This window comes from Vombatus ursinus, unplaced genomic scaffold (genome assembly GCF_900497805.2).
Source record: "Vombatus ursinus unplaced genomic scaffold, bare-nosed wombat genome assembly UNPS02014662.1, whole genome shotgun sequence".
Classification (NCBI taxonomy): Eukaryota; Metazoa; Chordata; class Mammalia; order Diprotodontia; family Vombatidae; genus Vombatus; species Vombatus ursinus.
The window spans coordinates 709,814-781,902 of NW_020954440.1; the positions used below are offsets into that span (position 1 = coordinate 709,814).

The 72,089-nt window shown below is 36.8% G+C and overlaps 3 protein-coding genes and 1 pseudogene across 3 annotated transcripts; all 4 read right to left on the reverse strand.

Annotated features, from left to right (window-relative positions):
• Nucleotides 1–11,938: 11,938 nt before the first annotated feature.
• LOC114042658 (olfactory receptor 5B12-like) lies at nucleotides 11,939–12,880 on the reverse strand. The gene has a single exon (XM_027861346.1). The coding sequence runs from the start codon at nucleotides 12,878–12,880 to the stop codon at nucleotides 11,939–11,941; it is 942 nt and encodes a 313-aa protein (XP_027717147.1).
• Nucleotides 12,881–24,045: 11,165 nt separating this feature from the next.
• Nucleotides 24,046–24,972, reverse strand: LOC114042629 (olfactory receptor 5B12-like). The gene has a single exon (XM_027861317.1). The coding sequence runs from the start codon at nucleotides 24,970–24,972 to the stop codon at nucleotides 24,046–24,048; it is 927 nt and encodes a 308-aa protein (XP_027717118.1).
• A 12,743-nt stretch (nucleotides 24,973–37,715) lies between these two features.
• LOC114042659 lies at nucleotides 37,716–38,647 on the reverse strand (annotated as a pseudogene).
• A 19,303-nt stretch (nucleotides 38,648–57,950) lies between these two features.
• On the reverse strand, nucleotides 57,951–58,892 carry LOC114042633 (olfactory receptor 5B2-like). The gene has a single exon (XM_027861322.1). It carries the CDS (start codon nucleotides 58,887–58,889, stop codon nucleotides 57,951–57,953), a length of 939 nt encoding a protein of 312 aa, XP_027717123.1. The 5' UTR covers nucleotides 58,890–58,892.
• Between the last annotated feature and the right edge of the window lie 13,197 nt (nucleotides 58,893–72,089).

Consider the following 72,089-nt stretch of genomic DNA (forward strand, 5'->3'; position numbering starts at 1 on the left):
TGTATTTACTGGTCAACTTCCACTCACCTCTCCTTATATGACATTTTATCCATTTCTCTTTCTCTATGTAGAAGGAATTATTGTTCTCAACCTGCACCTGGCTTGCCTCTACCATTATTGGTTGCCATTTCCCACTGTAAATTCTAGAATTCTAATTTCTCTTGCATCATGATAATCTCATGTCTTGAAGTGAGGGTTTTAAATTCATTTGTAACTAATTGGTAAATATTTCATGTTAAGTGATCTTGGTGTAGAAGCTTTGGATTGACAGGACGACTGGAGATGGAAAGAAAAGGCTTGGAAGGTTGGGCAATTGAGCATAAAAATAGAATGAATCCTCCTAGATGAGAAGGGCCCTGGACATAAAGTTAAAAAATCAGCACTGGGTTGCATTTATAAAGAGCATTCTCTCTATGACTGCTCATAGAGGACATTTTGTTCCTTTTAAAATAAATAACCAAGTATAATGAGTTTGCATAGGTATTGAAGTTTTTGTGAAAATCTACATGATTTCCACTGTCACCATGACATTTTTTTTTGTTAGACCAAATTCAGCATAAGTCCCCCTGAAAAGATGAAGTTCACTATTTAAGAGAATAAAAAGCACAAAATATCAAAAGAATCAATTTCAAGAATTAAAGTATTGACTGTCAACCACTGTCCTTGGTGCCTGGGATACTAATACACACAACTTCAGCAACATATGATTTTAAAATGAAAGATATAAATATATGTGAGGAAAAGGAGAGAGAAATTATGTATAAAATGTTGATATGTCATCAGCAAAGTGAGAAGAGGCTGGTGATTCGCCTTCATTTTGTCTGAATAAAAAAAATGCCCAATATGAAGAAGAATATTAAGGAATAAATTCCATATAAGATTTAATGACTGCTCAGTTTTGCGTGTCACAATATAAGAAGATTGATAAGCTAAAGAGCATTTGAAAGAGGCAACCAGGATAGCGAATGGCCTGAAGTCCATGTCATATTAAAATTAAAGGAAATGAACATGTTTAGTATGAAAATGAGATGCAGAGAGAGAATATATGGCTGTCTTCAAACATTTGAAGATGTGTTATGTGTAGAAATTATTCCAATTGTGCTGATTGAGTACTGAGGCCAGAACCAGGAGTAATGCATAGAAATTATGAGAACGTAAATTTGGACTTGATATGAGGAGGAACTTTATAATTATTAAAGCTTGACAAAAGTTAAATGGGTTGCATTGAGAAACAAAGACTTTCTCCTTCTTTGAGGTCTTTAAGCAAAGGCTAGATTATTATTACAGAGGGGATTCCTTTTGGTTACAGAATATACTTCATAACCACTGAGGTCACCTCCACCTTTACAATTCTTTGACTCTAAGATTCTAAGTTATAGTAAATCTATTTATTAAAGTGTTTTGAGAAGTGAAAATATAGACAAAAGTTTTTTGTGTGTTTTTATAAAGAGGTCTATTCATTTGAATTATAACTTTGATTTTCATTAAAGAAAAATTTAAGAGTCTATTCATAATGGTGAGAATGCTGGTTTGCATGCAAGGCAGTCAGTCAACAAATAAACATTTATTAACATCTTACTATTTTCTAGTATATGCTAGGTCCTGTCTGTGACTAGAAATGTGACCATTTATAATGAATTGAACCTCCCAGTCCCCAGAACAGAGATTTCTAAGAGTATAATTGCTAATGAACTTCCAATCTGCATCAGGAGAGGAAGTTGTCATGCTGAGAGCCCTTAGCACTAACCTGCTGTGAAGTAGACACCCCAACCCCAGATGCAAAACCTGGAGAAAAGGAATAACTGAACTTTATATTAAACTTTTTGGCAACTCTCCAAGACAGGTAATATGAGGATAATGACCCATCAATCATTTAACAATGAATTTTCCAGGGGTCAAACATAGAGTAAATGGTACTCAAGAAGGCAATTTCTATTACACTATATCATTGTTCATTCTAATATTAGAATTTGGTTAAATCTTCTTTGATAAAATGAACTGACCTATTTTTAAACTTCAAAAAGTGTTATTAAATGTGTTACAGAATTGTGGTTAAATGATCAGACTCCCCAAATTTCTAAAAAGTTTAGATCACAGCATCAAATTCTGGAAAGCAAAAAAGAGCCATATCCAAGATTCTGGATTAAGAGAGAGGTCAGCTCCCTTAATCAATAGGAGACAGGTAGTGTAGGGACCATGGAAAAGGTGTACTTTAAAGATAAAAATGGAGGGGGAAATCTCTGAAAGATTTTCTCCATAATTTAAATAAATTAAAATTAAATTTCTCATTTAATGAAGAGTTTGTACCCTCAGTAACTTTCCTAAAAAGTACTCTTGACCTTTTCTATTTTATAGGGTACAATGTGTGTGTGTGGGGGGGGATGACTATGGTGTAGAATACTGACACAATTGTGTCTGTGTCCATGGAATGACTAGATCTGGGTTGCAAGTACATGAAGATTATTGTCCCATAGAATATGATCTTCACACAGCTGTGAGGTGAGAAGCATAGGTGAAAGCTTTCAATTGATCTCATTCTCAGAATGGCAAAGAAGATGAATAAGTAGGATTTAAAATAGGAAAAGAGTAAAAAAGCATTACGTGATGCCACAAGGAAGAAAACCATTTCATTGATGCATGTGCCAGAGAAGGAGAGTCCCAAGACTAATGGAACATTACAGAAAACATTGTGGAACACGTTGGAAGGGCAGAAATGGAGGCTGGAGGTGTTTCCTGTGCAAATGGAAGAATTAAGAAAACCACAGATGTAACACTCAATGGTCAGATGAGCACATACGCAGGATGTCATGATGGTGATATAATAGTGATATAATAAATATAATTTACTAACAGTTACTTGGTGATCATAAGCCATTGGAGCCAGGAGAGAATATTCCACAGTGGCTAATCCTGAAAATAAGAATATCTGTGTAGCGCAACTGTAGTAGGAAATAATTTTGTCCCCTAAGAGGAACCCAGCCAGAAAATTAGGAATAGTAGCTGAGAAGTAACCAAAATCCACCAGAAGAATGTGAGGAAAGTATGTGGGTGTATGCAGGCAAGAGTCCCAGAAAACCAGTACTACCATTCCCAGGTTTCCCACCAGACTGATGAGGTTGATGATGAAGAACAATATGAAGAGAAGCTCTTGAAGCACTAGGACATCTGTTAATTCTACAAGGATGAACTCCTTCACCTCTGAGCCATTCTCCACAAACTACTTTAGGAATTTGAATAATTTACCTGGGACAAAAAAAAATCAACAAAACAAATCATGGCAGTTCATCAACTCTACTCTGGTCTGTCTCTTTTCTTTCAAAGTCCTTGGTTGGTTGGCTCAATCATACTTTAATAGCTGTACTAGAATCTTGCCCCTTGTCCTTGAACAAGTCATTAAACTCTTAGATTATGCCTGCCATCCACCTTTTCTGGTCCTATTTAAGAACTACTGATTAAGTTCCAGAACTATGTTGACTAGGTCTTTGAATATTTTATGTTATCTTGTCTTACCCTCACTGGCCTAAAGCAATCTGCTTACTTTTCTCTACTTACTGCTCAACATCCATCTTCCAAAACACACTATTTTATGTTGGATGGTTTTTTTTTTGTTTTTGTTGTTTTGTTTTTTTTTTTCCCGTGAGGCAATTGGGGTTAAGTGACTTGCCCAAAGTCACACAGCTAGTAAGTATTATGTGTCTGAAGCCAGATTTGAACTCAGGTCCTCCTGACTCTGGGGCCAGTGCTCTATCCACTGCACCACCTAGCTGCCTCCAAAGTACATTATTTTAAAAGTTTGTTTTTTTTTTCTGTCCTCCAAGATTGTCTTTGCCACTTCATTTATCCTCCTTCTAAGCAGAGAAATCTGTCATTCCTCTTGGTCTCTCTCCACCACTCCACACACTGAACCCTCTTCATTAACCCATGTTTAGTTTTCATTTGCCTGTATTTCAGAGGAAGTGGTGGGTGTCCTCCTTGCCAATGTTAACCATTCCACTTCTATTCATCATCAAATTCTCTCCTCTCTTCTCCAGTATTAACAACACCCAACATTTATATAGCACCAACATGTCTACAAGTGCTTTTAAAATATTATTAGTTCACTTTATCTTCACTACAACCCTGCAAAATAGAGGCTGTTTTTATTCCCATTTTACAGAGTAGGAAAATGAGACCAGCACAGTTTGACTTGCACAGCATCTCATACTTAATAAACATCTGAAGCTCAATTTGTATTCTGGTCTTCCTGAATACAAGTACACTCTAACCACTGTGTCATCTACCTGCCTCCAAAGTTTTATCATATCAGTCATTCCCTCCATTTATTTTATTTTCATCTTTTTCTTTTCCACTTCATCTTAGAATGTCATCAAAAATAATGGTTATACTCCCACATCTTTAAAAAATAAAGCATCTATCCACATCCAAAGAAAGAACTATACAGTTTGAATGCAGATTGAAGCCTACTGTTTGCTATTTTTTTCTTCTTTTGTTTGTTTGTTTTTTGGTGAGGCAATTGGGGTTAAGTCACTTGCCCATGGTCACACAGCTAGTAAGTATTACGTGTCTGAGGCTGAATTTGAACTCAGGTCCTTCAGACTCCAAGGCCAGTGCTCTATTCACTTCACCACTAAGCTGCCCCTATTTTTTTCTTCTGTTTTGTTTTATTTGCTCTTTCTAGCAGTTCTTCCTATTGGTTCTAATTCTTCCTTACAACATCACTAAGGGGAAAATATGTTTAATAGGAATGTACACGTATAGCCGATATCAGATTGCATGCCATCTTGGGGAGGGAGGCGGGAAGGGAGGGGGAGAAAAATTTTAAACTAAAAAGCTTATGGAAGTGATTGTTGATAAGTCAAAATAAATTAATAAAAAGCATCTTCCTGAAGAAAATATATCTTCTAAATAAGTGTTATACTCCTATTCCTAATGCAAAGAGCTTCCTTGTCACTCTAACGTTACACTAGATCCTTATTGCTTCTAAAATTAAAAACAAACAAACAAACTACTATTTGGAATTTAAAGCCCTTCACCATCACTCTTCAATCTATCTTTCCAGAAACATTTCACATTTTGTCTATTCACATATTTCACATTGCAGACAGTCTGATCTACAATCAAGGAGATCCAGGGTTCCCCATCTTCCACCTATGTGATTTTGTACAAGTTGTCCCCTACACCTCAAATACTTTATCACCTTAACATTTCCTTTCAGGAAAAAACCTAGTATCATAAAGGTCCTGCTCAGGTACCAAGTCCTATACTCAAAAGCATTTCTGATCCTCCCATGATTAGTGCCCCACACTTACACTGACTTAGTACACATTTTCTATTGATATATCTATGTATATATTATTTTCTCCAAAGTGGAGTGAAAACTGTTTGGTGGTAGAGGTTATTTGTGTTGTTTTGAACACTTTTGTATCCTCAAAGCCTGTCATAGTGCTTGGCACATGGTAGACATTTAATAAATACTTGGTGAATTGAATTACTTGAATGAATGAAATAGAATACATAAAATTCATGGAATGGGAAGAACTGGCAAACAATAATGAAGATTAAAAATTAACCCCAAATGTGCTTATCGAATCATAGATGTAGAGCTGGAAGAGACCTGAGATCATCTTGGCAAATGCCCTCATTTTATGAATAAAGGAACTGAGACATAGAGAGGAAAAGGGACTTGCCAAAGGCAACGTGTCCAAGCTGAGACATGACCCACCATATTCTAGTTCCAAATTCTTCACTTTCTAAGGAAGTCCAAAATGGTGGAAAGGCTAGTGAGCTCAGAGTTGGAAGAGCTGGCTTATTGCCCTGCTACTACCAGTCACTTACTCAGTCACTTTAGGCAAGCCTGTTAACCTTCTGAGAGCCTCAGTTACCTCGACAATAAAACTGGATATTTGATAAGATCTATTCTGATTCAGTCCTATGGTCTACTGTATTCTAGGTGATTTCTTTGTGTATGCTGAGAGATTAGCAGAATGTTATAAAGGATAGAGTGAAGGATGTAAGGTCAAGAACAGCTAAGTTCCAACCTTGTCCCAGACAGTTATTATGTGTACGAGCCTTGGGGAAGTACTTAATGTTTCTCAGCATCAGTTTCCTCATCTATAAAATTTGGATGATAATATCCCCTTACATAAGAAGAGTTGCTTTGAGCATCAGATAAGATTAAAAATCAGAATTTCTTTTCAAAGCATTGAGTGCTAAATAATTGCTATCTCTTATTATCATCTATTTGGCCAATCATGTGGAACATTATGGAAAATGCCTCCAAATCTATGAATTTGAATCCTATCCCTCCTCTACTGAAAACAAGAGTATTCTTTTATTTTTCTGTGGCACTTACATTGCAGATCTGAATGTGATTTGTTTGATATCTGCTCAAAGTTTGATATCTGAGACCTCCTTGGGTCCTTTAGGCTGGTAACAAGACTCCAAGTGGCAGGATTGACTTAATATATTCACTTAACTTCTTCAATTAGAAGTGTAATGCAGAGAAGAGCTAAGAGGATGTGTAGGAGAAAATTTTCCCCAGTATCTCCTACTAAATATTTGAGGTTCTTCAGGGCATTGTTTGTTATCCCTAGTCATGGTTCCTACATGTAACTTGGTGTCAGTATGATCATTATATGAACTGAGAATGAGAGAACTGTTTCTCATCTAATTAATAAACAAATTATGAATGATCACCCAATGTCAGGCTTGTTCTATGGACATTAGGTCAAATGTACTTAGGAAAATTATTTCTGTGGCTCATGGTCAGGGCCTGAGAGTTGGATTTTACAAGTATTGGTGACAGGTGCTCTTCGTGGACAAGGTTCCTATGAGAAAATCTAGAGCTCCTCATTCTGCTCTTCTGCAAAACACATGAAAGTACATCCAAATCTGTGAGGACTCATCTTTCATTGCTTAAGGAACTCATTGGTGTATTTAGCTGTTGTTTTCAAAGCTTCTCCATTGTACATAGAAAATACATCTGCTTTCAGTAGAGTCAAGTAATCAAGTCCCTGGACTCGCTAGGCATGGACCTGATGGAGCCACCCCATAGACAACAGGAAAGCTGACAGAGGGTGAAATGTTTCCCTTAGGCTCCAGTCAAAGTGACTTACACATAACACATTTTAAATTCACTTGGCTCTTTGAAAGAACTTATCTGATTATGGGGAGGATGATGTAACAGGGCTTGGGAGATTTGTAAGTAGTGAGAGTGAGGCAAAAAAAATAAAATAAAAAAGAACCAATAAATCATTAAAAATACACAGAAAAGAAAAGGAACCTCAGAAGGGTACACAGAAAAGCAGGACAGTTTTACTGTTTTTAAAGATAACAAATATTAAATAACAGCATAAAATAATTAAAAACTCTCATATGCAATCATCTTTTTCTGTTCTTTATTCATTGAAAGTTTTCTGTTCATGAATGCTTAAGTTAATCATAAAAATAAAACAAATTAAAAGAAGACAGAAATGTCTGTCCATTTATGTTCCATGTAGCCACTCCCCAAACATGGTACAGTCTCTACAATCTTTCATCTTGCCTTGCGATGATCCAATGACTTCTAATTATAGTTGTTCATGTTGGAGTTTGATCATATGAGCAATCATTACCGTTTTCTTCCTTGTAGACAGTGCCATTCAACCTTATTGAATTCTGAAGCTTTCTTAATATCTAAGTTTAAGCATTCAACTCCAAAATCACACATTCTCAAGGTAACTGAGTCTTGTAATTCTGAGGCTGAGCTCTGGATCTCCTTTGCCATGCCATAGCTCTTTGATCTGAAGCCTCCCTGCAGACCTGGAATTTGTACATTGGAAGTACTGTCCACTTCTATGGCCTCTTCCTCTTATTGGATAGCTCCTCCCAGAGCCTCCATTTGAGGAAGTCTTCTATATCAGTCATGTCTTTATTCCTTTCTGAGCTGCATGTCAGGTTTTCTCTATCATGCTCCAGAACTGGTTACATTTGCACCCTTTCCTCACATTTCTATGCCAGCTTAATTTGATTTGTTTTCTTCTCGCATTCCAAACTAAACTTTTTAAAGTTAGAAACCATCTTTTTCTACTTGTATTTGTATTTCACATGGTTAATATAGTACCTGGCATGTAATAGGTTCTTAATAAATGTTTGTTGACTGACTGACAGAGATCATTTAATTTTGTCCATGTTTGTCCAATAAATCATTTTGCAATATTGAGGAGATGATGAAGATAGAATCAGGTATAGAGTATTGTTCAAATCTTAGTATGGTGAAAAGAGGCTATCGCCACTCCTTCCGATTGACTGACTGAATAATAAACTGGGGAGCTTGAGATATCTCAATACATAAGTGGAGGATTTGAATCTCATTACTGAAAACAAAAGAAAAGAAGACCCACAGAAAAATCCAAAGTCCTTATTACATATAATATATAGCATTTACTTTTACTATTTATTATTATTTTATTATTTATTATTAGTAGTAATTATAACAATTACTTATAACATACAAACAGCCTGGTATAATGCTCAAAGAATGGTATTGAAGGGAAAACCTAGGTTGACATGCTGTGACTAACTGGTTGTGTGATCATGAGCATAAGATACAAGAGTATTCCAGATCTTTCCCAGTAGAGGGAGATGTCATACAGGAGGTACCCCATTACAAAGAAATAAAGGTTATCAAACAAAAACAAAAAAAAATTGGAGAGAATGTTAATAATGTTTCCTGCAGCATTAATTATTATCCCCAAGTACCTTAACAGAAAGATTAGATTCCTTGCACAAAGTCATATAATGATCGAGTTTAATAGGTAGATGGGAAATTTCCAGGGCTCTACATCCTGCCCATTCTATTGTAAGAGCTGACCTGAAGATTCCTCAAAAAGATGTATTAAAAGTTTTGAAAATCTGGAAACTATCTTGCTATGAGGGTTGGAATTATGAGAAAATGTTCAAATTCCCTGAATTCCTAAAAACTGTAGATCAGAGTTGGAACTGCAGATGCATCATTAGAAAGCTACAGGGTGAAGGTGCTTCCAAGGTCAGAAAGAAAAGAGAAAATTGAGTTCCTATATTCTATGGAGGCTAAATAGGATATGGACCTTGGAGACTTTGTGTGCTAGGAAAATACAGATGTAGAGAAAATAATTTCTTAGATATACTCTGTAATTAAAAGGATAAGCCTAATGAAGACTTTGCCCCACAGAAATTTTAATGAAATAATATTGACATCTTTATTCCTCAGGCTATATATGAGAGGGCTTAACATTGGGATGACTGTAATATAGAACACTGATATTACTTTCTCCTTGTCCATGGATTGACTAGAATAAAGTCATAAATACAGGAGGATTTCCATCCTACAGAATATGAAAACTACTGTGAGGCAGAAAGCACGGATGAACAAATCTTACTGGTGGCTTTCAGCAGCACGGATTCTCAAGATGGTTTTGAAGATGAATAAGAAAACCAGTAAGATGACAAAAGGGTGGAGGAAAGATATCGAATCATGCAATATACAAAACTAATTCTCTGAGTTATGTTTCATAGCAGAGAAAGCTGTAAGTGAAGGCAAGTCACAGAAAAAGTGATGGACCACATTGGAACCATAGAAGTCAAAACTGAAGAAGTTGTCTCTGTGAATGGGAGAATTCAGAAAGCCACAAATATTAGAACCAATAGCCAAACTAGTAGTTATTCTAAATATCATTGTGGGTGTGAAATGGAAAATCTTATAGAAAGCTACATTTAGATCTTAGGTGAAAAAAAAATTCGAAGTGAAATCCCATCGTCCACAGGTACAGTTTCAATCCCCTTTAATTCTAATGTCTTCCCCCTCCTAAGTATTTACTAGATATCCTATTTATAGCTTGTTTGTATATATTGTTTGTTTTCCCTAGCATTTTGTAAGCTGCTTAAGAGCAGGGTCTGTCTCTCGCTGCTTTTTATATCTCTAGTGCTTAACACAGTGACTGCCATATAATATGCACATAATAAATGTTTATTGGTTAACTGATTGATAAAATCATAATAATGAATTACCTAGAGAAAAAATTCCTTATTTGATAAAAACTGCTGGCAAAACTAAAAAACAGTCTGGCAGAAGTTAGAATTAGATAAGCACAGTAAACCATGTTCCACTAAGTGTATTGTCATTTAGTCATATTCAGTCATGTCTGACTCTTTGTGACCCCACTTAGGATATTTTTGGAAAGGATAATGAAGCGGTTTTCCATTTCTTTCTCCAGTTCATTTAGTAGATGAGGAAACTGAGCCAAACAGGGTTAGGTGATTTGCCCAGGATTTCAACAAACAGGATTAAGTCACTTGCCCAACTTGTCACAGCTGTTAAGTGTCAGGAAGATGAATCTTACTGATTCTAGGCCTGCCACTCTATCCACTGCATCACCTAGTTATCTTTAAGTGGATAAGTGACATTAATATTAAAGTTAACACAAAAATAAATAGAAGAGAAGCAGATCAAATACTTCCCACAGTTATGAGTAGAATATGTATTCTCAAGCAAACAAGAGATAGGAAACAATTACAAAAGATAAAGTAGATAACTTTGATAAAGCGAAAAAGCTTCTTCACTGACAAAATAAATGCAAAATAAGAAGGCAAAAGTTGCATGGGAAAAAATATTTGTATCACATTGCTTTGATAAGTGATTGGTGTCCAAAATTATATATTTCTCTGTGTGTAGCATATACATATATATGTGTGTGCGTGCGTGTGTGCATGCATCTGTGTGTATACTTGTATATAGATATATAATAGCCACTCCACAAAATAAGATAAATGTAAATCAAAACAACCTAGAGGCTTCACCTCATACCATAAAAATTGGCAAAGATAACCAAAAAATATCAATAGTCAATGTTGGAGGGCCTATGGATTAATAAGCACATTAATCCATTGGTGGTTGAAGTGTAAAATGGTACAATAATTTTGGAAGCTGATTTGGAATTATGCAAATAAATTGACTAAAATTCTCATGCCCTTTGAATCAGACTCCCTTACTAGCCTTATACCCCAAAGGAAGCCACTGATAAGAAGAAAGATCCTATACACACCAAAACATTTACTGCAGCACTTTAAAAGATAGCAAAGAATTGGGAACAAAGCAGATGCACATCAGCTAGGAAATGGCTAAAAGAATGACAGTGCTTGAATGAATGGAATGTCACTGTGCTGTAAGAAATTATGTATCTGATGAATAGAGAGGGTAGAATACAATGGGTAGAATTTATTAAGAGGAAAACTTAGACTTGATTGATATTAGGGGAAAAAATGCTAAGCCATTAGTGCTGGACAAAAGTGAAATGGATGTCCTCAATGGCCAGTGGCTTTCCCTTCCTTATAGGTCTTCAAACGGAGGCTGGATTCCTTATTGGGAATGTTAAGAGTGAAGATTCCCTTTGAGTATGAGTTAGAATATAAGACTATAGAAATCTCTTCCAACTCACAAATTCTTTTCTTCTTTGATTATAATTTCAAATGTTATGAATATTTATTAAGGAAAACTTAGAAGAGGAAACATGAAAAACAAAACAAAAAAAAACAACACAAACCCTAAGAGTTTTTATATTGAGGCAAATATAGGTGAATTAAGACCTCTGTTTCCATTATATAAAAGGGTTAGATCTCATGACATAATAGGCAAAGGGATGGCCTGTACCCAAAGAAGCCAATAAATGAACAAAAATTTATTAAGTTCTTACTGTGTTTCAGTCACTATGAAAGGTCCTGTCTGTAACTGTGACTATGTTATATATACAGTGGAATCAGCTACTGGAGGGCAATAAGAGGAGGTGTTTCCAGATTGAGAATAGAAAGAGGATATTTACCACATATGATCCATAAATAATAAAGGGTGTGCCAGCCTAGGAGAGGATGTACATTAAAGATAACAGTGTGGAAGAAAAGTACTTGAATACTTTTTTTTCCTTGATTAGGAAGCACCTAATGAAGACTTTGTCTTCTCCATGATTTTCTTCAAAGCACTACTGACTTCCTTATTCCTTAAACTATAGACCAGAGGATTCAACATGGGGATGACCATGGTGTAGAACACTGATGCCATTTTGTCTATGTCCATGGAATGTCTGGAACTGGGTTGTAAGTACATGAAGATTACTGTCCCATAGAATATGGACACAGCTGTGAGATGGGAAGCACAGGTAGAGAAGGCTTTCTGGCGGCCCTCAGCTGAGTGCATCCTCAAAATGGCAATGAAAATTAAAAAATAAGATTTCAAGATGATAAAAAGGGCAAAAAATACATTGAATCCTACAGCAAAGTAGACAACCACTTCATTGATGTATGAAATAGAGTAGGAGAGAACCAAGAGAGGTGGAATGTCACAGAAAAAGTGATGTACTATGTTGGACTTGCAAAGGGAGAGGCTGAAGGTGTTTGCTGTGTGAATGGAAGAAAAAAGAAAACCGCAAATATGGGAACTAATGGCCAGACAAGCACACACACTCGATGTCATTGTGGTGGTGTAATGGAGGGGCTTACACACAGCAACCTGGCGATCATAAGCCATAGCAGCCAGGAGATAACTTTCAACTGTGGCAAAGTACACAAAGAAAAACATTTGTGCAGCGCATCCACTATAGGAGATGGTTTTGTCCCCTGGGAGGAATCCAGCCATCACTTTGGGAGTAATGGCTGAAGAGTAGCCAAAATCTGTCAGAGAGAGGTTACTGAGGAAAAAATACATGGGTGTGTGGAGGCGGGAGTCCCAAAATATCAAGACTACCAATCCCAGGTTCCCCACCATGGTGATGAGGTAGATGATAGTAAATATTGTGAAGAGGGGCACCTGAAGTTCAGGGGCATCTGTTATTCCCACAAGGATGAACTCCTTTGCCTCTGAACAATTCTCCATAAGTGGCTTGTAGGGATTTGAAGGATTGAACTGGAACAAGAGAAACACAAAAAAGACAGAATAAATCAAGGTATCAGCATTCTTTTGTGAGGGTTATAAAATCCTATTTTGTATGAGATGAAACTACAAAATTTTGTCACTTAAAAGTTAGAATTTTTATGTTTAATAAATTAACATCACATTGATCTTTCAGTTATGATTTTTTGCACATGTAAGTCCCCTTGTATTCATTAAGATCATTATTAAATAGGTGTTCAATCTCCACAACTCCCATGACCTCTGTCTTTACTCAGGATCAGTCACATATATTGTGGCCATACTATTGAATTGGTCATCACTCCAACTCCAATCCAGAACTCTGAAATTCCTCTTTGAACACCTTCTTCTATCTTACCATTGCATATTCTGCTTCAGCATTCTCTGCCTAGATATACTCTTTACCATAAATACCAGTTCCTATGCCCTACCATTTTTCCAAGTTTTTTTTCCCTTTCTTTGGCCTCATCTTTCCCCTTCACAGGATTCACCCCATGACTGATTGCTTTAGTGATACTCCCTCAGCTGACCAAGAATTCCTTGCTCCCTTCTCTTTTCTCCACACACTCCAAACCAGGATTATGCTCACCATGTACCTTTAATGGTTCCACAAATGTGGGGCTCACCAAGGCCCATAATGCTGCTGAATGGATTCTCTATAAAAATTTCTTGTTATCTTGTTATTACACACACCTTGGGCCAAAGGAACACAGTTGTTCTTCTCTGATTAATTCTCCATCCCAATTTCCTACACCACTTTCTTCCTCTTGTATCAATAGAAAGAAATGTCTTCACTCTTGGATTCTCTCTTTTCTCTACTCCACACTCTAAAACCCTCTTGATTATTCCATTCTGCTTTGTGATGGATCTTCTCACTGCTAAGGTTAATCTCTCTATGTGTGTTCTTCATCTTATCTCATCCTATCTCCTCTAAAGATATTCATAAATATGATTTATATAGCATTATTAGTTTAGGAAAGTGATTTATTAACATTACCTCAATTGATCCTTACAACAAACCTGGGGTATAAGTCTATATCCATTTTACAGAGGAGAAACCAGAAGCAGACAGAGATAAGAGATTTGTCAAGGGTCACCTAGTAAGTAGCTGAGGTCCAATTTCAACTCAAGTCTTTCTGACTCCATTTACCATACTAAATACATTGGGAAGCCTACGAGAACTTACTCCCTTAATCATTACTTCAGTTTATTTTTTCCTCTTATACAATTTCTCATTCCCTATTATCCAAAATGATGCCCAGATGCTGCCATCTTTAAAAAAAGTCATCATTATAAAGATGCATTTTCCACGCAATTACAATGTGATATTCCTAAAGCACAGATATATTTTATCTCTTCGATGCTCAGTGTTGTTCAGTGAATCTCTACTGTTTCTGAAATAAAATATGAATGCTTCTGTTTCATATTGAAAACCTTTCACAAACTCTCTCCATCCTATCTTTTGAGATTGATTTCATACTATTCCTCCTGTCATGTGTCCCACATGTAAGGCAGATGGATCGACATTCATTTCTCCATCCTTGATCTCCCATCTCCCATCAATGTGCCTTTGTCCAACCTGATCTCCACGTCTCTGAAGCTCTATCACTTTAACACTTCCTCTTAGAATCTCTGACTCCCTGAAACATGCAGTTCAACTGCCCACTCCAATACAATTTAGAACCTCTCCTGTTCTTGTTGTTTGTGCCACACACACCCCCAAATAAATGGTGTCTATTTCCTTGATGTGTATTTTCTATTGGTTGATCTCTGTAAACATTGTTTTCTACCAATAGAATATAAGATCTCTGAGGGTGGGAAATATTTGTGTTTTGTGGGGGGGAGGTGTACTCAGAGATTAACAATACCTGGTAAAGAGTCCAGACTAGATATATGTTTGTTGGATTGAATTAATTGCATGAATAAAATTGAAGTCATAAAAACTATTGTATAGGAAGACTTGATAAAAAATAATAAAGACCAACAATATCTACATAAAGTTTTAATAGATTCATTAATTTAAAACTCAGAATGACTTTAAAGGTCACCTATTCTTATCCCTTCATTTATAAGTGACTTGCTTAAAGTCTCTGTGGCTGACCCAGGATTAAACCATGGTACTCTGGTCTCAAATTCTTCCCTCTTTAAAGAAGCCTGGTGTGAGGAAGACTAGAGAGCTCTGAGTTTAGAAAGCTGGGTTCTAGTCCTGCTACTACCACCACCACTAACTTACTCTGAAACTTTAAGCAATCACCTCCCCAACCTGGGCATGAGTTACATCACCTGCAGGCTGAGGGAGCAAGTCCATATGACCTTTTTTTTAAAAAAATTCAAAATGTATAGTGTGATCTAGGCAATTACAACACTTTAAATCATGAAAAAAATCTGAAAGGAGGAATTTTACTGTTAAAATTAAAATGTCATCCCTTGGAATAGCTGGAAGATATTTTTAAAAATTCAGAGTTCATGGTTCTTTACGAAGTGCTTTGAAATATTTGGGTGAACAAATAATAAGTATATGAAAGAATAACAAGAGTTAAATTCATAGTTCCCAGGTTTTAATAACAATTTCTGAAATACATGGGGTGAACAAATGGTGAGTATAAAAAGTAATGACAACTGGGGACATGGCAAGACTGTTCCAGTTCTGCCCTTGACCACTTATCACCTGAGGCACAACTCTTACCATCTCAGAGTCTCAGTTTCTCAGCTATAAAACTGGAAGATCCATGTGGTCTTTACTTATTCAATCTTAAAATATAGTAGACCAATAAGTGGAAAAGAGGATAGAAGAAGGATATGAAATCAGGATGACATGAGGTCAAACTCTGTCTAAGACAGACACTTGTCACCTGTATGACCCTGGACAAGTCACTTAACATTTCTCAGTCTCAGTTTCCTCATCTTTAAAATGGAGGTAATAATAGCACCTATCTCACAGGACTGTTGTAAGGATCAAATGAGATTTTAAAACGTACAATGCTTTGTGAACCTTGAAGGTCTCAATAAACCATAGCCACTACTATCATCTATTTGAATATAAAAAACTTGAAACATTATGAAAATGGCTGTTCCAAATCTAGGATTCTGAAGTCTTACCTCCCAACACATTGAAGACAAGGATACAATTTTTCTTTCATGTAGCACTCATATTGTAGAGCTAAGTAGAACCTACCCCCAGTATTCTAATAGCTGAGACCTACATGTGTCCTTTAGGATGGTGACGAGACTTTAAGAGAGAAGACTAACAGAGTACCTTCACCTAAACATAAGTCTTCAATTAGAAGCTTAATCCAGGAGAAGAGGATTTGGAGAATCTGTGCCTGGCATCTGGTGCTAAAAGCTCAGAGTTTTCCACATCATGGTCTATTATCCTCAGCCACTGTTGCTCCTTGGATCTTGCTGACAGGAAGGTCACTACATGAACTAAAGTAATGTTTCTGATCTTATTAATAAATGAAGGATGAAAACAACCAAACCTCAGGCTTGTCCAATGGACATGGGTCCGAATTAAGACATAAAAGGCTTTCTGTGGCTTCCAGTCACAAACTTGCAGTAGAGTTTTACAAGAACGGGCATGTTGGTGCTCTTAAGGGACAAAGGCTCCCCTGAGGACACCCAGAGCTACTTATTCTGCACCTCTGAAGAACACATAATGACATACCCAAGTCTGTGGGGACACAATCACAATTACTAAGGGAAGTCATGGGTGTATTCAGATGTTATTGTCAGGATTTCTCCACAGAGAAAATGGCTGCTTTCGTGAGACACAAGGAGCAGGACCATGAACTCACTAGGCCTAGACTTGAAGGAACCGTGACATGGACAATAGGAAAATAGTAAGGGGATGAGACTAGTCACTCAGGTCTCAGGCAGAGTGCTTCTTGCCTCTTTGGAGAAAAATGTCTGATGGGGGAGGGATGAGATATATAGAGACTTGGGGGATTAATAGGTAATGACAATGATGCAGGAAAAAAATAAAAAAAAAACAAGAGAGAACCAGTGAATCATTTTAAACATGCACAGACAACAGTAGAATGAATTTCAAATTTGAATTTCAGAATCAGATACTCTCAGACATAGAAGGGACCTCAAAGTACATTGAGTCTGGTCCACACTTGAACAAGAATTCTTTTTGCAGTATAGTGGAGATAATGGAGATAGAATTAGTTGTCAGCTATTACTCTAATCATAGTGTGGTGAGAAGACATTGCCAAACCAAAATAAAAAAGATTGGGGAGAATATTAACAATGTTTCCTGTAGCATTAAAGCGTTATTGTCCACAAGTCACTCAATGGAAAGATTAGTTTATATGCATCAAATCATATAATAAGCAAGTGAGATAGTCACATGAGCAGTTTCCAGAACTCAACATCCTTCCCTTTTCTACTATGAGAGCTGACCTAAAGGTTCCTCAAAAAGATGAATTGAAAGTTTTTGAACTTCAGAAACTCTCAGGCACTGATGGCTGGAGTCATGATTGGGAAGTTTCAATGATGCTTCTAAGGTCAGGAATGAAAGGGAGGATTCACTCCAATATTCTATGAAGGTTAAACAGGCTGTGGGCCTTGGAGAATGTTTGTACTAGGAAAATATAAATGTAGAGAAAACAATATCTTAGGTGTGCTCCTTAATTAAAAGGATAAGCCTAATGATGAATTTGTCCCCCCACAAATTTTAAAGGAACAATGTGGACATCTTCATTCCTCATGCTATAGATGAGAGAGTTCAACATTGGGATGACCATGATGTGGGACACTGACACCACTTCCTCTGTAGCCATGGAATGACTAAATCAGGGTCATAAATACAGGAGGATTCCTGTCCCACAGAATATGAACATTGCTCTGAGGAGGGAGACACAAATAAGAAGTACTACTGGTACACCTGAGCAGGACAGATTCTCGTAATGATTTTGAAGATGAATAAGAAGTCTAGTAAGATCGCAAAATGGGGTGGGAGAGAAGAGAGCAAATCATGAAATATTTAAATACAGTTCAATGACTCAGGGTAGAAGAGAGCTCCAAGTTCAGGAAAGTCACAGAAAAACTGATGGACCACATTGAAACTATAGAAGTCAAAAGTGAAGAAATTGTCTCTGTGAATGGAGGAATTCAGAAAGCCACACATATAGTGTCCAATAGCCAAATTAGCAATTATGCTAATTTGTGTGTGATATAGTAGAGAGTCTTATATAAAGCTACATTTATATCACAGGCCAGAGAAAATTTTGTGAATTGAATACAGTTCACAAGAAAAAAAATAACTGTGCAATGAATCAATTGTAGTAGATGGGTATGAAGAACCCAGCCATCATTACTGCAGTAATGGCTGAAGAGTAGCTAAAATCAACGAAGGATGTTAATGTGCAAAAATAATACATATTTGTTTGGTGGTATAAGTCTTGGTATATAAAGAGTGGCACTTAACTGAGGTGAATTCAAAAGGTATTAGCTAACCAGGACAAACTTTGGGGTTTGAGCTCTTTTTAACCTAATGGCATTGGAAAAGCAGAAGGAGATGCTGAGATTCTCTGGGTGGAGGATGGTCTTTGGATTTTCCTCCACACTCCCTGAACCTGTATCAAGCTAAGAGTACAAAACTCTGCTCTGTTTTTCTCCCCATTCCTCCCTTCATACTAGGGGACTTCAACAAATTGATGCTCCCTCAACTACTTTAAATCTCACACTTCTCAACTTATTCATCTGCCCTGACCAATTCTTGCACTCCATCTCATTGTCTCAGAAAAATAGACTTACCCTTGAATGTGTCACCACCTACAAATGCTTCACTTCTATGTTCATTGCCACTGAAATCACCTTATATAATTACAATGTCATTCCACTTCTTTGTCTTACAATTTCAAGCTATGTTCTTTATTCACACCACAGGAAACACTTCTTTGATACTTTTATCATCTCCTAAGGAATCACTTCCTCATCACTGACAATCTCATCTTTTCCCCTGTAATTACTCCTTGGTGAATTCGTTCAACTCTAAATTACCCCCCTCTCTGGAGTCCTTTGACCACTTATCATATCTAAGATTTTGCCCTGCCTAGTCTTCATTTGGATAATTCCCACCATTCATTGTTTTTGATTTGATTTGGTAAATATTTACTAAATGCCAACTGTATCCAAGGTGCTGTGCTAAGTGCTAAGGATACAAAAAAGAAAAACAAAAATAGTTCCTGAACTCAAGGAACTTACAATCTAATAAGGAAAAACAATGCACGCAAAGGTATCTGGAGAGAAAACAATGATAATTATGGAGTCAGTGACATGATGGTGATGATGATGGTGATGATAACCATGCCACAATCAAACAGAGTGTTTGGTGGCAAATGGGGAGAAGGCTGAGATTTTCAGCACTTTCTAAAGGGAGTCTATAGGAAAAGTTTTTTTTTTTTTTTTTTTTACTCTTCACTGAAGCCCTTCAATCAAAGGGGCAGAAGGAATGCAGGGTACCAAAGAGTTGTTAGTATCAAAACTGAAGCAATCTCCATGACGATGAGGTACCTGATAATTTATTATTATATTATTAATTATAATTATTAGCTTAGGCTGAGGAAGGGAGAGTGGCATGATGATGATTCAGGTGGAGACAAGATTAAGACCAGGCGGTATGTATTTTTGTTCTCATATGTGTGCTACTACTGGCGGTTGGGGAAAAATATCACAAAACTGAGCTCACTGGGTGCACTACAAATGTAGGTTATATAACCTTAACTGAATGACCATCCTCTTACAGTGATTAATTGGTAATTTGCTTGACTGAGGTACAAAACTTGACTGAACAGAGGGAAAGGATGCACAGTTCAAATGCAAAACCCAGAAGCTTTTATTGGTGAGTACAGCACAGGCAACCACTCGGCAAACAGCAGAACCTAATCTGGTGCTTTAAAGAGAGGGAGTTGAGTCAATGGTTTATTTGATTTTTATAACCAAGGGAGGCAAGAGAATAGAAGGAATAAAGTGCTCAGAACCACGATAGTTGTGCAAGCTCTATTTGGTACCAGTATGAACCAGTTTTGGGAGGCCTTGTGGTTGCTGGCAGAGCAGAGGCACTCTAGGTTCCACCAGTAGACACCACAAAGGATCACTGAAGCAACACTCATTCTGCCTCTTGACTGACTGATTTGGATTCCCAAGTTATTTCAGTCTCTTTTGGATAATAAGGGAACTCAAGCAAATCAAGGTGATTAGTAAACTCATTATTCCATTTCTACAATGCCTCCCTAATTAATTCACTATCTCTCTCACCATAGCCGGTCTTCTAAACCTTTTCAGTCTTACTCAAGTCTCTAAAGACTCTCTGTCCCCTCCTCTACTCAGATGAGAATATTGCCTCATATTTTATTGAAAAAATTGAAGCCATTCACTGAAAGCTACCTTTTCTACCCTACTCATCTCATAACACCCTGATGCCTTCTTTCACCAACTCTTCATTCCATTCCGACTTACATGAATGAATGGGCTTCTCCCTGGCAAAGCACATCCCTCTACATGCACATGGGATCCCATTCCATCCCATCTTCTCTGGCCAGGAGGAAACAGCCCACACTCACAAAGGCCACAAATTAAAATATATGGGCAATGCTTCCCTTTATAGAAGAAGACCTTGTTCTCTGTGTGGGGCCTAGTCATCACTTTGAGAGTAAAGGATGAAAAGTAAATAATTTCCTTCATGGAAAATGGAAGGCATTTTAATTAGCTACAGAGCTATTCAAAAAGACCTAACAAGCTACAATTGGGCCTTCTGGCACCTCTTATTTCAATTGCACTCTAGTACTGTGACCCCTTAGCCCTCATTGTCTGATAAGAGGCAATGACCTAAGTAGAAAGGCTTGAGGGCTTTAACCCTGCTTCTGAGGCCATGGAACCCCAAGAAAGATACCTTGGATGGAACTCTGAGTTGGATTTTTTTTCTCTTTTCTGTTCCTAGGAAGTGAAATGTTTGACTTTGGAAGTTTTGAAGGTTAGAAGAGTGAACTATAGGAATGGTAGACAAAGTTTATGCCAGATTTTGTAGCCATTTCAACACTGATATTGTGAGGTCCAATGAACAACTTCTAAGGGTAACCTTTAAGAGTATATCTCAACATATGAGAGATAAAAATTAATTTTGCAGTCATCCTCTATCAAGCTGTGAACTTGAAGAATGAATGATATGTAGGAACTGAGCTAAATTTTGAGCCAACTCTTAACTGAAACTGAGGTAGTGCTGAGTGGATTATACCCCAAAGGGAATTGGGAATATGTTCATATATTATTTTTTTGTAAACTGAGGCACAAACCCAATGGGACCTGGATCCTCTTTCCACAAGAGAAGAAAACTGGAGGGTGAATAGGCCAACTCCTTAGGACCAAGTCTCTCTTTGCACATGGTAAGAAAACCAGAGGAAGATCATGCTGATAAAAGTCAAGAGTGATCTTTATTAAACAGGTACAGATATGCATGTAGACCAGACAGCCTAATACTAGAATAACTCAGCTTGGGAAAGCAAGGAGTGCTTTTATAGTTTTCTAACAAAGAAAGGCAGAAAATGGGCAGATCCCAGCAGGGAACAGGGTCTATTATGGGTGATAATTTCCAGGCAGGAGGGGGGAGAACAGGGTCACTAACTTCTTGGTACATTGAATAGTAAACAAGATAAGCACTATGACTCAGAGAGTCCAAGGCTTGAGTACAAACAAGATGAGGAGGAGGTCTCCTAGAGTCCATGGCTAGCTGATAGCTCAGGGGGCTGAGGTTGTTTTGAGCTAAGCTAGTTTCAGGGTCACAAATTCTGTTCTTCCAACTGGGCTTAGACTTGGTCACTGCAAATGACCAAGGGTTGGATTGTCAAGCCAGTCTGTATCCTGATTGGTCAAGTTAGTCCCATACCACTGCCCTTGGTTACCTGGATAATTGAGGAACTCAAGCAAATCAAAGTATTTAGCATATTCATTTTGACATTTTCTTGCCATATATTAGAAGGAAATATTCCTTTGGTATACCTGACCAATAATAAATACGACTGGGGCACTAGTCACGGGTTCAAAACAAGGTTTAATGGTTAAGATTTCATTCATAATTAATAGGTAATCTTACAAGTTAATTATCTATGTATAGAAGCTTTGGATTGACACAATCTTCTGAGAAGAAAAGAAAAGGTGTGTCCCAAAGGTGGTGTAATTGATCAGAAAAATTAGTTGAATCCTTCTCCTAGATAAGAAATGTCCTGGGCAGAAAAATAATAAAAAAAATAAGAAAGCAAATTTGGGAGCAGGATTTCAATGCTGAACAGCTTCAAACAACCATGGGCCTATGTGGTAGTAAAAGGCAGATGTTATCAGGACATATGGTGTTCCATTTATAATAAATACACAAGCTTATTGAGTTTGTATAGATATTGAGATTTTAATAATAACATATAAGACTTTTTTAAAAAAAGCACATTTCAACTAAACAGCAGAACATAGAAAGAATATTCAATATAAAACCATGAATTTTCATTTTAGATTGTTAACTTAAAAAAAAAACCTCTAGGTAATAAATACAACACATTGTTTTCAAAGCTAACCTGCTTTTCAGTGTTTCCTTCAACATTTTCTTTTGTTCTATACTGTATACTTTTTTCCTTTCCCTCCCCACCCCACCTTAGAGAAAGCTACAATTAAATACACATACACACATACTTATATATACGTGTGTTTGTGTGTGTGTGTGTGTGTGTGTGTGTGTGTAAAACCATACTATACATCTACCTATTAGTTCTTTCTCTTGTGATAGTTAGCATCTTCCTTCATAGGTCCTTTGTAGTTGGTTTAAGCATTTATGGTACTGAACATGAATTAGTCACTCAATGTTGTTCTTAAGACAATATTTCTGTTATTATGTACAATGTTCTCTTTGTACTGTACATTTCACTTTTCACTTTTACATGTAGGTCTTTCTGCATCTTTTCTAAATCAACCAGTTCATCATTTCTTATAGCATAGTAGTATTCCATCACAATCATATACCACAACTTGCTTAGCCATTCCCCAACTGAAGGGAATCTATCATTTTAGCCAATCTGATAGGTGTAAGACAATATCTCAAAGCTGTTTTAATTTACATTTCTAATCAATAATGATTTAGAGCATTCTTTCATATGACTACACATAGTTTTGATTCCTTCATTGGAAAACTACTTGTTCATAACTTTTGACCATATATCAATTACAAAATGACTTGTATAATTATAAATTTGACAAAGTTCCCTATATATTTAAGAAATGAGACCTTTATCTGAAAGACTTTCTATGAAAATTTTTCCCAATTTTTTGCTTTCCTTCTAATTTTGACTACATTGATTTTATTTGCACAAAATTTTTTAAAACAATCAAAATCATCCATTTAACACCTCACAAGGCTATCACTTCTTTATTCATAAATTTTTCTCCTATCCATAAGTCTGATAGGTAATATGTGCCATGTCTTTCTAATTTTCTTGTGATATATCCCTTTATATCTAGGTCATGTATCCATTTTGACCTTATCTTAGTAAATGGTTTAAGATTCTGGTCTATGCGCAATTTCTGCCAGACTGCTTTCCAGCTTTCCAACAATTTTTTTTTTACCAAATGATAATTCTTATCCCCAGAACTTAAGTCTCTACATTTGTCAAACACAAGGTCAATATCCTTTGCTACTGTATTGAGTTGCTTGCCTTTTCAAGGAAAGTGAGTGGGGAGGGAGTAAGGGAGAAAATTTGGAAGCCAAGTTTTAAAAAACACATTTTAAAAACTGTTTTAACATGCAACTGGGAAATAAGAAATACAGGAAATGGGGTATAGAAATCTATCCTGCCCTACATGAAAATAGGAGGGGAAGGCGATAAGAGAAGGGAGGGAGAGATAGAAGGGAGGGCAGATTAGGGGAAGCAGTGTACAGAATGCATGCCATCTTGGGGTGGGGGAAGAAAGAGATGGAGAGAAAATTTGGGACTTAAAATCTTGTAGAAGTGAATGTTGAAAACTGAAAATAAATAAACTTTTATAAAAGAAAAGAAAAATAGCGTGATTTGGGACCTGGATCCCAGAGTTGGGAAGGTACAGATTGGATTTTCCCCCTAAGAAAAAAGATGATTTAATTGAAGTTGTCATCCCCTCACAGATTTCCTAAAAGCATTCTTGACCTCTTTGTTCCTCAGACTATAGACCAGAGGATTCAACATGGGGATGACCATGGTGTAGAACACTGACACCACTTTGTCTGTGTCCATGGAATGGCTTGAGCTGGGTTGGAAGTACATGAAAAATATTGTCCCGTAAAATATGGACACTGCTGTGAGATGGGAAGCACAGGTGGAGAAGGCTTTCTGGCGGCCTTCAGTAGAATTGATCTTCAGGATGGTGATGAAGATTAACAAGTAAGAGGCAAAGATGACAAGAAATGGGAAAAAGGCAGTGAATGACCCTAAGATAAAGAACACTAACTCAATGATATGAGTATCAGAGCAAGAGAGAGCTAGGAGAGGGGGAACATCACAGAAAAAGTGATGGACTATGTTGGACTTACAAAATGAAAGGCTAAACATGTTTCCTATGACTATGGAGGACACCAGAAAACCACAGATGTAAGCACCACTGGCCAGATTTGTGCATACAGTTGATGTCATGGTAGTGGTATAATATAAGGGTTTACAAATAGCAGCATGGCGATCATAAGCCATGGAGGCTAAGAGGAAACTTTCAGTAGTAACAAAAGCTCCAAAGAAGAAAAACTGTGTAGCACATCCATTATAGGATATAATCTTGTTCCCTGTGAGGAGCCCAGCCATCACCTTTGGAGTAATAGCTGAGGAGTAGCCAAAATCCACCAGAGAGAGGTTACTGAGGAAAAAGTACATGGGAGTGTGGAGGCAGGATTCACTGGAGATCACAGTTACTATTCCCAGATTCCCTACCAAAGTAATCAGGTAGATGAGGGTGAATATTATAAAGAGAGGAACCTGAAGCTCTGGGGCATCTGTTAATCCTGTAAGGATGAACTCATTCACTTCAGATCTGTTCTCCATGGATGTCATTTGAGAGTGATGCCATTCACCTGCAACTGAAGAGTAACTATCAGAAAAATCCCCTCTGCATGATGAATGACTCCAAGACACAAAACATGGTCAGAGACTTATCTTCTGTGAGGGCTAGAAATAAGCAATTAAGGGGAAAAGAACATCTAGGTAGTTATCATAGCTGTCACTCTAGATCCCCAAATTCACTTATCCATTTTCTCATAAAAAGAGAGAGTCAATCATGTATTACTTCTCACTTTGTTTAATCTATTACAAATTTAACCATCCCCAAAGTGACATTTTCCACTTCAGGAAAGAGGAATACCTTATTCTCTGGCAAAAATCAGCATAAGAGGGGGGATTTCTGTTGTCCAGATTTGGAGAAGTAGATATTTGCTTATCAACATGCTTCGCTCTGATAAAGAAGGGAGAAAAGAAGAATAAAGAAGAAGAGGGAAGGACCAAATAAAATGAAAGTTAAAAAACTGCAAGAAGGGAGGAGAGAATCAAAGAAAGTTGGCCAAGAGTTCATTGGAATCCTGCTTACTCCTGTAATCATTGCAGTTTTAAGGTTTATGCAATAGACTGAAGTCACTAGTTCCTGAGTAGAAACAGGTGGCACTGGATACAAGTTGCATAGTTGTGAGAATCATCTATCCAAAAGACCACTGGTAGAACATTTAACTACAAATGTATGACTTTTATACTTATTTCCTTCCCACAGCTTTTCCCTTTTTCAATTCTCCATCACTGCCACTGTGAAAACAGAAGGCAACTACAAACAGGGATATTTGTTTTTTCATTCACTACATGTTTTTTTGGGTCCCACAGAAATAATCAATTTTGGGGATAGTCTGTTTCAAGTTTCAACTAAAATCTCAACCACAGGGAGCCTTTCTTGATCCATTGATTCAATTTCATTGCCTTCTATCTTTTGATTATCTCTCATTGATCCTAGATATGGCTTGTTTGTAAACTGATACTTGCATGTTGTTTGCATAGAGATTATGGACTCCTTGACTACAAGGACTGTATTTTACCTTTCTTTATATTCTCTCTGCTTAACATAGTTATGGACAATAGTTGGCACTTAATAAATGTTTATTGACTCACTGATTGTCCATTGGTAACTTTCAATTCCTGAACTAAGCTATATTGGCCTTTAGGCATCAGACAACTATGTAGGCTATTCCCAGGCACCACTTTAATCCTTTATAGGTTGGGAGGACCTGCCACAGCAGTGCATTGTTCACTTAGTCTTAAAGTACTTTGTTTCATCTCTCTCACCAGGAGTTACTAGAAATTTTTGTAGAAGTCATAAGTAGGCTGCCAAATGCTAATTATAATAACTTGTATCTTTAAATAAATATATATATGTTTATATAATACAGATATACAGATATACATACATACATACAAACATACATACTTACATATGTATCTATATTAAACAGAAGCAGGGAGTCTCAAGTCAGCATGGTTCCTCAGAGGTCAATTACTTCAACTCACATGTGACCAGGAGTGACTTCTATCAAAGCTGGCCAAAAGGTACTAAAGAGTGGAAAAGGAGAAAAGCTGGTTAAGCTGGAAGAATACAAAGTAAAAGATATATAGGTCTACTAGTACATTGGGATCCCTAACAAATTATGCCTCACATGAGAGATGAATTAGAATCTCTAATCCAAGAGAACAAATCAGGCTGCCAAGGTACCATTTAGACTTGAGGGATGGGATTCATAACTTGAACATGGTTTTAGAAAGATGTTCCCTCATTTGAATGAAATAGGATAAGGTATAACAGGGTATTATAATATTTTTAAACTGAGAAAAAAATACTTATATAAAGAAATCCAGAAAACAAAGTGGGAAAACATAGTGAAAAGCATTTATGTTGTTATTAGTATATTAACGATGAGAGTCTTCAATTATCTGGGCATTTGCCAGAATGTTCTTTCTTATTCTGACTTTGTCTCTCAATGCCTTTCTCTGTCTCTTCTCTCTGTCTCTTTCTCTGTATCTCTACATCTCTGCATATTTGTCTCTGTCTCTTCCTGGCTCTTTTGTCCCCCCTTTTTTTGTCTGCTTGCTTCTCCCTGTGTGTCTCTTTCTACCTGCATATCCAGCTAGCTATATGTCTACCTCTGTCTCTTTCCTCAAAGAAAAGCTATTGATTTCTTTATGAAAATGATATTTCAATGCATCAAAAGTGTGAAACGAAGGAACAAATATGAGAAAATTCTATCTTGCATTTGATTCTCATGAATTATGAGGAACTATTAGATAGAATCAAAATACATGGAAATGTTACAAGAGTAGGGGGAAAGTAATTATATCATCCTAAAGTTTGAGATAGATGAAGGAAGGAAAACTAGCAGTTGTCACACATGCATATTAGACATGGGAAGAGTCAATTCCAGGCAATTTAGAGGAAGGATAAATGATAATTTTGTAGGGAATTTAAACTTGAAAGGAAAGAAAGATCTCAAGAATAAAATTTTGAAGATGCAAGAAGAAAAAATGACAATGTGGCAGACTCAGATATGAAAAATAAGCTTGGGAAAAAGAAAAAAAAGGAGAGATAACCACGGATAAATGCAAAAGCAGATCATATCTTATAGTAATAGAGTTGAAGGAGTGTCAGCATGCAGTTTGAACTAAGGGAAGCCCAGAAAGCTAAAGACTGTAAAAGGTGTGTATTTTTAATGCAAAATTGACTATTTGTGGAAACCAAGGATATTCACATAAGGAATTGGACTGATTCTGATGGCTAATTAGGCAAGTACAATGAATGCCCAGCAAAGGCAGAGCTTCTCAATTTGTATTTTGCTTCTAGTTTCTCTGACAAAGAGAATATCTTTGTGTTGAGAAGAACTGAACAACGAAGAGTTGATACCAAAGTACCAACTGAGAACTAGCATATATTAATGGAAAGTAGAGAAAAAGCATTTATATAGCAGCTGTTATATGCTATCACTGTGCTACACTTCATAAATACTATCTTATTTGATCTCACACAACCCTGTGAAGTATGTACTGTTATTACCACAATTTTAAAGTTGAGAAAAGAGAGGTAATTGGGGTTGAATGACTTACCCGGGTTCATATCTTAAGTATCTGTGACTGGATTTGAAATCAGGACTTCCTGATTCCTGTTCCAGTGCAATAACCATTTTTACCAGAGCTGTCTCCCTATAGTTTTCAAAGTACTTTAAATAGATTGGATCATTTGATCCCCACAGCAACCTTGTGACATACAAGGCTAACAAGAAAACCAATTTGACCTTTCACTGCATAAAGAGACATAGTATCCAGGCATACAGAGGTGGTCCTCTCTAGTCTACATTTGGAGCTATATGTTCAGTTGTGGGGACCACTCTTTAGGAGGGACATTGACAAGCTAGAGATTCTCCAGAGGAGTTCAGCCAGTATGGAGAAGGACTTTGAAGTCTTCCCATATTGGGGATTGGTGGAAAGACCTGAGGCAGTTTGGAGAAGAAAAGATAAAAGATGGGTGTCAGAGTAGGAGTTGGGATTAAAGTTGTCTTCAAGTATCTGCAGGACTGACATAGGCAGGAAGGTTTTGGTTTGTTTTATCTGTGCCAAAAGGGAAAAGCCAAGAGGAAAGTTAGAAGGTAAGAAGAAAGAAACTTAAGTTTGAATTGAGGAAAAGATTCCAAAAATGTTGCTATTCAGAAGTGGAAGGGGCTGTCTTAACATGTACTGGATTTCTTCTCACTTAAAGTCTTGAGGGAAGGGCTAGTTGATCCCTTGTTCAACCCAGACACACACAGACATAGACACACACACACACACACACACACACACACACACACACACAGATATGTATATCAGAGGTGTGTACAGATAGAAAAGGTTTATTTTTCATTTTATGTAAAAATGTGTCTCCTAGAACACTATGATCATGGAGAAGTCACCACACCTCAGAGCCTCAATTCACTCATAAGTCAAAATCGGATAAAATAATGGTACCAACACCACAGTGCTGTTCTGAGAATAGAAGGAGATAATTCTGTAAAGTGCTTTGAAAACCTTAAAACTAGATAAAAGAGTTACCTACTATTATTTTAATTAACACTACTACTATTATCTGTTTTATCTTTCACAAATCCCTTAATGTCTTTTATCCCTAGGATATCACAGACCTCAGTTTCCTCATTGATAAAGGAAATACATTAGACTAGATGATGACTGAGATCCTTTCCATCTCCGCATCAATGATTCTATGACCCTTAAGCTGCATTAATTTTAAACATATCCATTAGTTAAAGTCCTTTGTTAAAGGACTTTTTTTCTGATATGGTTAATATGAAACTTGTAGGTAAGGATTAAAGTTAATAAATAAACTTTATCTTATAAACTTTTAGAGGAGTAGAAAAAATCAACTTTTACAATTAACAACAATGAAAGATTTTCCTTTCACATAACAGGAATTATATTAAGTAGAAAACAAAAAACCAACCTAGAATCACAATTTATACTATCGTTTTTCTCATATGTGGCACCTGTGCCATTTTTGGCATTGATATTATTGAATCAAATATGTATAGACATAATCTATGACAATCCTTTTCACAGACATATTCAAGGTTGGGTTCTCTTGAGTTCCCATGTCTACAGAGAACCCTTCTTGGTTGCCGGGGCTGACAGAGTGATTTGTTTTCTACTCTGAAATGCCCAGGTGTTGGTGAACAGCACTCTCTTGGAAAGATAATTCATTAGGAGTCTGAAGACTTGGGTTCTAGTATTGCTTGAGCATTCACTAAATTCTTCTGTGATTGCATGGAAGTTATTCAATCCTTTTGCACCTCTGTCTGCTCATTTGGAAAATGGGAATAATATCTCTTAGGGTCTAGAGCTCACACAATGGTTGTAAGGAAAGGGTCAAGAATTAAATGCTATAGACATGAGACTTGCCATGATCAGTACAAGACAGTGGGCTTTTACATGATAATGGATGAGTAGATGCTCCAAGAAACACAAAAACAGAGAAAAGGGGATAAAGGTGCGACTATACTACAAAGTACTAGTGTGGTAATGTGCTGTAGTAGAACAAGCTTTAACCTTTGAGTCAAGAGGATATGGATTTAAATCAAACCTCACACACTTATTAATTGTATATGTCAGGACAAATCACTTAAGTCATTCAGCTTCTGGTTACTTATCTGGAAAAGGGGGAAGGACATAATAATGATGGTATTTATTTCAAACAGTTGTTGGGAGATTTAAATGAGAAAATTGAAGCTCTTTCCAAATGTTACATAAATGTGAACGATTACCATTTAGCACAAGGACTCTTTCTCACCTAAATTTTCTTATCAAACCACTCCCTAAAGGTTTTACTCAGTACCTTGTACACAGTATACACCTAACATTGTTAATATTAATTAATTAATATTAATAAATAAAATAATTAATTAACATTATCAAATTAGTGTTAATTTGGACTACACAATCACCCATCCCTCAAATGGCTCTTTCAGTTACTGAAGGATGATCAACTTGAAAAGCTGCAAGTAGCGGATAATAGGAGGTGTTTATAGAGCCTTTGGATGTTTGAACAAAACTTGCATACCAGATCTAATTTGAGCCCTAAAACAGCCTTATGAAATAAGTACCACAGGTGTAATTACTCACAGTTTATGGATAAGGAAATCAAAGGGAAGTGACTTACCCATAGGGAAAGTGAGTCACTGTCTGAGATTCTGAAGGTTTGTATAGGCAAGTCTTCCTGCCTCCACATCCAGCAATGCTTCCACTATACCATTATGGTGTCTACAGTGTACTACAGTCTTCAGATTGGATATCTTGATGATGGAGAAAGGTGGCCAAGACTCCAAAAACGAATGTTAGCCATGAACTGTATATTCAAAGTTTGGCCTTAAAGTCCTAAGCCTGGGAAACACAGAATTGGATTGGTCTTCACCCATCACTGGAGCAAAGAGTTCAAAGGTTCTTAGTGACAGAGAGGTCACTCCTGGCCATTGCTGTGGCATGGATGGCAGTAGAGTTAGTGATGCCCGCTGTTCCTCCCCATTCAGTTCAGCCTCAGGAAGCACAAAAGAAACTAGGAGTGAGTGAATGAATCAAGGAATTTGATCCATCAGCTCATTCCCCAGCACTGAGCCCTAAAGTGGCATGTTTCAATGTCAGTAGCTGAAGTCACAGAAGACAGGGACATTATGCTGACCTGGAAGCCCTGCTGCTCTTGGGAGATGGTGCTCCCTTGGAGATACTTGATGGCTCTGCTGCCAACTCATGAACAAAACAAACCATTAAATTCTGCTCTGAACATTGGGAAAACATCTTCTCATTGGTACTTTGTCATTCTTAGCTTGTTGTTATCAAAGTGAGGTAGGAAGGGACTAGGGCAAGGCCATTACCAACAGTTGGTTTCTAGTCCTGCTTCTACCATCTCTCAGCTAGGTGACATTGGCCAAGTCATTGAACATCTCCAAGTCTAAATTCATTTTTCTTTGAAATGGGTGTAATGATTTCAGAACTGAAAACAATCAAAAGGTTTTGGTGAAGATCAAATGTGATACTGAACATGAAAGGGACATGGGTTATTGAAAAGTTCTCCACAAAATAAGGCAGTAAAAAATATTGAATTCAGTATTAGAAGATCTGGGATGGAATTGGAGGTCACTGTGAAACTTTAAGCAAGTTACTTTTCCTGGATGAACCTTGATTTCCTCATTTGTAACATGCAAATAAGTATATTTGCATGTTCTAATTCTCCTGACCATTGTCAGGATAGTGACTTATAAATTATAAATGGTATTCTTATTATCCTGAATATTATTGTTATTCTTTGTAAAAATTTACTCATAGCTCCCAATTTATCTATTTCCCCAAATTCCACCTGATCCTATCCTCTGCTTCTTATCTCAGAGGACACATACCCTTAAGGTTCTAGTTCAATGGTAAGAAGGGAAATGTTGTAGAAACCATTTGTCAAGGTTTAAGTAGCCCCTTTGACAGGTTTCCTCCTGCTGTTCTTGAGGACAACACTCAGAGAAAGACAGTGAAGAAGCCAGTGTGGCAGATTCAGAATTTTTGAAGACTTAGATTCAAGAAAGATTCAATGTTGGCTCATTGTCAGCTTGGAAGGTGGTCTCTCCTAAGCCCATACCTGCTGTATGTCCCCCACAATGCAAAGCCAACTTTTATTTACTGTCTATGTATTTTATGCTCACTTATATGTGTATATTAATTTTCACCCAATAAAATTTGTTTCCTCATGGACAGATACTGCATGATTTTTGTCTTGGTATACCCAGATCCTGCACTGGGCTTACTGATAGTAGTGCCCTAATAAATTATTGTGGATTTTGATTGACTTTTCACTTACTTGGACAAACACATATTGACATCTTTATCAAATTCCCAGTTTTAAAAAAATCTAATCTAATCTAACGTAATCTAATATAATATAATATAATCAAGGAAGGTTAGCTGCCATTTTGGGGGAATGGTAGATTTAGGATCACACAGGATCTCAACAGAGTAGAAAGTTGGGCAAGACTCAATAAGATGAAAATGAACAGATAAATGTAAATTTCTATGCACGTTCAAAATATCATCTCCTTCAACATAAGTGATATTGCAAACTACAACAAAGATAAATATGACCTTCGTATAGTACTTAAAGTTTTGCAAATTGCTTATATACATTGTGCTATTTGAGAGGAAAAAAGCTAATGCTATCTTAGACTACATAAAAAGGTTTAATGTGTAAAATGAAGGAGGTGAATATTGCAACATTTTATGGTGTTGGTAGACCACATCAGCAATACTGATCTAACTTTAAGTAATTACATTTTAGGAAGCTATAGAGAAAATGAAACACATCTAGAGACGTTCATCTAGAATGGTAAGGTAATAGGGTCTACACCATATGAAGGTTAATGGGAAAAAAGGGAGATATGAACAGAGAATTATGGGGGGCATGGGAAATATTAAGTATGTGGATGTTTATCATGTGCAAAAGAGACTGGATTTGGATTTTTTATGTTTGTGAACTTTATTATGTTTATTTTTTGTTTTTGCACCTCCAAGACGTTTTATTAAAATAAAAATTCTGACTCTAAGAAATGCCAATCAATGCAAGCATTTCCATACACATACAACAAGAGAAAAAGAGGATTGTACATGTAGCCACGAAACCGAACTTTGTATAACTTGCTTATCCCTCCAGGTATAAAACAATTTGCTTTCAAAACTGCCTTGCTTGTCTCTTTCCTACCGATGTTCCTTCTGTTCTCATCTGTGTACTTTTACAAATGTTTCCATGACCCTATTATGCTAGAGTAGAATGCCCAGCAGTAGAATCACTGAGTCAAAGGTCATGCATGTATGTCCAGATTAATGACTTTCCAGAATATCTTGATCAATTTGCAGCAATACCAACAGTGTATTAGTATGCTTCTTTTCCCCACAGAACCTCTGTCAATTTAAATTTTCCTTTTTTGCCTATCTGATGAGTAAGAAGTAAAAACTCAGAGTTGATTTGATGTACATTTCTCTAAGTATTAGTGATTGAGAACATTTTTTATATGCCAGTTGTAAACTTAAATTTCTTTTGCAAGAGCCTTTTCATATACTTTAGTCAATTTTATATTGGGGAATGAATCTTATCCTTATCACTTTAAAAACCCTGAAAACATCCAAATCCCTCACCTGAGATGTTCCTAACATTCTGAAATAATGCAATACTCAATACCTAAAGAAAATACCAAAAGGACTCAGAAGAGAAAAACTCAGATGTAACCCCTAGAAATGCACAAATCCTAGCCTTAATAGAAATTCCAAAGTCAGAGAACAGTTTTAAGCAATGAGCAAAAAAAAAAAAATAATAATCATAATCTCCCAAAAAGTGCTCTTGTAGTGACAGTAAATTTTGAGACACTACCCAAGAAGGAAAAATGACTCCAAAATATTTGCCAGCAAAGCTTTACAGAAAAACACAGCTTGAGCACAAATTCAATTGGAATTCCTGGAAGAGATAAGAACAAATTATTTTAAACCTAAAATATTTTTTCTTTCTTTTTTTTTTTTTTGGCTAGGCAATGGGATTAAGTGACTTGCCCAGGGTCACACACCTAGTAAGTGTTATGCGTCTGAGGCCAGATTTAAACTCAGGTCCTCCTGACTTCAGGGCCAATGCTCTATCCACTGCACCACCTAGCTGCCCCATGAGCTAAAATATTTTTTAAAAAACAAATTAATGTGCCAAAGGGAAGAAAAATGAAAAAGACTCGAGAATTATTTTAAGAATATGGAAAGAGAATAAACAGCTTAGAAAAAAAGACATAAAATCTTACCTAGGAAAATAGCACCATGAAAATTAGCACTGACAAAATATAGTAACTATCTGAGACATAAAAATAAAACATTGGAAACAAAATCAAAATACTAGAAAAAATAGAAGAATATTTATTATATTAAAAAAACTATTGATCTGGAAAATATTGAAGAGAAAAAAATTGAATAATAACTGGACCACTTGAAAGCTATGACTGAAAAAATGGCCTCACCATAATATATCAAGAAATCATAATAATAACAACCAAGATATCTTAGATCCAAGGAGCAAAGTAAAACTACAAAGAATCTACTAGTTGGTAGAAAGAAACCTCTTGAAAGAAACTCCAAAATGAAAAATCCTCCTCTTGAAAGTAATCCCAAAATGAGAAACCCTAAAAATATAGTCAAAATCCAGAGTTTCCATATCAAAGTAAAAACAATGTGAGCATCCAGAAAGAAAAAGAAACCAAGCACTGAGTATTCACAATGTGAACTCTTAAGATCAGAATCACACAAGATGTTGCAGCTACCACAACAAAGGAGAAAAGGGCTTGGGATATGATTCACCAAAAGATGAAAAATAAAGACTTATGGCAGAATAGATAATAATCTACACAGCAAAACTGAGTAAAATGCTACAGGTGAAAATTGAATTTTAATGAAGTGTAAGCCCTTAATTATTTCTGATGAAAAAAACCACAACTTCCGAGAAATTTGAAATATAAACATAGGAGAAAGAGAAGCATGAAAAGGAAAATATGAGTGAGGAATGATAAGGGACTAAATAAAGCTAAATATTTATATCTTAATATGGGGAGATGATACATAAATCCCTTGAGCATTCTATCAGCATCAGGAGTCATAGAAGAAGTCGAATTGAACAGAGGGCCCAGGAGTTGTTCTGTTATGTTTAGATTATCTTAAAAGAAAAATGTAAAGGGAGGGGAAGAGGAATACATTGAAAGAAAAAAAAAGAGAAGGGTAGACATTTTCTCCCATAATTGGAGTGTACAAATTGAAGTCTACATAATAGAGGAGGGTTAGGAAGAAGAGGCAACATATGAACTTCATTCTCATCCAAAAAGGAAAGAAGAAAGAGAGAGAAAGGGAAGGGAGGGAGGAAAGAGAGAGAGAAAGAGAAAGAGAGAGAGAGACACACACAGAGAGAGAGACAGTGAGAGACAGAGAGAGAGAGAAAGAGAGAGAGATTTTTATCAAAGAGAGAAAAAGGAGTGAAGAGAAGGGGATAGAATAAGAGGAAGAGTAGATAAAAGGAGGGATTTGTTGTTTTGTTGAACAGTGATGTCCAACTCTTTGTTATCCCATTTGGGATTTTCTTGGTAAAGATACTGGAATGATTTGCCATTTCTCTAACCAGCTCATTTTACAGATGAGGAAAGTAAGGCAAATAGTTAAGTGACTTGCCCAGAGTCACACATCTAGTAAGTGTCTAAGACTACATTTGAGCACAGATCTTCCTATATCCAGGGCTGTTACTCTATCCACTGTGCCATATGCAAAATATTGCCATTTTCTTTAATGAAATTTATTTATTAATTTAATTATCTATTATTTTTACCTTTAGTTCTTTAAATCATTATTTAGCATTAAGTTATTGAGTCTTTAATAAATGTTAATGTTTTCTTTGAACATCCTTGATTATATTTCAGTAAGTAAAATGATATCTTTGATAATTCTTCTTTTATGCATTTTTGTAAGGTTTGTATATTCTGATGTATATTAGATTTTATACAAGTGTTATACACCGTTGATGACATTTGTGTATTTGTGTGTGTGTATACACCTTTCTATTCCCGAGCACTAATCACCAGAGAATTACTTTGTCAAACTTTTCTTTTTTACATTCAATTTAATTTTATCTTCAGTTCCAAATTTTCCTTTTCCCCTCTCCCACTCATTGAAAAGACAAGAAGAAACACAATATGTGTATGAAATTATGCAAAACATATATCTGCAATAGCCATGTTACCCAAAAAGGAAAAAAAGAGAAAAAGAAAGAGAAAAAAAAACTTTAAAACTTGGATCAGAAGGTTTGAGTGTGTGAATTCTTTCCAGGCAGATGCTGCCCTCTACCCTAACATTCTGAGATTCCCAGTAACCCCAAACCACAACAATAGAGTTGTGAATTAATCCAAACAAAATGAAACACAATTTGGAATTATATCTAGATTGACTAAATTATCAAAAAGAAAAACTTCAAAAGACAGAACGTCCATAGGTATAATCACATTTTAACATCATTTCTGTAGTATAAAAGAACTTAAAATAAAGTGGGCACCCATTAATTGGGGAAAGAGATGCAGCCATAGCATAATGAACAGAGAGCTGACCTTGGAGCCAGGAAGTCTTGGGTCTAATTCCTTACTCTGCACATTCTATGGGATTCCAGGTAAATCACTGAAACTCTCCAGGAAACTCTCTAAGAAAATAAATTGCAGAGTAGGCCAATCAACATTGTCAATCAATAAACATATGTTAATAGCCTACTATGTCCAAAGAACTGTTCTAAATGCTGGGGATATAAAAGGAGATAAAAGACTGTCACTGCCCTCTAGGAGCTTACAATCTAATGGGGGAGACACCATGGAAAAATGCAAACAAAGAAGCTTTATACAGGATAAATAGAAATAATTAATAGAGAGAAGGTACTAGAATTAAAATAGATTGGGGAAGACTTCCATTAAAAAAGAGGAGATACTCATTATTGCCACAAGCAGTGTGATTACAGTTTTAGAGGGCTCTACTAGTTCAAAAAGATTTTCCTTGTACCAAGTCTAAATCAGCTTCTTTGCAACTTTTGTTCTTTGCTCCTCATACCAAAATCAGGGACTAAGATACAAATCAAATTTCTAATCCACATAGTAGGTCAACTTTTCTCCTCACTAAATACCAGATCTTTAAACTGATCCTCATGTGGTAGGGGATCTGGACCGCTTAATATGTTGGGAATGAAGGATAAGAAAAACTGAAATTTTTTCAGGACTCAAGACACTATCAGTCACCCAGGAAGAATTTATTGTATGTCCACAGTGACCATCGTAATATAAGACACTGGAAAACCTGAGAAGGAAAGAACATTGCATGTCTGTAGCTTAAGCTTATAATCAGATAAACATTACAAGACACACAAATCTGAAAGAGTTGCTAATGCAAATGATAAAAGATGTGTCAACATGTAGATTGAATAGTATAGGACTATAAAACTAAAGAAATTAGGAGAAGAAGGGAACATTTATAGGTACATTTACTGAGGGAATCTGTGAGGTGAGTTTCAAGTATTGCTCAAATCACACACACACACACACACACATACACACACACAGAGTATTTTTGTGGTATAGAAGATGAAGTAAGTTATGTTAAGTAGAGTGAAGATTAGTTCATTACATATAGCATGTCCTCCCCAATGAAAATCACATGCAGACCAGAGGCTTTGCCCTCTCAACAGCTTTCCTAAAGGCTTTGTTAATCTCTTTGTTCCTCAGGCTATAGACAAGAGGGTTCAGCATAGGGATTACTAAGGTGTAGAACACAGAGGCCATTTGATCATTGTCCATAGAATGACTTGTAAGTACATGAAGATTACAGTCCCATAGAATATGGACACTGCTATCAGGTGTGAGGCACAGGTGCAAAAGGTTTTGTGTCAGTTCTCTACAGAATGAATTCTCAGGATGGTGATGAAAATGAATATGTAGGAAGTCAGGATGATGAGAAGGGCAAAAAAGACGCTGAAGACCGCCAAGATGAAGAGTATCACTTCATTGGTATGGATATCAGAGCAGGAGAGAGTCAGAATCGGGGGAATGTCACAGAGAAAATGATGGACTATATTTGAATCACAGAAGGAGAGGTGAAAGGTGAAGTCAGTGTGAATGGAGGACTCAATAATACCCAGGATGTAACAGCCAATCACCAGTTGTGTGCACACATTTGCTCTCATAGTGGTGGTATAATGGAGAGGCTTACATATAGCTGCATGGTGATCATAGGCCATAACAGTCAGGAGGAAATGGTTCACACTAGTAAAGGCCCCAAAGAAGAACATTTGAGCAGCACAGCCATCATGGGAAATGACCTTGTTTCCTGTGAGAAGCCCAGCCATCACTTTGGGAGTAACAGCTGATGACTAAATACAATCCACCAAAGAGAGATTGCTGAGGAAAGAGCACATGGGAGTGTGGAGTTGGGGATCCAAGTAAATCAATGATATCATCCCCAAGTTTCCCACCAGGGTTACAAAATAGATGAATGTGAATGTAATGAAGAGGGGCATTTGAAGCTCTGGGGCATCTGTCAGTCCCACAAGGATAAATCCATTCACCTGTGTGCTGTTCTCCATAGACTCAATTTGGGAGATGGTTCAGGCATCAATCCCAACAGAAGAATAAAAAGAATAAATTATCCTCTGCAAGACATATCATATTAACAAAAAAATCATGAAGACACTGACTGACTTCTGATACAAATATCCTTTATTCTTCATCTACCTTCTTGGTGTACCCTCTGATATATCTTTGAACTTTTCTAGTGGACCTCTGCTGCTGGTCAAGAACAAAACAGGAGCCTTCAATTAGAGCACTGTGGAATGCATGCCAAGCAAAAACTAAGAAGATTATGTGTTCCTGTAGGCATCCACCCAGGGAATGAGGTTCATAGTTCTGTCTCCCTAGAAAGCAGTACAAGGTTAGTCGTGAGTGAGCTTAGGACCTCTAATTATAAAGGTTACTAGTATAGAGTTAATACCTCTGTTGGTGTATGCATATGTATATATATGTGTGTGTATGTGAGTGTGTGTGTGTGTGTGTATATGCACATATGTATATACACATGTAGTATATAAATACATTTATATGTGTATATATGTATGTGTGTGTATATATATACATATATATGTGTGTGTATATATATATATGTGTATATATATATATATACTTGTACTTAATAACTCCATTTCCTCAGTACAAATAACTTCTGTAACCTTGTGCAAACCAAAGGCTGGCCTGCCTACTCTACTGAATATAATCACTCTATCCATTATCATTAGTGGAAACTTGCTTATCAGTACAGCCAGACATCAATTCTTTATTCTCATTCCCTGTTGGCCAATCAAGACAATTCTTGGAACTCTCTTCTCCTCTGACTTCTGTGACACAGCACTTGTGTTTTTGCTCAGTTTCCTCTAATTATTCTTTCTCTGTCTCCGTTGCTAAGTTCTCTTTCTTCTAGTGATAAGCATTCCTCATGACTCAGTTCTAGGCCTTCTACCCTTCTCTTTTTACATTCTCTCAGATAGTTCATCTATTCCCGTCAAGTTAAGCACCATCACTATTCTGAAAACTCTTCAAATAATATCTTTCATTGTATGTGCTCATTGTTGCTCTCTGATGTCTCCACCATTTACCAGGGGTGGAGAACCTTTGGCCTTAAGGCCACATGTGGCCTTCTAAATTCTTAATTATGGCCTTTTGACTGAATCCACACATTAAAGCAATCACCAACAATTGCCAAATTATTTTAGCTGTAACCAAAGTATGAAAAGTTGCTTGACATAACTGATACAAAAAGTTCACCAAATGAAACTTGAAACAAACCCATTACCAATCAGGTGACTTCAGTTTTGTTAAATTCATTTCCAAATCACTCCACACAAAGAATCAACATCTCATCATCAACAGTTAAAACCACAACCTTGGCTCAGATTCTTAAAATCTAGCCACTGCTCAGATTGTTATAATGTAGCCAATAGCTTCCTCATATTCAGACTCCTTAAGAGTCTGCCCGATATGACAGATGTTCTAATAAATCTTGTCTTTAGCTGAAAGAAGGGTTTGGTAGAATTATTTTGGGGAGGACCCACATGTTCTGAATTTGGGGTCGCAGCACGCCTAAACCCATAAATCTCATCACTTTGGTGGCCAGTATGGGGAAATTGCCTAACCCCAAGTTCTTCCCCAAACAAGACTGCAAGGTATGTAAGCCTCCCCCCACCCTTTTCTTGCTCTGCATTTGGGATAGCTCTCCAAGCATCAAGGCTTGGAGGTGCTTTTCAGGCAGACAGTTATGTGGCTGTCTCACACTCAGCCTGATGCTCTCAAGCTCTCAGTCCACTGGGTCAGTTCAAGGCCATGGACCTTGGTACACCTTCCACAGCATAGAGGACAAGAATGGATGCCCTATCAGGAAGTGTATGCCTAATTCTGTCAATTCTCTCTGTGCTAGGGAATTGAGGAAAACTGAAGTTGCTTTTGGTTCCCTGAGGTTTACTTACACCCTTCCCTATATGCACCTGAATCTCTTTCATGGAGGTTACAGAGAAAAGTTAGAACAACTAAAAATATCTTGGCAGATTGTGGAGGTTTTGTGATTGATCATTAAGGAGTTTTAAACTCCTCCTTACAATCTTGGTCACTCTTTTCTCCCACTCCCTTCCCTTCAGTCGAGGGAAAGTTAACCGCTCTCATAGGAGAAAAGAGTTTCATCCTTTACCCCTCACCTTTGATTTTACCCTCCCCCACCTGGGAAAGGAAGGAGGTGGGAGATGCAGCAGTTACAGCAGGCCCCCCTGGCAATGGCCTTATGCCCTATCACCCAGGTTCAGCACATCCTGCTGAAGGTAATGAAGCTAGCCTCTGAACTTGGGTAAGCATGCTCTTTTAAAGTTGTAGTTTTAACTATTAACGTTGAGATGTTGATTCAATGTGTAAAGTAATTTGGAAATGCATTTAACAAAATTGAAGTCACCAGATTGGGAAAGGGTTTGTTTCAAATTTCAAATTGGTGAACTTTGTGTATCACTTATGTCAAACAACTTGTTGGTGATTGTTTTAATGTGTAAACTAGCTGAAAAGCTTGTTTCGGTTATGTATGCCTTACTGAGAATTTGCAAGTGTATAGAAATCCCTAATGATTGGCTTTTTACATCAGGACAAATTCAACTTTGAGATGTAAATCCTGGAAAAGTTTTTCCTAAGCTGTGATTAGTAAAACTTGCTGTTTGAGGTAAAAGCTCATAGGATTTTATTTTGAGTTGTCTGATGGATCATAATTCATTGATAATCAATTCACCATCTGAGAGAAATGCCACAAGCTACTCAGACAATGTGAAACTGATGGGAAGTCAGCATTGGGAAAAGCTGAGAGGACAATTTTAGCCTCACTCTAAGATGGGATCCTCCTGGCTCAATTTCCCCATTATGTTCCTTTGAAATCTTTGAATACCCACCAGAATATTCCTGAGTCTGGTTATGAGATGGATTTGATATTGCATGGTTGGAAAACCAAATTATCTGAATCCAAAAAGCGCTAAGGATGTTTTATCCTGTCATTTGAGCCCTTCAGTCTCTTCTGTCAGATTTGTGTCTTCCAGGCTACGGGTCATTCACCTACAGTTGATAGCTAACAGTGGATACTAGCCAATACCATTCCAGAAATTGTTTTGAGATATTATTTAAAGTTATTTGGAGGGATTTAGGGGAGACCCCAGCTAAGTCTCTGGCTTTTCTCCACCATCTTGCCTCCACATCTATAAGACTTGTTTTCAAAGAATATTTGTCATGGTCCATGATGATTTCAAAAGGTTTGTAATGAGAATGCCCAGTGAAACTGCTTTCCAGACAGTCTGATGACTTGGTTTCAAGAACACAAAAGTTCTAAAAATCTTCATAATAAAATGTCACAAAATTTCATAACTACATTTACCTAGTAACAGAAGGAAACAAGGGAGCTACTCTGGGGCATTGGAGAGAATGAAAAGAAAAGAATGCACTTGTGTGTGACCATCCATTGAAAATCAGTTTCATTCAAATGGAGAACCTTTGTGGTATTTTGGAAAAAAAATTGAAAAGTTGAAATAACTGAAAAAAACCCTCACACTCATCAGAAGCTACTGAAGAGTTTTACATAATATTTTTGCACATGTCCCCAAATTACTGTACACATGGTCCTGACAGTTTCAAATTGCTGCAGAAACAAGCCTAAAATGCCAGTGCCTCCCCTGTTATGTGATACACCTTGAAAGTGTCCTTGTATTGCTTCTGCTGACCTCCATATGAGTACTTGCCTTGTGTCAGTTCTCCAAAAAAAGTCTTTTAGGCAAAAAGATATTTGGCATTCATACAACATGGACATCTCATTGGAGTTGAACTCTGCAATAGAATTTGAATGTTTGTCAGTTTAGCTTGAATAAGGACCTTAATATCCATTACCTTATCCTGCCAGGTGATCTTCAGAACCTTTCTAAGACAATTCAAATGGAAGCAATTCAGTCCCTGGCATAGTGCTGGTATAATGTCCAGATTGGAAAGGCACACACCATGAGGTCAGCACAACAGCTCTGGAGGTCTTCAATTTGGTAGGCAGTCTAATACATCTTGTCTCTCAAACTTTCACTAAGCCAGCTCTAACAAAGTGGGCATCCACCTCATCATCTACATGAATAGGCCAAGAAACTATACTGCCAAGGTAAGAAAACTTATCTACAGCAATCAGTATTTCTCCATTTTCTGTAACCAATGGTTCCACATATGGATGATGTGATGCTGTCTAGTGGAGAACCTGTGTTTTCTTGGTGTTAATTGTTAGGCCAAAATTAGCACAAGCAGCAGAGATTCAATCCATGTTTTGTTGCATCTGAGCTTCAGAAGCTGCATTAAGTGCACAATCAAGTGGGAACAAAGAATCATGCAACCCCTGAAGTCAGGAGGACCTGAGTTCAAATCCGGCCTCAGACCAAACACTTGACACTTACTAGCTGTGTGACCCTGGGCAAGTCACTTAATCTCAACTGCGTAAGCAAAAAAAAAAAAAAAAAAGAATCATGCAGCAACCTCCCTCCACTTTAGTCTTAGCTTTGTAGATTTTCACGTTAAATAATTCATCATCAGTGACGTAACTGACCCTGACGACCTTTTTGTCCACATTAAATATGTCTGACAACATTGCTGAAAGCTAAAAAACATCAGAGAAAGCCCCCAGACCAAGTGAAGCCCTGCTTTACTCTACTGTTTTACTCCCTGTCAGGAGCCCAGCCATCACCTTGGGAATAACAGCTGAGGAGTAGCCAAAATTCACCAGACAGAGGTTACTGAGGAAAAAGTACATGGGAGTGTGGAGGCAGGAATCCAAGGAGATCAGAACTACTATCCCCAGGTTCCCTACCAGGGTGATGAGGTAGATGAAGGTGAATATTATGAAGAGAGGAACCTGAAGCTCTGGGGCATCTGTTAATCCTATGAGGATGAACTCATTCACTTCAGATCTGTTCTCCATGGATGTCATTTGAGAGTGATGCCATTCACCTGCAACAAAAGAAGAACCATCAGAAAAATCCCCTCTGCATGATGAATGACTCCAAGATGTAAAACATGGTCAGAGACACATCTTCTGTGGGAGCTAGAAATAGCAATTCAGGGGAAAAGAACATCTAGTTAGTTGTCATAGCAGTTATTCTAGGTCCTCAAGATCCACTCACCCATTTTGTCATAGAAAAAAAGAGTCACTCATGTATTACTGTTCACTTTGTTTAATATATTACAAATTTAATCATCACCAAAGTGACATTTTGCACTTCAGGGAAGAGAAAGGGCTTATTCTCTGGCAAAAACTCAGCATAACAGGGGAGATTACTGTTGACCAGGTTTGGTGAACTAGATCTTTGCTTATGAATATGCTTCACTCTGATAAAGAAGAGAGAAAAGAAGAAAAAGAAGAAGGTAGAATAAAATAAGAGGAAAGTAAAAAAAAAAAAAAAACTGTGAGAAGGGAGGAGAGGATCAAAGAAAATTGGCCAAGAGTTCGTTGGGATCCTGCTTACTCCTGTAATCATTGTAGCTTTAAGGTTTATGCAATAAACTGAAGTCACCAGCTCCTGAGTAGGAACAGTTGCCAATGGACATCAGTTGCATAGTTGTGAGAGTCATCTGTACAAAAGACCCCTGGTGGCTCACATAACAATAAATGTATGACTTCTAAAATTGTTTTCTTCCCACAGCCTGTCCCTTTTTCAATTCTCCACCAGTGCCACTGTGGAAACAGAAGGTGGCCACAAACAGGATATTTGTTTTTTCATTCACTACATTGTTTTTTGAGTCCCACAGAAATCACCAATTTTGGGGTTAGTCTGTTTCAAGTTTGAGCTAAAATCTCACCCACAGGAAGGAATTATGCCTCACAAGTAAGATGAGTTGGAATCTCTAATACATGAAAACAAATCTGGCTGCCAAGGTACAATTTAGACTTGAGGGATGGGACTGATAACTTGAATATGGTTCTGGGAAGGTTTTTCTCTTATTTGAATGAAATAGGATAAGTTACAAGAGGCTATTATAATATTTTTAAACTGAGAAAATATACTCATTAAAGAAATCCAGGAATCATAGTGGGAAAACATGATGAAAAGCATTTATATTGTTATCGGTATATTACTGATGGGAGTCTTCAAGTATCTGGACATCTGTCAGAATGTTTTCTCTTATTCCACATCTTTGTCTCTCAATGCCTTTCTCTGCCTCTATCTCTGCATCTCTGCATATTTGTCTCTGTCTGTCTCTTCCTGACTCTTTTTTTCTCTTTTTTTGTCTGCCTTCTTCTCCCTGTGTGTCTGTGTCTATCTGCATATACAGCTAGCTATCTGTCTATCTTTGTCTCTCTCCTCAAAGAAAAGCTATTGATTGCTTGATAAAAACAATATTTTAGTTCATAAAAGGTGTGAAATGAAGGGACAAATATGGGAAAACTCCATCCTGCATTTGATTCTCACAAATTATGAGCAATTATTAGGTAGAATAAAAGTAAATGGGAATGTTACAAGAGTAGGGGAAAAGTAATTACACCATCCTAAAGTTTGAGATAGATAAAGGAAGGAAAACTAGGAATTGTGAGACATGCATATTAGACTTTGGAAGAGTCAATTCCAGGCAAATTTGAGGAAGGATAAAGGATCATTCTGTAGGGAATTTAAACGTGAAAGGAAAGAAAGATCTCAAGAGTAAAATTTTGAAGATGCAAGAAGAAAAATTGACAATCAGGCAGACTTAGATATGAAAAATAAATTTGCAGCAAAGAAAAAAAAACGACAGATAACCAAAGATAAATGCAAAACCAGACCCTATATTATAGTAAAAGAGTTTGAAGGAGTGTCATCATGCAGTTTGAACTGAGGGAAGTCCAGAAAGCTAAAGACTATAAAAGGTGTGTATTGTTTTTTGTTTTATTTTATTTTATTTTATTTTATTTTATTTTATTTTTGCTGAGGCAATCGGGGTTCAGTGACTTGCCTAAGGTCACACAGCTAGTACGTGTCAAGTTTTTGGTCTGAGGCCGGATTTGAACTCAGGTCTTCCTGACTTCAGGGCCAGGGCTCCATCCATTGTGCCACCTAGCTACCCCTAAAGGTGTGTATTGTTAATGCAAAATTGACTATTTGGGGAAACAAAGGATAATCAAATAAGGAATTGGACTGATTCTGATGGCTGATGAGACAAGTACAATGAATGCCAAGCAAAGGCAGAGCTGCTCAATTTGTACTTTTTTTCTATGTCCTCCGACAAAGAAAATGATCTTTATGTTAAAAAGAACATAAAAACTGAGAGTTGATACCAAAGTTAATAAGAACTAACACACGTATTAGTGGAGAGAAGGGAAAAAAGTACTTACATAGCATCTATTGTATGCCAAGCACTGTGCTATACTTCATAAATATTTTCATTTGATTCTCACAACAACCCTGTGAAGTAAGTTCTCTTATTACTCCATTTTAAAGTTGAGGAAAGAGACGTAAATAGGGGTTGAATGACTTGCCCAGGGTCATTATATATGACTGGATTGGATATCAGGACCTTCTGACTCCAGTCACAGTACATTTTCCATTTTACCTGAGTTGCCTCTCTATACTTTGCAAAGTACTTTAAATACATTGAATCATTTGATCTCCACAATTACCTAGTGACGTACATGGTTAACAAGAAAACCAATTTGACCTTACACCACAAAAGAGACACAGTATCCAGGCATACAGAGGCGGTCCTCTCTAGTCTACATTTGGAGCAACATGTTAAGTCGTGGGTTCCACACTTTAGGAAGGACATTGGTAGGCTAGAGATTCTCCGGAAGAGTTCAGCCAGCATGGAGAAGGACTTTGAAATCTTCCCATATTGGGACTGGTGGAAGGAAATGATGGTGTTCAGTGAAGACAAGATAAAAGATGGGTGTCAGGACAGGGGTTGGGATTAAGTATCTTCAGGTATCTGCAAGACTGACATAAGGAGGAAGAATTTGGTTCATTTTATTTGTGCCCAAAGAGAATACCAAGGAGAAAAGGTTAGAAGGTAAGAAGAAACAAACTTAGGTTTAAAGTAAAGAAAAGATTCCCAAAATTTTGCTATCCAGAAGTGGAAAGGGCTGTCTTAACATGTACTGGATTTCCTCTCACTTAAAGTCTTGAGGGAAGGATCAACTAGTGTTGATCCTTTGTTCAACTCAGGCACACACAGAAATAGATACACACAGACATAGACACCCACAGACATAGACACACACATATAACTCTAGATTTATCTATATGTATATATACATATGTGTATATATATATATATATAGAAAATCAGAGGTGTGCAGAGATAGAGAAAGTTTGTTTCTCATTTTATGTAAAAATGTGTCTCCTAGATCACTGTGAGCATGGAGAAGTCACCTCACCTCAGAACCTCAATTCACTCAAAAGTCAAAAAAGGATAAAACTGTGGTACCTACACCACAAGGCTGTTCTGAGAATGGAAGGAGAAAATTCTGTAAAGTGCTTTGAAAACCTTAAAACTAGATAAAAGGGTCAACTACTATTATTTTAATTAACATTACTGCTACCATCTGTTTTATCTTTCACAAATCCCTTGATGTCTTCTACTTCTAGAATATCACAGACCTCAGTTTGCTTGTTGATAAAGGAAAGATATTAGACTAGATGATCACTGAGATCCTTTCCATCACTGCATCAATGATTCTATGACACTTTTAACCTGTATTAATTTTAAAGATAATCCATTAGTCTTCATAGCACCACTGTGAAAGGACTTTTTTCTAATGTGGCTAATATGAAACTGGGAGGTAAGGATAAAGTAAATTAATAAAATTTATATCATGGACTTTTAGAGGAGTAGAAAAAATCAATAATGATGCATTTTCCTTTCACAAAATAGGAGCTATATTAAGTAGAAAACAAATAACCAATTTAGAGTCATGATTTATAACATTGCCTCATACACGGCACCTGTGCTATTTTTGTGATTGATATTATTGAATCAAATATGTATAGACATAATCTATGACAATTCTTTTCACAGATGTATTCAAGGTTGAATCCTCTTGGGTTCCCATGTCTAGAGAGAACCCTTCTTGGTTACCAGGGCTTACAAAGTGATTTCTTTTCTACTCTGAAATGCCCAGGTGTTGATGAACAGCACTCTCTTGGAAAGATAATTGATTAGGAGTCTGAAGACTTGGGTTCTAGTATTGCTTGGGCATTCACTAAATTCTTCTGTGATTGCATGGAAGTTATTCAATCCTTTTGCATATCTGTCTGCTCATTTGGAAAATGGGAATAATATTTCTTAGGGTATAGAGTTCACACAATGATTGTAAGGAAAGGGTCAAGAATAAAATGCAATAGACATCAGACTTACCATGATCAGTACAAGATAGTGGCCTTTTACATGATAATGGATGAGTAGGTGCTCCAAGAAACACAAAATCAGAGAAAAGAGGACAGAGGTGGTGCTACTACATTACAAAGTACCAGTGTGGCAATGTAGAAAGACCTTTAATCTTTGACTCAAGAGGATATAGATTTAATTCCCACCTCAGACACTTATTACTTGTATAAGTCAGGACAAATCACTTAAGTCAATCAGCTTCAAGTTACTTATCTATAAAAGTGTGAAGGACATAATGGTGGTATTTATTTCAAACCGTTGTTGGAAGATTCAAATGAGAAAATTAAAGTTCTTTCCAAATGTTACATAAATATGAACTATTATCATTTAGGGCAAGGACTCTTTCTCACCTAAAGTTTCTTATCAATTAACTCCCGAAAATTTTTATTTCAGTGTCTTCCACACAGTATACCCCTAACATTATTAATATTAATTAATTAACATTAACAAATAAAATAATTAATCAACATTATTAAATTGGGTGTTAATTTGGACTACAAAATCACCCATCCCTCAAATGGCTCTTTCAGCTACTGAAAAATGATAAACTTGAAAAGCTGCAAGTAGTGGATAATAACAGGTGTTTATTGAACCCTTGGGTGTATGAACATAACTTCCATACGTGATCTAATTTGAGCCCTAAGACAGCACTATGAAATAAATAACACAGGTGTAGTTACTCACAATTTATGGGTAAGGAAATCAAAGGGAAGTGACTTATCCATGGGGAAAGTGAGTCACTGTCTGAGATTCTGAAGGTTTGTATAGGCAAGTCTTCCTGCCTCCACAACCAGCAATGTTTCCACTATACCATTTTGGTGTCTACACTGAACTGCAGTCTTGGGATTGGATATTCTACAACCTAGCTGACTTGATGATGGAGAAAGGTGGCCAAGACTCCAGAAAAGACAGTTAGCCATAAACTTTATATTCAGAGTTTGGCCTTAAAGTCTCAAACCCAGGAAACATTGAATTGGATTAGAGAAACTCTTCACTAGTCATTGGGGCAAAGAGTTCAAAGGTTCCTAGTGGCAGAGAAGTCACTCCTGACAATTACTGTGGCATGGATGGCAGTAGAGTTAATGATGCCAACTCCTAACCTCCATTCAGGTGAACCTCAGGAAGCACAAAAGAAACTATGAGTGAGTAAATGAATCAGGGAATTTGATCCACCAGCTCATTCCCCAACACTGAGCCCTACAGTGTCATGTTTCAATGTCAGTAGCTGAAGTGATGGAAGACAGGGACATTATTCAGACCTGGAAGCCCTTCCACTCTTGGGGAGATGGCACTCCCTTGGAGATACTTGACAGCTCTGCTACCAATTCATGAACAAAACAAACCATTAAATTCTGCTCTGACCATTGGGAAAAATTTTTCTCATAGGTACTTTGTCATTCTTAACTTGTTGTTAGCAAAGTGAAGTAAGAAGGGACTTGGGCAAGGCCATTGCCAAGAATTGGCTTCTAGTCCTGCTTCTACCATTTTTTAGCCAGGTGACATTGGCCAAGTCACTGAACATCTCCAAGTCTCAATTTCTTCTTCTTTGAAATGGGCGTAACAATTTCAGACCTGAAAACAATCAAAAGGTTTTGGTGAAGATCAAATGTGACACTGAACATGAAAGCTATGTGGGATATTAAAAAGCTCTCCACAAAATAAGTCAGTAAAAACAATAAATTTACAAAAAAGGAGGGGCAGCTAGGTTTCTCAGTGGATAGAGCACTGGCCCTGTATTCAGGAGGACCTGACTTCAAATCTGGTCTCAGACATAGAACACTTACTAGATGTGTGACCCTGGGAAAGTCATTTAACCCCATTGTCTAGCCAAATAAATAAATGAATAAATATATAGACAGATAGATAGATAGATAGATAAATAGATAGATAGATAGATAGATAGATGATAGATAGATAGATAGATAGATAGATAGATAGATAGATAGATAGATGAAGTTCACAAAATAAAGCAGTAAAAAATTACTGAACTCAGTACTTAGAAAGTCTGGGATGGAATTGGGAGGTCATTGTGAAACTTTGGGCAAGTCACTTTTTCCCAGATGAAGCTTCATTTCTTCATTTGTACAATGCAAATAAGCATATTTGCATGCTCTAATTCTCATGACTGTTGTCAGGATAGTAAATTATAAAAGATGTTCTTATTATCCTTAATATTATTGTTATTCTTTCTAAAAATTTACTCAGAGTCCCCAATTTACCTATTTCCTAAAATTGCATCTGATCCTGTCCCTCTCTCCTTCTAATCTCTGAGGACATATACCCTTAAGGTTCTAGTTCAATGGTAAGTGGGGATATGTTGTAGTAATCCTTTGTCAAGGTTTAAATAGCTCCTTTGACAAGCTCCTTCCTGCTATTCTTGAGGACAAGATACAGAGAAGACAATGAAGAGCCCATTGTTGGCAGATTAACAATTTTTTGAAGACTTAGATTCAAGAAAGATTCAATGTTGGCTCATTGTCAACTTGAAAGTTGGTCTCTCCTAAGCCCCTGCCTGCTATATGTTCCCTACAATGCAAAGCCAACTTTCATTTACTGTCTATATATTTTATGTTCACTTATAGATGTATATTAATTTTCATCCCATACAATTTGTTTCCTCATGGACAGACACCACATTATTTTTGTCCTGTTATACTCAGAGCTTACACTGGGCTTTACTTAAAGTAGTGGCCTAATAAATTATTGTGGATTTCAAGTGATTTTTTACTTACTTGGACAAATACATATTGGCATCCTTATCAAATTCCCAGATAAAAAAAATCTAATATAAATTTTGCATTTATTAATCACTTGCTGTAGGAGAGGCACTGTGTTAATTGTTGGGGATACAACCACAACAAGGGAAAAAACACATTTTGTCACATTTTTCAGATGACTCATATCAAGGAAGGTTAGCTGCCGTTTTGGAGGAATAGTAGATTCAGGATCCCAAAAGATCTCAACAGAGTAGAAAGTTGGGTGAGACTTATTAAGATGAAAATGAACAGATAAGTGTAAATTTCTAAACACATTCAAAATATCATCTCCTTCAGCATAAGTAATATTGCAAATGTTGTAGTAGATAAATTTGTAGATAAATATGACCTTTGTATAGTACTTTGAGTTTTTCAAATTGCTCATATGCATTGTGCTATTTGAGAGGGAAAAAGCTAATGCTATCTTAGAGTACATAAAAAGGCATAATATATAAAATAAGGGAGGTGAATGTTACACCACTTTATGGTGTAAGTAGACCACACCAGCAATACCAATTTAACTTAGAGTAACGGTATTTTAGGAAGATATAGAGAAAATGAAACACATCTAGAGAGAGTTGTCTAGAATGGTAAGGTAATAGGGTCTACACCATATGAAGGTTAATGGAAAGAAAAGGAGATATTGAACACAGACTTATGGGGGGCATGACAGATATTAAGTATATGGTTGGGTATCATGTGCAAGAGAGGGATTAGATTTGGATTTTTTTAATGTTTGAGAAGTTTAATATGGTTTTTTTTTTGTATCTCCAAGTACTTTTATTTAAAAAAATTCTGACCCTAAGAAATGACAATCAGTGCAACATTTCCATACCCATAAAACAAAAGAAGAAGAGGATTGCGCACGTGGCCACCAAACTGAACCGTGTATAACTTGCTTCTCCCTCCAGGTATAAAACTATTTGCTTTCCAAACTGTCTTGCTTGAATCTTTTCTACTGGTGTTCCTTCTGTTCTCATCTGTGTACTTTTACTAATGCTTCCATGACCCTATTATGCTAGATGAGAATGCCTAGCAGTGGTATCACTGAGTCAAAGGTTATGCATGTATGTCCAGGTTAATGACTTTCCAGGATAGCTTGATCAATTCACAGCTGAATCTACAGTGTATTAGTATGCTTTTTTTTCTCACAGCACCTCTGTCAATTTCACTTTCTTTTTTTTTCGCCTATCTGATGAGTAAGAAGTAGAAGAGATCATTTCTCTAAGTATTAGTGATTTAGAACATTTTTGTATACCCATTGTAAACTTAGATTTCTTCTACAAGAGCCTTTTCATATACTTTAGTCAATTTTCTATTGGGAAATGAATATCATCCTTATATTTTGAATCAGTTCCTCATATCTCAAAATGAGACGTTTATCAGAGAAATTGTTACAAAGATTTTTCCCATATGATGATTTCCTTCATAATTTTAACTGTTAATTTTATGTAAAAACTTCAATTTCATTTAAGCAAAATTTGTCCAACTTATCTTCTGTGATCCTCCCTTTCACGTCTTTGGTCATGACCTCTTCCTCTATCCATAGCTGTAAGAAATTGTCCTTTCTTCTTCCTTTATTCATGGTGTAGCCAATAATATTAAAACCATGTATCCATTTGGAATTCATATTGATATGTGGTATGACATCTTGACCTAAAACTTATTTTTGCCAAGATGCTTTTCATTTTTGTTTCAATCAGATTTTATCAAATAATATGTTCTTTTCTCAGGAGATGTTGGCATTTTGGGCTAAGTGAATATTATGTTTCTAAATCATTTGATTTTTCATGTTGTTAGCTTAATCTGGTCCACTGCTTCACTTTTGTTAACCGTAACAAATCATTTTTTATGATGATACCTTTACAGTATAATTTCAGATTTAGTACTCCTAGCCTACCTTCCTTTTCACATTTTTTCATTATTTAACTTTACATTATTGACCATTTGTTCCTCAAAAAGGGCATTGTCATTATTTTTTTTCAAGCTCTAAACTTTAGCAGTTTGGTTTGGTACGACGCTGAGTAAATAAAGTTGCATAAGGTTGTGCATGGTTCACAATTAATCAATTTATACCTCTGCAGGTATTCATGACTGAAATTATTAATGTAAATGGTTTTCTGTCGTGGTCTTCATATATTGTGAATATGTCTTAGCAGGTACACTTCAAAATATTTTGTAGATTCTGTAGTTATTTTAATGAACCTCATCTATCCCTTTATACTTGATTTCATTGGTATTCTTCACAAAGTCTGATAATTTATATTTTTAAATACCCTACTACTTTGCTGATGTTATTTTTAGTTTTAGTTGAATTTTTATAGTTTTTCGAATAGACTACAAAATCATCTGCAAAAAGTGTTGTTTTATTTTTGTCTGTGCTTATCCCTTATGTTTCTTGTCACATGGCTATAGCTAGCATTTCATGCACTACATAAAGTAATAACCAAGCCTTGCTTCAAACTTGATGTTATTGGAAAGAAATTTTGTATATCCATATTACATATAATTCTGTAGGGTCAAAATCAAGATCGTGGGGAAGTAGGATAAAGTATAGCCCAGCTCCCCAAATAAACACTTTCACAAGTATCTAAAAAACAAACAAATAAAAACAAGATAAGATTCCTTATCAAGAAATCCAAGAAAAAAAAATCACAGTGAATCATTTTCCAACAAAAGGTAAAACGAGAAAACAGTCAGAGAGCAGAGATATGTAAACACTGCTGATGATATCTGGCTAGCAATTCACCAAGCAATGCATTATAAATCCTAAGAACTGAAACAGGACCAAGGTTGCCCTCCAGGAAAGGAAAAAAGAAAACAGGAAGGGAAAAGTCCCACAGGCTTCTCAAATTAGTGCATGTTTCAGGAGAGTGTTTTCTGCAGCTCTGGTGCTCATCATCCACTTCTGGGTCACCCATCAGTGGTGGACTGAGGAAGGGACTTCTATAAAGGGGTGATGGAGGGTAGGGTCATGAGGTTGAGGCTGTTTGCTGACCAAGGAACCCATTCAGAAGCAAATAATAGCATTGTGTCTCTGGACCAGAAGTAGAACAGGGACTCATTTTTAGCTTTTAGCCCATAATGAAGCCTGAAGTTAAATAATAATAATAATAATTATAATAATAGCAATAGTAATAATAATAATAATGACAGTAATCCCAGACCAAAGGGAGATCAGCATTTCTGTCACTCTAAATGTGCAAAGTTTCTTAGTTGACTAATAGATGCTAAGTCCAGCCACAGTGTACTAGAATTTCCAACCAGGAACAAGCCCACAAGCATAGCATTCAGACCCAAAACTGAATCAGGCACTTGCAGATACAAAAATATGTCAACCATGACCAGTTTGGATCATATCACTTTAAGAAATAACTTTCATATCACACTGAAAGCATCCAGATTCCCAGCCTGAGATGTCCCAGATATTCTGAAATAACTCAGTACTCAATGCCTGAAGACAATAGCAAAAGGACTCAGAGGACAAAAACTCAGATGTAACCCCTAGAAATGCACTAATCCCAGCCTTAATATACATTCCAAAGTCAGAGAACAGCTTTAAGCGATGAGCAAACGAAAATAATAATAATCTCCCCAAGAGAACTCTAATAGAGACAGGAAATTTTGAGACACAACCCAAGAAGGAGAAATGACCCCAAAACATTTACCAGCAAAGCTTTAGAGAAAAACACAGCTTGAGTGCTAATTGAATTGGAATTCCTGGAAGAAATAAAAAATAGTATTATTAAGCTAAAATATTTTTAAAAACCAAATGAGTACACCAAAGGAAAAAAAATGAAAAAGACTTGAGAAATATTTTAGAAATATGAAAAGAGAATAAACAGCTTAGAAAAAGGAGTATAAAATCTTACCTAGGAAAATAACACCATGAAAATTAGCACTTACAAAATATAGTAACTATCTGAGACATTAAAAAAACCATTAGAAACAAAATCAAAATACTAGGAGAAAATAGAAGAAAATTTATTTTATTAAAAACCTTAATGACCTGAAAAATGTTGAAGAGAAAAAAAATTAATAATAACTGGACTACTTGAAAGCTAAGACCAAAAAAATGGCCTAGCCATAATACTTCAAGAAATCATAATAATAACAACCAAGATGTCTTAGATCCGGGGAGCAAAGTAAAACTACAAAGAATCTACTGGTCAATAGAAAGAAACCCCTTGAGAGAAACTCCAAAATGAAAAACCTAAAAATATTATACTTAAAATCCAGAGTTTCCATATCAAAGTAAAAATGATACAAGCATCCAGAAACAAATGAAAAAAGCACTCAGGATTCACCCAGTGAGCTCTTAAGATCAAAATCACACGAGATTTTACAGCTACCACTACAAAAGAGAAAAGGGCTTTGAATATGATTCTCCAAAAGGCAAAAAACAAAGATTTATGGCATAATAGATAATAATCTCCACAGCAAAACTGAGTAAAATGCTACAGGGGAAAATTGAATTTTAATGAAGTATAAGACCTTTAATTATTTCTGATCAAAAGAGCAAAGCTGCAGAGAACTTTGAAACACAAACATAGGAGACAAAAGAAGTATAAAAAGGAAAACATGAGTGAGGAATGATAAGGGACTAAACAAGGCTAAGTGTTTGTATCTTAATATGAGGAGATGATAATTGTATCCCTTGAGCATTCTATCAGCATCAGGGGTCATAGAAGAAGTGTACTTGAACAGAGGGCCCAGCAGTTGTTCTGCTATGTTTAGATTATCTTAAAAGAAAAATTTGAAGGGAGGGGAAGAGGAATACATTGAAAGAAAAAAAGAAGAGAAGGGTAGACATTTTCTCCCGTAATTGGAGTGTACAAATTGAAGTCTATATGATAGAGGAGGGTTAGGAGGAAGAGGCAACATTTGAACCTCATTCTCATCAAAGAAGAAAAGAAGAGAGAAAAAGAGAAAGAGAGAAAGAGAGAGGGGGGTAGGGAGAGAGAGAAAGAGAGAAAGAGAGAGAGAGATTTTACCAAAGAGGGAGAAAGGGAAGGGGATAGAATAAGACAAAGAGTAGATAAAAGGAAGGATTTGTTGTTTTGTTGAATAGTCATGTCCAACTCTTTGTGATCCCACCTGGGATTTTCTTGGTAAAGATATGGGAATGCTTTGCCATTTCTTTCTCCAGCTCATTTTACAGATGAAGAAAGTGTGGCAAACAGTTAAGTGACTTGCCCAGAGTCACACATCTAGTAAGTGTCTGAAACTGGATTTAAGCACAGGTCTTCCTACCTCCAGGGCTGGTATTCTATCCACAGTGCCATATGCAAAACAATGTAATTTTCTTTAATGAAATTTAATTATTAATTAAATTAATTATCTATTATCTTTATCTTTAGTTCTTTAAATCATTAATTATTTAATATTAGCTTATTAAGTCTCCAATAAATGTTAATATTTTCTTTAAACATCCTTGATTATATTTCAGTAAGTAAAATTATGTCTTTAATATTTCTTCTTTTCTCCATTTTTGTAAGGAATGTATACTCTAACATATATTAGTTTTTGTAAAAGTGTCATACACTGTTGATGAAATATGTGTGTTTCTGTGTATGTATATTCCTTTCTATTCCCATGCACTAATCACCAGAGAATTATTTTGTCAAACTTTTCTTTTTTATATTCAATTTAATTTTATCTTCAGTTACAAATTCTCCCTTTCCCCTCTCCCACCCACGGAGAAGGCAAGAAACACAATGCCTATATGAAATTATGCAAAACATATATATGCAGTAGTCAGGTTACCCAAAAATAAAAAAAGAGAAAAAAAGAGAAAAAACCTTGCCACTTTGAGTAGAAGGTTTGACTGGGTGAATTCTTTCCAGGTAGATGCTGCCGTCTACTCTAACATTCTGGAGTTCCCAGAAACCCCAAACCACACCAGAAGAATTCTGAATCGATCCAAACAAAATGAAATACAATTTGGAATTATATCCAGATTCACTAAACTATAAAAAAAAAAAACTTCAAAAGACAGAATGTCCATGAATATAATCACATTTTAGCATCATTTCTGTAGTATAAAAGAACTTAAAATAAAGGGGGCACCCATTAATTGGGGAAAGAGATGCAGCCGTAGCATAATGAACAGAGAGCTGACCTTGGAACCAGAAAGTCCTGGATCTAATTCCTTACTCTTTACATATTCTATGGGATTCTAGGTAAATCATTGAAACTCTCTAAGAATAAAAGTTGCACACTAGGCCAATCAACATTATCAATCAATAAATGTGTGTTAATAGTCTGCTATGTCCAAGGCACTGTTCTAAATGCTGGGGATACAAAAGGAGACAAAAGACTGTCCCTACCCTCTAGGAGCTTATGATCTAATGGGGGACACACGATGGAAACAAATGTAAACAAAGAAGCTATATACAGGATAAATAGAAAATAATTAATAGAAAGAAGGTATTAGAATTAAGACAGATTGAGGAAGATTCCCATTAAAGGAGGGGAGAGACTCATTATTGCCAGGAGCATTGTGATTACAGTTTTAGAGGTTCTGCTAGTTCAAAAAGATTTCTCTTGTACCGAGTATAAATTGGCCTCATTGCAACATTTACCCTTTGCTCCTCATAGTGAACTCTGGGACTAAAATACAAATCAAATTTCTGCTCCACACGGTAGCTCAACTTTTCTCCTCACTAAACACCATATCCTTAAATTGATCCTCATGTGGTAGGGGATTCAGTCTCCTTGATATGTTGGGAATGAAGGATAAGAAGAACTGAAATTTTTTCAGGACTTGAAACAGTATCAGTCACCCAGGAAGCATTTATTGTATGTCCACCCTGTGACCATCATCATACAAGACACTGGAAAACCTGAGAAGGAAAGAACATTGCGTATCTGTAGCTTAAGCTTATATCAGATAAACATTACAAGACACACAAATCTGAAAAAGGTGCTAATGAAAATGATAAAAGATGTATCAATGTGTAGATTAAGTGGTACAGGACTACAAAACTAAAGAAATTAGGAAAAGAAAGGAAGATTTATGGACACATTTTTTGACGGAATCTTCGAGGTCAGTCTCAAGTATTGCTTCAAATCATACACACACACATACACACACACACAACACTTTTTTGTGGTATTGAAGAAATAAGTTATTTTAAGTAGATTTAAGATTAGTTCATTACATATAGCATGTCCTCCCTAATTAAAATCACATGCATACCAGAGGCTTTGCCTTCTCAACAGCTTTCCTAAAGGCTTTAGTGACCTCTGTGTTCCTCAGACTATAGACAAGAGGGTTCAACATAGGGATTACCACGGTGTAGAACACAGAGGCCATTTGGTCATTGTCCATAGAATGACTTGAGTTGGGTTGTAAGTACATGAAGATTACAGTCCCATAGAATATGGACACTGCTGTCAGGTGTGAGGTACAGGTGGAAAAGGCTTTGTGCCGGCCCTCTGCAGAATGAATTCTCAGGATGGTGATGAAAATGAACATGTAGGAGGTCAGGATGATGAGGAGTGCAAAAAAGACATTGAAGGCAGCCAAGATGAAGAGTATCACTTCATTGGTATGGATATCAGAGCAGGAGAGAGCCAGAATTGGGGGAATGTCACAGAAAAAATGATGAACTATATTTGAACCACAGAAGGAGAGGTGAAAGGTGAAGCCAGTGTGTATGGAAGATTCAATGATACCCCAGATGTAGCAGCCAATCACCAGTTGTGTGCACACATTTGCTCTCATAGTGGTGGTATAATGGAGAGGCTTACATATAGCTGCATGGCGATCATAGGCCATAACAGCCAGGAGGAAACAGTCCATGCTAGCAAAAGCCACAAAGAAGAACATTTGAGCAGCACAGCCATCATGGGAGATGACCTTGTTTCCTGTGAGAAGCCCAGCCATCACTTTTGGAGTAACAGCTGATGAATAAATACAATCCACCAAAGAGAGATTACTGAGGAAAAAGTACATGGGAGTGTGGAGTTGGGGATCCGAGTAAATCAGTGCTATCATCCCCAGGTTTCCCACAAGGGTTACAAAATAGATGAATGTGAATGTAATGAAGAGGGGTACTTGAAGCTCTGGGGCATCTGTCAATCCCATGAGGATGAATTCATTCACCTGTGTGCTGTTCTCCATAGACACAATTTGGGAGGTGGTTCAGGTATCAGTCACAACGGGAGAAAAAAAGAAAAATTATCCTACGTAAACACAACATATTAACAAAAAAATCTTGGAGACATTGGATGGCTTCTGATACAAATATTCTTTATTCTTCACCTACCTTCTTGGTGTACCCTCTGATATATCATTGAACTTTGCTAATGGACTTCTGCTGCTAGTCAAGAACAAAACAGGAGCCTTCGATTAGAGTACTGTGGAATGCGTACCAAGCAGAAGCTGAGAAGATTATGTGTTCCTGTAGGCATCCACCCAGGGAATGAGGTTCATAGTTCTGTCTCCCTAGAAAGCAGTACAAGGTTAGTCGTGAGTGAGCTGAGGACCTCTGATGATAAAGGTTACTTTTATAGGGTTAATACCTCTATTGATGTATGCATATTTCTATATGTGTGTGTGTATGTATGTATATACACACACATATTTCTATATGTGTATGTATATGTGTGTATATACACACATGTAGTATATACATACATATATGTGTGTATATATGTGTTTATATACATATATATATGTATGTATACTTGTTTTTAATTAATACCTGCATTTGCTCAGTACACATAGCCTCCTTAACCTTGTGCAAAGCAAAGGCTGGCCTGCCTACTCTACTGAATATACTCCCTCTATCCATCATCATCTGAGGGAAATTGTTTATCAGTACAGCTAAACATCATTTCTTTATTCTCATTCCCTGTTAGCCATTCAGACAGTTCTTGGAACTCTCTTCTCCTCTGACCTCTGTGACACGGCACTTGTGTTTTTCCTCAGTTTGCTCTAATTATTCTTTCTCTGTCTCCTTTGCTAAGTTCTCTTTCTCCTAGTGCTAAGCATTCCTCATGACTCAGTTCTAGGCCTTCTACCCTTCTCTTTCTACATTCTCTCAGAGAGTTCATCTAGTCCCATCAAGACAAGCACCATCACTATTCTGAAAACTTCTCAAATAATATATTTCATCCTATCTGCTCATTGTTGCTCTATGATGTCTCCACCATTTACCAGGGATGGAGAACCTTTGGCCTTAAGGCCACATGTGACCTTCTAAATTCTTAAGCATGGACTTTGGACTGAATCCAAAAAGTGGTATCTCACATCTTCTCAAGCCACTTTAAGGCTAAGAAATGCAGGCAAACAAGAAGTCTTAATATCCCTACTGATTTCCTAAGATAAATAAGTGGTGATCTAGAAAGAGCACTAGACTTGGAATCATAGGATAGTGACTTGAATCCTTGCTCTATCACTTTTTACTGGAGCAATTTAGAGTAAGTCACCTAATGCCTCTCAGTTTCCTCATCTTTCAGGGAAGATATTGGACTGAACCACATCGAAATTCCCAACTGGCTCTAAATAAATGAAGGTATAATCTCTTTAAAAATACAAGTAGATACTATAAGCAGCTAGGGCAGCTAGGTTATATTAATTTTTGCACTTGTGTACCCAAAACATAGCAGTGCCTTTCACTTAGTAAATATTTAAGAAATGATCACCTTTCATCCTTTTGACTCTTTCTCACCCCCTATAGTTTCCACATCATCTCATATTTATTCCTTCCTCACCATTCAGTCACCTTCCTGATTCAACCACTCATAACCTCTTGTCTAGACTATTACATTATTATTACATTTGCCTACTCATTTGCCTTCTATTGTCAGTCTCTCTCCTCTCCTTCATAGGTACTACAAACTTGTCAAATTTATATTTCTGAAGCACAGATCTGGCAGTGGTACCACACAGTTGAAAGGCCTTCTGCAGCTCCCTATAACCTCTAGGATAAAATACCAATTCCCCTTTTAGGAATTTAAAGTACTTCACAACCTGGTTCCAACCCATATTTCTGAACTGATTTTATATGATTTCAAATCACACAATCTGTATTCCAGGCCAATTGGGCTATTTTTAATTCTCTCTAAACAAACTAATATCTTTCACATCCGTGCCTTCATATAAGGTGGCTCACAACTTGCAATGGTCTACTTCATCACTTCTTCTTCTTCTTAGAATCCCTAACTTTCTTCATGGTTCTATCCAAATACCACCTTCTACACATACAAACCCTCCCACCAAAAGTCAACTTCATTCTGTCTCTAGTGGTTAGGGCATTCACTCTTCAAGAAATTACTTTGTTTCTGCTTTTATATGTTTTATATTTACTTCTATATCTACATTTGTTTCTAGATTTCAGGAATAACAGAAGAGACACCATATATAAAGAGCTTCACCAACCTTAAAGCATCATCATCATCATCATCATCATCATCACCAAGTAGGTTATGAACCACTTGAGGGCAAGGTGTGTTTTCTTTTTTATCCTTGTGCTTATTAAATTGCCTAGAATAGTATAGAGATTTAATAAATGTTTGAGTTAATTGATTTCAATTGAACATATAAATAATATTGACAGGAAGACTTGTAAACACTATTTAAGAAAAAAAAGATTTCTAAAGAGAAGTTTATGGCTTAATAGATTTTGAGCTAGAAAGGACCTTAGAGAAATCTCTCCTAACCCCCTTCTTTATAGACAAATGGACTGGGCCCACAGACATGAGGTGACTTTCAACAAATCACATAAGCTTCAAGTCCAGATCCAGCCTCAAATCTTATACTCTTTAAGGATATTTGGCATGGCGAAAATCCTAGTGTTCTCAGAGGTGAGAAACATCAGCTCCAGTTCTGTCTACCAAAAAATTCTTCTGTGACCTCAGTCAATAGGACATTTTCTCTCTTGGCTTTGGTGCCATTTGTAAAATCGTGGAGTAGATTTTAATGGTCTTCATTTATATGGTCCACAGGGAAACTACATGGTGAAGTGGATAGAGCATTGGGCCTTCAGTCAGGAAGACCTGAGTTCAAATCTGGCCTCAGATACTTACTAGCTATGTGACCCTGGACAAGTCACTTAACTCTATTTGCCTTAGTTTCCTGATCTGTAAAATGAGCTTGAGAAGGAAATGGCAAGCCACTCTAGTATCTTTGCCAATATAACCCCAAGGGAGGACACAGAGAGTTAGACATGACTGAAAATGATTGAATCACAAATGTTTTATCCATTTAAAACTACTTACATCATGTAGTCATTTGAAAGGATTTCTAGCAATAAAATAAACGCTACCCCTTAAAATATTGTGAAAAAAGTTAAAAATTCAAGTTTCCTGTCATGGACTTTGAAGGACATAGAAGTACAGATAACAAGTATATGAACTAGTTGTCACATTGGAAATTGAGGTGAGAAGTCATGAGTTCAACATTTGGTTCTGTTCCTTCTTACATGTGGGATGTTGGGCAAGCTCCTTATAATCTCTGGGTCTCAATTTCCTTTTCAGTAAAACTACATAACCTCTGAAATCTCTTCTAGCTCTGAGTCTTATGATCTATTGTTAGATTATAGAATATGGGACCACATGCATTTAGAGTGCAAAACATGGAATTAAGAACCCTTTACACACACCCTATTTGTAATATGGCACTAGTACTGTAAATCTGAGTAAATTCTGACACTAGCACTTTAAAATTGGAGACCTACCTGGGTCCTTCAGAGTGGTTGACAAAATTCCAAGGGACAGAAGTGGCAGAGCACCTTTATTACCTCATCTCTAATCAGAATCATAGGTCAGGGAAGAGAGAAGAGAATCCATTGGAGAAACATTTCTTCAGTTAATGGCTCTGAAAGATCAGAGCTCTCCAATACATTAACTGTTATCAATCCATGCCAATGCTTTTACATAGATTTTTCTGCAAATAAAATCAATAGCTGGATTAAGGCATGGAAAAATAGTTTCTTTGCAATAATAATAATGATGATGATAATAATGGGCAACCACTTGACCACACATTAGTTTCAGAGAAATGAGCCTAAATGGTGTCAGGATAAGCTTTCCACATCTAGAGGTCTGGGAGTACATGTATAAAGCCATGAGAACACAGGTGCTCACAGAGGGAAATTGTTCCTCTGAGGCACTGACAGCTCCTCAGTCTGCTAACTGTATAACATGTAATTAAACCCCTAGTCTTTAGGGACACAGCCCTAATTTCTGCAAGGAGTCCTTGGAGTATTCTGCTGTTGTTGTCAGGGCTTTTCCCTAATTCATAGAAGACATGGCTATTGTCACAAGAGTCAAGAAATAGTGTACATGAGTTCACTAGGAAGCAAGAGGTTGTAGACATTAGATGGATAAGAGAATCATAGTGAGGGGATAAGACTCTTAAGGAGAAAGCAATGTGGCTCCCCATAATTCAACCTGATTTCTTTGGCCTCTTTGGAAAGAAATGTCTTTTCACATACTGTCCATGTAATCATCAACCAAAGAAGCTAGGACGTGTCAGGTGGAAGATGAGGAAGTAGACCAGCTTCCTTTTCTAGTACACTGCATATCTTAAAGTAGTTTCCCTAATCCATCTACCCAAACCTCACAGATATCTTCTGTCCTATTGGTAGAAGAATCTGAGAAGGAATGAGGTGGTATGTGGTTCACTCTCCTGTGAGTACCTCCTAACTCTAGCAGCTCAGCTGGATTCTGAGAAGAATGAAGGACCATGATTCATTCCAACCTGCATCTCTGAGACCGACTTCCTTCCCTGACTCCTTTTAAGAGCTAAATTGATGCATTCATCTTGTGAATCATAGGATTCTAGAATTGCAAATGACCTCAGTGACTATTCATCCCATCCCATGCTTAAACAAGTATTCCTTCTTCAATATTTCTCAACAATTCAACTCCATTTGAAGTTCCTCAGTGAGGAGGAAGTCACTTCTTCCTGAGGCAACCTTCCCACTTTTGGAAGACTATCATTAAGATTTCCCTCCCAACCAGTCTAAATCAGTCTTCTGAATAGGGCATCAAAGAGATACCCCAGCCCACTGTGGCAGCCACTGCCATGCTTTGGGGGAAGATTCTTCCCTGATATCCTTCCTATGTTGTTCCTGTTTCCTTATTGTTGCTCTCTTGGTTATTTTCAATTAAAACAAGGGCCTTTTCCTTAGACGTATGAAATTAAGAGAGTTATTGTTCTTGGAATTGCCTGGCACAATGTATTGTTCTACAAAGCCTTATTTAGTACTAATACTGAGCCCCAACAATGATCATGAACAATAGTCCCAAAATTTTGACTGTGGATCCCTGAGGACTCTGGAAACCTTTTTAGGAATTTGCAAAGTTCATATTATTTTCGTAATAATACCTAGACACTTTAATTTTTAGTATGGTAAATATTAAAATATATAATCCACATAAACAAAAGTCTTTTTGAGTCCTTGATAATTTTAAGAGAAGAAAGAATTCTTGCAATCAAAAAGTATAAGAACTGATGATAAGGATTCCAGGTCCTAGAAAGTCCCTTCTAATACTAATGGCCTACAACTCTGAAGCATGGAAAGGTGGAGTATATTTGTGGTCATTCCTAAATAACATATTCTCTAGCAATCTCAGCCCAGTATCAGAGTCTGATATTATGGGAGTTGGGGGAGGGTACATGGAGCAGCTCTCCAAAGGATACCAGGCATATTTAAAGTGTGGTTGTGTCCACAGAGACACTGACAATATTGACTTCCTCTAACAGCCTCCTTTGCCTTGTCAGCATCCCTGCTACTTCATTCTGACTCCCTCCATGCTTACTAAAGAGTGTTAATAGGATTTTACTGAGCCAGTCTCTAACTTGAGAACGATAAAACAGCAGACCAGAGACAAAGTGACAGTAATCAAGTAGCCATTTAATTAATTAGTTTCATTATGAGGAACAGATTTGCAAATCAGGAATTCTTCTGATCAGAATTCCACCTTGCTGAAGTGAAGTCAGAGATTATACGCATAAATCACAATGGGAAGGGAGGGGAGAAGGTGGATTGTAAAAAATCATTTCCCAAGACCAAAATGGTTTCTCGTGACAAACCCATAAGTGGAAGATAATACAACAGTTCTGGAGTCCTGGGGAAGCAATATTGTTCAAGTCTTTGGAGACTGTTACTTGGTGGGTCACAGGACAAGAGTTCTGTGATGGAAACAAGTTCTATAGTTTTTGATTCACTTCGCCTATGTTTCATAGGCACAAGAATGCCAGTAGTTGTGAGTGTTGTCAAAGTTTTGATTGATCATTTCAAGCTGCATTGTGAGCTTCTAACTCACGAGCTAGAAAAGGCAATTCTTGAGAAATCTAATTATTAGTACATTCATTACACACATCATATCAATCACTGTGAAAATCATAATCCCCTTCACATTAGGAACCATTTTGCAGAGGAATGAGTGTCAAGCTAGCTCAAGAGATTCAGGCTGGTGACACTAGATGTGTGATGATGGGAAAATTCTGTCACGTCTCTGAGTGCCAATGCATATAAAATGGTATCAATAATATCTGTAGTAATTGACTAATGGAGCTATTGTGAGGACCAAATGAGAGAATTCAAGTAATGCCATAAACTAAATGACAACTATAATGCCTCAAATCTCCCCCCTTAGACTTCACCTCTCACCTCTTATGGTGTCATGCACCTGCCCCTTCTCCTAATTCTGCTCTAACCTCCAAGTTCTCATAGATCAAATTTTTGACTCAAGACTTTATCTTACTTGCATTTATTTGACATTATATTCACATTGTCTTAGGAAGATTCTGAAGATCACCTGGTAGGATAAGATACCAGACATCAAGGTCCTTTCTCAAACTAAACTGCAAAACATTCAAACTTTACTTCAGAGAGGGCAATTCTGATGGTTTGGCCACGTTGTTTGAATACAAAGTGTACTCTTGCCAGAAGAACGATTTTATGGAGAATTCACACAGGTCAAGCATTCCCATGGTGGTGAAGCAATACAAGAACACTCTCAAGGTCTCTCTTAAGCACTTTGGAATTCAACCTCAGACACTTGATGCTTCTTAGCTGTGTGATCCTGGGCAAGTCACTTAACCCCTACTGCCTCAACAAAAAGCAAAAAAAGAACTTTGGAATTGATTGTGTGACATGGGAGATACTGACACAGGACTGTTCAGCGTGGGGAGCCCACATTAGAGAAGGTGCTGTGCTCTATGAGCAAAACAGAATTGAAGTAACTCAAAAAAAATGTAAGGTGCACAAATTTAGATAATCCACCCTAAATCTTCACATAGTCTATTTGTGCCCAACCTGTGGAAGAACATTCTGAGCTCATGTTGATCTGATCAGCCACAGATGTATACACCATAACTTGACTCTAGTATAGTGATGTCATTTTGGTCTCTTCAAGAATGAAGGACAACAACCAACCAATAATTATCCCTGCTTTTAATGCTGAATGTACTCTTGTTCTCAACTTCTACCTGATCTCCCATTATTGATGCCTACTATTAAATCCTGATCTTTCCTGGGTCATGATAATTTCAGGTCTAAAATTAATAATTTTAATTTCATTTATATTTTTTTATTTTTTTTATTTTGATTTATCAATAATCACTTCCATATGCTTTTGAGTTTAAAATTTTTCTCCCCCTTCCTCCCCACAACTCTCCCAAAGACAGCAAACAATCTGATATAGGCTATACATTTACATTCATACTAAACATGTTCTCACATTAGTGATGTTGCAAGCAGAAATTAAAACCAATAGGAGGAACCATCAGAAAGAGGAAACAAAACTCAACAGAAGAGAAAAAAAATAACAATTCAGCTTCCATAGTTCTTTCTTTGGGTGTGGATAGCATTTTCCATCACAAGGCCTGTGGAGATGTCTTAGATCCTTGTATTGCCAGGAAGGGTTAAGTTTATCAATATTAGTCATCACACAATATGGCTGTTATTGTGTACAACGTTTTCTTGGCTCTGCTCACTTCACTCAGCATCAGACCATACAAGTCTTTCCAGGTTTTTCTGAAGTCAGCCTGTTCGTCATTTCTCACAGCACAATAGTATTCCATCACATTCAAATACCACAACTTGCTCAGCCATTCCCCAATTGATGGGCATCCTCTCAATTTCCAATTCTTTGCTACCACAAAAAGAGCTGCTATGAATATTTTTATACATGTAGGTCCTTTTTCCATTTGTGTGATCTCTTTGGGATATAGCCCTAGGTGTGCTATTGTTGGGTCAAAGGATATGCACATTTTTATAACCCTTTGGACATAGTTCCAAATTGCTCTCCAAAATGGTTGGATCATTTCACAACTCCACCAACAATGTATTAGTGTTCCAATTTTCCCACATCTTCATCCAATATTTATCATTTTCCTGTTTTGTCATGTTGGCCATTCTGATAGGTGTGATGTGGTACCTCAGAGTTGTTTTAATTTACATTTCTCTAATCAGTAGTGATTTAGAGCATTTTTTCATATGAACAAAGATAGTTTTAATTTCTTCATCTGGAAACTGCCTGTTCATAGCCTTTCACCATTTACCAATTGAGGAATGACTTGTGTTCTTATACATTTGATTCAATTCCCTAGATATTTTAGAAATGAGTCCTTTATCAGAAATGCTACCTGTAAAAATTGTTTCCCAGCTTTCTACTTTCCTTCTAATCTTGAATACATTGGTTTTGTTTGTGCAAAACCTTTTTAATTTAATGTAGTCAAAATTATCCATTTCAGATTTCATAATGATCTCTGTCCCCTGTTTGGTTATAAATTCTTCCCTTCTCCATAGATCTGACACGTAAACTATTCCTTGATGTCTTAATTTGTTTATGGTATCAACTAAATGATGTCTAAATCATGTACCTAAGTTGACCTTATCTTGGTATAGGGTATGAGATGTTGTTCTATGCTGAGTTTCTGTCACACTATTTTCTAGTTTTCCCAGCAGTTCTGTCAAACAGTGAATTCTCATGCCAAAAGCTGGAGTCTTCGGGTTTATCAAACAGTAGATTACTATAGTCACATATACTGCGTAGTCATGTGAAAAAAGAATCAACAAAAGGGGAAAACCACAACAAAGAAAAAGAAAACAAAAACAAAAAAAGTAAAAATAGCATACTTCAATACGCATTCAGACTTCATAATTCTTAAAATGGGTGTTTTTCTTCATACTTCTTCACTTCTTCACATACTTCACACTACAGTGTATTGTATACCTAAACTATTCCATTGATCCACCACTCTATTTCTTAGACAGTATCAAATAGTTTTGATGATTGCTGACCTATAGTATAGTTTAAGATCTGGTACAGGTAGATTACCTTCCTTTGCCTTTTTTTCCCATTAATTCCCTTGATATTCTTGACTTTTTGTTCTTCTAGATGAATTTTGTTACTGCTTTTTCTACCTCCATAAGATAATCTTTTGATAGTTTGATTGGTATGTCACTGAATAAATTAATTTAGGTACAATCTAACTATCTCTTCTTGGAGATTTTATTAGTGATATCTAATGATTTGTGTCAGTTTATTTTATATCGTACTACTCTGGTAAAAGTGTTAATTGGTTCAACTAACTTTAAATTGTATCCGTAGTATTTTCCAAATATAACTTCATATTGTCTGCAAAAAGAGATAATTTCTTACCTCATTTCCCAATTAATTTTTCTTCTCTTATTGCTATTGCTAGTATTTCTAAAACAATATTGAATAATAGTGATGGCACATAGTGTAGTTTCTGTTTTTCTTTTTTAATTAAATTTATTTTTGCTGTAACTTTCTTAGAGATGATGATTGCTACCCATGTTTTTTGTTTTTTTTAACACTAGCTGAAGCATAATAAATTCTACTCCAGGTCTTTAACACTCTGTGTACTTCTCAAATTTATTGTATTTCTTCTAAGCAGCATATTGTTGAATTCAGATTTTTAAACCATTCTGCAATCCATTTCCATTTCATGAGTAAATTCATCCCATTCAAATTCATAGTTATTACTAGTTGAGTATTTCCATTCACCCCATATTTCTTCACTATCTTCTAGCCCTACTTAACCCATCCCTCCTCACAGGTCTAATTTAATTTTAAACAATAACTTGCTTTCCTATTTTTAATCTACTCAGCCTGCTAAGAGTCTCTCCCTTATCCTCTCCTCCGCCCTCCTAATTCTTAACCTACATACTTTTCTAAAAGTCCCTACTTTATCCTATTCTTTGACCCTCTTATTTCTTTCTAGATTTAGGAGACTTTTATACCCTTCTAGATATATAAGCTGTTCTCTCTTTAATCCACTTCTGATGAGAGTAAGTTTCTAACACTACCAGTACACTACCCCCACTTACTCCTTCTATATCAGTTTTTCTTTTCACAACTCATTTGTATGAGATAATTGCTCCTTTTTACTTCTCCCTACACAATATTGTATTTTTTAGAATCACCCTATCATACTTAGCTCAACCTCAGTCTTTTTCTCAAAATACCCAAGTAATTATGACAGTCTTAAAACCATGATAACATTTTCACATCTAAGAAGTAAACAGTTTGACTTTCTACTAGACCTTTCAGCAAAACATTGAGAATGATGATACAGTGATAATTATCAACCTAGCTGAAGTCACTTAAAAAGACCTTCCTGAGACTCATATAAAAAAATGACAGATTCATAAAAGCTGATGTGTTTAAGACATCATATCTTTCTGTGGTATGGGAAGTTTGTTCAAACTCCTGTGAAAAGATGCAGAAATATTAAATCTTCAAAGGTATCTTTGGGGGCAGCTAGGTGGGACAGTGAATAGAGCACTGGCCCTGGAGTTAGGAGAACCTGAGTTCAAATCTGGCCTCAGGCACATAACACTCTTTAGCTGTGTGACTCTGGGCAAATCACTTAACCCCAATTAGCTTACCAAAAAAATGTATCTTCAGCTGATAATTTTAGGGTCAAAGCATCCAGTTTCTCCAAATTTGTCTGGTCCATGTTATGCCTGGAGGTGGTTTGTAAGTACATGAAGATTATTGTCCCATAGAATGTGGACAAGGCTGTGAGATGGGAAGCACAGATAGAGAAGGCTTTCTGGTGGCCCTCAGCTGAGTGCATCATCAAAATGGCAATGAAAATTAAAAAATAGGATTTCAAGATGAAAAAAGGGCAAAAAACAAATCCTACAGCAAAGAAAATAACCACTTCATTGATGTATGAGACAGAGTAGGAGAGAGCCAAGAGAGGTGGAACATCACAGAAAAAGTGATGGATCAGGATGGACTTGCGAAGAGAGAAGCTGAAGATGTTTCCCATGTGAATGGAGGCAAAAAGAAAAGCACGTATATGAGAACTAGTGACCAGACAAGCACAAACCCGAGATGTCATTGTTGTGTTGTAATAGAGGAGCTGACATACAGCAGCCTGGTGATCATAGGCCATAGCAGCCAGGAGATAATTTTCAATTGTGGCAAAGTATGCAAAGAAATACCTTTGTTCAACACATCCACCATAGGAGATAGTTTTGCCCCTGGGAGGAATCCAGCCATAATGTTGGCAGTAATGGCAGAAGAGTAGCCCAAATCTGTCAGAGAGAGGTTACTGAAGGAAAAATACATGTGTGTGTGGAGGTGGGAGTCTCAAAATATCAAGAATACCAATCCCATGTTCCTCTTCCTTTCACACCTCATTTGTGTGAGATAATTGCTCCTTTTGACCTTTCCTTACTCAGTTTCGCTTTTTAGAATCAGCCCTTCGTGCTTAGCTCAGCTGCAGACTTTCTTTCAAAATACCCAAGTAATAATGACAGTCTTAAGCTCACTGATAACATTTTCACATATAAGAAGTAAACTCACTGAACTTGAGATAGGTAATACAGTTATGATGACAACCCCTGCCCAAGTCACTTCAAAATAGCTTGCACAGATACACATGACAAGGAAATGGCAAAGCTATATAGGCTCATAACTTTGGTTGTAAGTGAATTGTGTAAAAGCTCCCGTGAAAAGATGAACTAATGTTTAAACTTCAAAAGTATTCTCAAATGAGAGTTTAATGTAAAACATCCAGATTCTCCAAATTTCTAAAAAATATATAGATAATAGAATCAGATACAGGAAGCCAAAGAGGGGGGATGTTTTTCAAATTCAGGATGGGAAGACAGAAGTTATTGCCTATGATGAATGAGTAATAAAGGATATGTCTGTCTAGGAAAGGATATACTTTAAACTTCATACTATGGTTCTGCTTCCAGGAGCCAAGATAGAGGAGTAGAAAGGTAATCATTCTCACCCTCCTCTATCATCCTCTGAAAACCCAGAAAATATCACCCCAGGAAAAACCCTGAAACTGCTGAATGAGAAGAAAGATGTGGAGTAGCAGTGCAGTAGCCCAAGTACCTTGAAGGATTAAGAGGAAAGGCCCCTCTTGCCCTGTGGGAAGGGAAGCAGTGCAAAATGGGAGCCACCACAGCCAGCTACCAGAAAGCCCCACTTTAGCACACCAGGAGGAGATCCTGGCACCCAGCAAATGGGTTTCCCAGTGCCTCAGCAAAAATAAGGGAAGCAGCACTACAGAGGTCCCTAGGCAGATAAACACCCTGCAAAATTCATCTGAAAGGAGCTGAAGAAAGCAACCTAGAGCTGCCCAAAAGTTCCAGCCTCATTAATTCCACCAGGTAAGCTGCCAGAGCCCTGCAGCCTCCAACTGCCAACCAGGAGAAGATTCTGAAGCCCAGGTGGTGGAGCAGGCAAACACCAACAGCTCAACCTCCGTGTGCCTCAGTGAGGGTGGGGGAACCAGTGGAAACCAGCTCAGAAAACCACCAGGTCCCTCATAATTCTACAGCAAAGGAGTCTCCCAGTACCTTAGCAAAACTAAGGGAAGGAGCATTACATAGGGCCCCATGCAAATAAACACCCTGCAACATCCATCTAAAAGTAACTGAAAAAAATTAAAGGAAAGGAAAAGCAGGCAATCTAGAATTGTCCAAAAGTTCCAGCCTTGCTGATTCCACCCCAACACCAGGTAAGCTGCCAGAATCCTAAAGCCTCCAATTGCCATCATCAGAGGCCCCAGCACACAAAGTCAGTGAGCAAGTCCTAGGCTCCCAACACAAGAAGCTTGGGTCAGTGCCCTCTGCTCCCCAGCAGGATAGTTCAATCTCTTTAAAGGCCAGGGAATAAAGAAACACCATGAGTAAAAAGAAAGGTACCATATATTCGTATAATGAGAAGAATGAAGATCAAGCCAGAAATTCTGAAGAGGACAACATTGTCAACAAACCCACATCTGAAAATTCAAAAGGGAATATGAACTGGTCTGAAGCCCAAAAAGCCTTTTTAGAAGAGCTCAAGAAGGATTTTAAAAGTCAAA

Bases quoted from the DNA above. Each gene is read 5' to 3' on its own strand.
- LOC114042658 (XM_027861346.1), bottom strand. From the start codon at position 12,880: ATGGAGAATTGTTCAGAGGCAAAGGAGTTCATCCTTGTGGGAATAACA.
- LOC114042629 (XM_027861317.1), bottom strand. From the start codon at position 24,972: ATGACATCCATGGAGAACAGATCTGAAGTGAATGAGTTCATCCTTACA.
- LOC114042633 (XM_027861322.1), bottom strand. From the start codon at position 58,889: ATGGAGAACAGCACACAGGTGAATGAATTCATCCTCATGGGATTGACA.